The sequence below is a fragment of the Rhynchophorus ferrugineus genome, unplaced genomic scaffold, assembly GCF_030347505.1.
Source record: "Rhynchophorus ferrugineus isolate W39M unplaced genomic scaffold, kcgeb_rfMv2 rfM1, whole genome shotgun sequence".
Classification (NCBI taxonomy): domain Eukaryota; kingdom Metazoa; phylum Arthropoda; class Insecta; order Coleoptera; family Curculionidae; genus Rhynchophorus; species Rhynchophorus ferrugineus.
This window is the reverse complement of record NW_027472580.1, coordinates 28,855,805-28,927,893: the sequence shown is the minus strand read 5'-3', so window position 1 is coordinate 28,927,893 and position 72,089 is coordinate 28,855,805. Positions and strand designations below refer to the sequence as shown.

The following is a 72,089-nucleotide window of genomic DNA, read 5'->3' as shown; positions in this document are numbered from 1 at the left end:
TCAATATAAAAATCTATCAGTTCACAAAGGAAGGACTTGTTTACTTATGGTTTAACGTAAGGTAATAATTTTTTCATTCCTGTTTACTTTGAATCTAATATAATAGTTAATAATTACTAATTAATAATCATACAATTAATTGCAGTTACATATGTCTCTATGACAGTGTCTCTAGAATAACTTTAATTGTTATAATAATATTGCTATTAACAACTTGAAAGTGATAATTGCGGAAATCTAAATAGGTGATAAAATGCTTCTTTTGTAAATAGAGATACGTTCAGAATTTTGTTCACTTATTTCAGGATTTACTGTGATGGGAAAAAGTTCGAATCTCGCGGTAACTCGGTTAGGTAAGAGCACACATCGTGTGGAATAACCGCTAAGTCTTCTTCTTCTTCTTTTAATATGAAGGCTAAGAATCTATGTTAAATCCAGGTCGTTAGTTCGTCCAGTCATGTTAGGTCCAGTCCAGATCAACCCTGGTAAAAAAAAGATATATTAAATTTATTTAAATATTAAATATCATTAAACAACTATGTGATGTTCACTGCTGGCTAAATACAATAATATATTTGGCTGCAGATCAGTAGGTCCAATTGCGATCAATAAATTCACAAGTTGCTTGCTCCCAAATTTTACTCACACTGTTAAGCTTCAGTCATTTTTTTTGAAGAAAAAATTATTAGAATTGCGCTCAAATAAGTGATATAAATTGGTTGATATTTTCTGGTTTCCATTGAATACTTTCTGTTAACTTGCGCATGAACTGTTTATAATATGGATAGAGTTTATTTGTGTTGCACCCTAGATGTTCATTGTTCACTGTCTTCATTGCTCATTACTGTATATTTCTGGAGAAGAAATGTTATTACATCAAGGAAACCACGATATTAAATACAAACTAAATGACGCAGCTTGCCCAAAATCTCACCTCTAAGAGATGACAGTTGAGCTGGTATAGTGATACATTTAAAGTTACTGGGATATTCAAAAAGTTACTGATTTATCAAACTGCCCTCGTACATTATTTATGTTTATTTACCAATCTACTTAAGAGAATATATTATTACCTCTCTTTATTTATATTTTAAGCTAAAACATCCATCCCATTTAACCTTTATTTGTACTTATTCACGAAGAGATAGTTCTCGGATATTCCTCAGCTCGCTGTGAATTTTTATTTAATTAAGTTAGAGATTACGTCGAAAGTTTTCCTTTGTACAGTTTCCTGCACGTCCATGCTGTTCTTTTTGGTTTAAAGACCAATAACTAACCAACAAACCAAGCACTCACCTATCCGACGAAAATTCTAATTTAATATTGAGAACTTCTGTAAATCTTCGCCCCTGTTTAGATTTTAAAGTTCGGAAGTTCTCGAAAGAAAATTAAAAGATAAAATGGCATGCCGCGAGATCAGAGAAAAAGTTCTGTAAATCTATAGTGGAACAGGAAAATAACGAGCTGTGTAATGTAATTTTGGTTCGTTAAAGGACGAATTTAGAAACGAAAATTTTAAATATTTACTTTTTCTTATACATTTTTAATACACTACTATTTGCGCAATTTGTATATTATATATATTTTTGTATTTAATTTTATAATATTTAATTTCAGACCAAATAAAGTAATTTGCTCATCTCAAGAGAAATAAAGATAAGTTGACAAAAATATGTTCAATATAGAAGATCCATTTTTGAAAAAAGCATATAGTTTACTCAAATTTTTTTGTATATACGTCATCAAGACGTTTAATGTATTGCCTGCCGCAAATTGTAAATTCGTTTTAGAATCAGACAATATTTTTCTTTTTATTTTATTCTAGTTAAAAAGAGATACAATGCTGTCTGATTAGTTCGAACACATAAACAAACGAGCATATGAAAGTCGTCCGGTTGTCAGACGTATGCAAAATTCTTGAAAGCAATAGTGTTGGTTATAACTCTAACCTATAAACTATTGTGGATGTATAATTAACTGTAATTTATAGATGTACTATAACGTTAAGATAATTTACGTTTGATAACGTTTTTGTTCATTTTGCTATTTTATATTATTATTTTACTTATTAATAGATTATAATTGTTGAATAATAAATAGTTGTAGGTCAAAGCCAAACTGATGTAAAACTCAAAGTCGACATGGCAAAATCGCGACGTTTTGATGTGACAAATTTAGATGATGTATGTACAAAATAACTTTGAACAGACTATATATATAGGTTGATGTACCTGTGGGGTCTAGTTTATTTTATTAAAATTCAAACTCCAACAGAAATAGATTTATTTGAGAGCACTAATGTATAATACAGTGTGGACAAGACAAAGGACTTGAACTTTCTTTTCCGGCTTGTTGATCGGCTTAGCAACTAGTTGATTTTTTTAAAAAGGTGCTATGTTCTAGCACGACGCTAGCCTCTTGAAGTTAGTCAACATCGCCAAACGTTTTAATTGTATAAAATTTCTGAACGTCATTCCCAACTTCAAAAGCGTGCGAAATTCAAAGTGCATACAGCAACATACCAAGAAACAAACAGTATAATAACAATTAATAAACTAAGGAAATCGCGAAGATATAATCTGATTATCAAATATACCCTAAAGAAAAATTGATATTCAATCTTAAATTATAAAATGGTGGTTTATCATGCACGTCATTTTTTAAAATTTCAATTTAATAATAAATATTAAATATTCAAAAATTCATAAAAAACTCCTCTGACCTCTAAAAGTCCTCTGATCGTTCTCAATAATTAAACTAAGATATAAAATTGAAGTTCAACAGTGTCAATAATTTAAAAGGATGACTGCGTCTAGTACATGCTATTGCTGGTATTTTTACTGAAGTAAAAAAACCTAGGACAGACATCTACAGTAACAATTTTATTCTATTTATCAGCTCATAGTATACTACACATTACTAATCCCACCATATAGCAGCAAGACTTTATGGCCATTCCACTTCCTCTAGTAGATCCACGTTTCACTGTCATTCACAATACGCAAAAGAAAACATTTTTTTTGTTTGGGAAGCATTAAATCCGAGATATTAAAACGTTTCGAAATGTATTAGCTGCTAAGCTGTAAATGTTTCTCGGGACTGAGATGCAAGAGTCATCGAATTAATCTGTTCTTGTCTTCGAACATCGACAATGTCACGACATCAAAATCACCACTTTTAAATCGTAAGAACCGACAATTCGTATGCGACCACTCCACTATTTAGGATTACAACACCAACCATAACACCAACGACTTTAAAAATGTTTGAAGAGCTTCAAAACTAAATCTCTTCAAATCAAACAATAAAGGTGGTGAATGTCGAACATACAATTTATAAGATTAATGAAATTAATGACACTAGTTTTAGAACTTAAACGCAAATACGTATTGATAGTTAGTGAAATAAAAAAATGTAATATGTCAGTATATTTTAGCAATTGGTATGAACTAAAAAGTTATATAATTATAATAATCAAAATATAACTTGACCCAGATATGCCTACTGTTCGGTTTAACAAACATCGTACAAATTTCTACACTCCACCGTATTCCATATTGAGAAGTACTGACTGTTAGATGGTGTCACTTGATGCTAGTTCTAAAACCAGCTGTTGATGCTACAGAAATTGCTTGCTTTTTGTGGTATTCTCAAAAATGATGCATGCATTAGTTGACCTAAAGCTTTCAGGGTAAGTTTTCTTAAAACTTTATTATTTAAAAATATATTATAGGGTTAAAACAAATTGCAGTTAGGGTTTTTGTAAGTATAGCACACACATTTATTTTCTGGCGTTTTCAACTGGGAGCTAATGTTTACTTATAAACTTAGTTACAGACTTGGTTACTTATAAAATACAAGACTATTGTAGGTACTTATATTTTAGAGTTATTTTTAAATTATGCCATTTTACTTTATTTTAGTGGTTTAACCCTCACTAAGCTGCTGACAAAGCTAAATGAACATATCTATGACGGCAGTAGTCATGAACATGAGATTGTTATTCTACCTCCAACGAACATAAAGGAAGACTTCACCGACTAAGATTCAGGAGGATTCAGGGGATTTTAGGACCCCAAAACGAGAAAAATCAATCAGATAATGAATGAGATGGTGAACAATGGGAAGAGGATGATTACTGGCCACTACAGCAACAAATAACATCTAAGCAAAAAAAATGTATAAGTTCGTACCACTATTAAGTCGTACCAGTGATTAAAAAAGATCTACACACCGAAAATATTTCTTCACCAACATAGGCACGACTTTCTTCTTTACCAAAAAAAAATTCACCAAAAGGCCTATTTGTTAAATTTTTTGATGACGAAACTATATCAGTGTTGGTCCAATATACCAACCTGCTGCTGGAATTTTTTGTTGGGTATTTTACTAGTAAGGAGTAGCAATAAAACTGCAAATTGCATATAAGGTGCTTCGTGGTGTACCATACTTTAATATATATTTTTTTATATTTTATTAAGTATTTAATTATATTTTCATAACAGTTTGTTTTATAAAAATAAATACTGGAACATCTGTTTATAAAAATTAGTTAGTATGCTCAAATGCCTGTACTGTATGTTTAAAAGAACATCGATTTTTTGCTACAAAAATCTTTTCTTTTTATTTTCCTTAGTATAATGTAAAAACTATCTGTGATATGCTCCAATATTTAAAAATTTTTAAAAAAGCTTGGAAAAAATAGTTGCGGACATATAATATACACTAATTATTTAGATCTTGATTCAAGAAGAAATTGTGTAGCTACAATAGAATAAGTCGAGACCTGAGATAGAATGAAACCCAGAACTCGAAAATTGATCACAAAGAATCCTCCTGCTTTAATCGATGGGTTGCGTACGTTTATTTGTCTGATAAGCGTCAAAATACACACTTTAATATCTTCATCCGTATCAGTCTCCTCAAACTGTAACTTTCCCAGCAAATAATAACATCTGACCGAACTTTTTTTTGTTTCTTGTATAATGGCTTCGCCGATGTAAGCTTCGAAAGCAGCCTCAACCTAAACAAAGATAAAACATGAATTGCTAAATATTAGCTGCTTATATATAATCTGATCGTTTTTCCTTCGTTCTAAAAAGGCGTTTCGTAGACCAATTTATGAATATTATCCATGGTAATTATGTAGACCATGCAACCGGGTATCAAATCAACTCATACTGGTATCAAAAATATACATTATTATTATTAGGTTTGATGATACTAACACTTATAAAAAATAAGTAATATTTTGATATAACATCCAAGTGTGTCAGTAATTACTTTCCGGTTTTCGATAGTTCCTATAAATGTTTAACAATCAACTCCACTAAACAACCAATGTCGATTATTTACACAACCTTCATTTGTCATTAATATGCAAAGATATGATTTGGTACATACGGCATTTTATTCTACTTACCTTTCTATTCATATCCTATTCTACTTGCATAACAGCGTTTTATTTTTGTTCCATCGTGTCGCTGAAAATCATTGTTTACTGGTAAAGGTTTACGGCGAATACACGCAAACCAAAGAACATGTAAAAGGTGGTTAAGAAAATTTAACTTAACGTTAATAGTATTGATCGTTTTCGCCAACAAATTCAAACAATTCAAATTGTACATTTATTGAAAAACATCAACAACATGCTTAATATATTAAAATTTTCCAATGCAAAACGTCTCATACTGCAGAATCAATCAACGAAGTGTTGAAATCACTTGGATGAATCAACTTTTTATAACAGCTGCGGTACCCTCCATACCTGGCTCCATCGCAATAATACTTTGAATAAATAAATTGTAAAAGCTCATTTAAATGACATGTTTTCTTTAGCGAAAAAACGGAAAGGAATTTCTGACACACCTAGTATATACTCATACAAACCAAAGTTATTAAGATGGATGAAGCAGTTGTCATTAGAATCCAACTAGAGATATTGACTTCTCCAAATCTGGTTCCAAATACAGCAAAATGTATCAGTACCGTCAAAGACCACAAAATATTGGATATAATGGTAATAATAGCGAAAAATATCAATGTTCCAAACATATCGTTAAATGTATCGAGCAAGTCACAGATTCTGCCATGATAGACAGTCAACAATCTTATTTTATTAGAGCAAATTGATTTTTCATTATCCTATAATAAAATATATACAACATAATTTAATATTTTATGTTTATGGGAAAGTATAAATACGTACCAAAATAAGTTTTCCTTCAAAGCATTCTTTTGAAAATCGTTGAAGTTCAATGTTAATATCAGCAAATTTTAATCGGACAATATCTGCATATCCTAGTACAACTGTTAACACAATAGCAAACATCACACACTGAAGAGTTTTCGTAGCGTAGATTGAGAAAATAACTAGCCCCAACGTGATAAAGGAAATATAAAAATCGATTACTATAAAGGCGAAAAAAACAATAAAAGAAATCTGTAATAGTTTCCTGTAACAATTAAAAAAATATTAAAATAAATTGATTTTTGCTATATAAATTATCTGCAATGCTATAAGTGCTTTAAGATTGCAATATATCGATATTGTTCTTATGTGCAATTATGTTAGAAATTGGATCCTGCTGTTTTCCAATTGATAGCGTGATTGCTTGTATTTTACGATGATAGCGTATTGGATAACTACGAAAACAAAAATTATAATGTTAATGTTATTTCTTAATATTGAAAATAACAAATGCTTTGGAACATTAACAGAATTTGATGAAAAAGAATAAGAAACAGTTTTTCTTTAAAAAAAAATTTCTCAGTCGTTTCAGTTGCAACAAGTAATCTCATTAAAAAAGAAGAATTAATATAAGAATAAGAAATAAAAGGTAAAACCTAATCTCGTCCTGATATGAATATAGTAGTAATATTTTATGCAAGATCAGATAAAATTGTCAACAAATTGTCAACAAATTGTGACCACTATCAAAGGTAATTCTTTGAACATCTGATTACATTAAACTATCACATAGAGAAATGGAGTCATATTGGCGTCATGCTACCACCCTAGTTACATAATGCCTTAGTGGCCAGAAAGCATCACAACAGGTGAGAATTAGAGACAAATAACGACAAACATGAAATAATGCTTGGATTTAACAGGAGTGCCAGCAGTAACAAAATAAGATAATGATTTTATTGTTTTTTCGTATAGTGACAGTGATCAACCAGGCATAAAAAAATGGAGTTATAGTTAGACAGCTCCCTAAACGATAAAAACAAAATCTTACTATCCTTGGAGACTATCCAGTAAAAGTTTTACTTATTAGGATGTGTAGATAGACTGTATTTTAATATACTATATTAAGGTTTTGTTCATTACTCAACAAGAAGCTGCTTGGCTGATAGTATATTTAATAATATAGTATTCGTGAAAGTTAGTTCTTCTTTTACTTATTAATAGGCTGAGGTGGTGACATAGTGATTAATGTTAACTATTCTATTTACATAACCCTGACACCTGACTGCATTTTGTCCTGTTGGTTTTGCTATTCAAATATATGACATACAAAAATGTATGTATTTCGTATTTTAAATACATGTGAGATAGCATTTTATAATTGGTATTTTTTTACAGCAAGGTGTATATTTTATCCAACTTTGCTATCAACTGCTACTAAATATCAAATGCTACTAACAATTACTACTAAAAAAACAGCGAAATTGTTGCTCATACGTAAAATTGCTTCTAGATTTTGATGATTCTATCGGACACTTTTCAGAGGTGTTCCTCAGTTCCTTCTCGAATGAATCAACGTGATCAGAGCATTAGCTATGTAATCAGTGAATGTCAGGACACCGCTTAAATTATCTGGAACTAACAGAAACATATTAGATTACATAAAGGTTAATAAAGGATAAAGATATATAGATATTCAAAATAAAAGATATTAAGTGCAATACGAAATAAAACAAAAATGTATATGACGTGTTTGGCCATGAAAAACATAGTTCAAAAATGTTAACAAGATTATAACTGGACGTAATTTGTACGAATATGAGAGTTGCATATTTATCGCAACTGACTGAAAAACTTTAAAAAAAATCATCATACAAAATAAAACCTTCATAAAAATATAAAAATAATTTCTCCATAATATGCAATCAAACAAAATGGAGTGGTTCAAATATGATGGAGACAAACGCAGTTGGCACGCATGTATGTTTTGAAGCTCCTTGCTTGAGTATGTGATAGCTGGGTCCCTTCCGGATAGTGTGCCATAGTTTTCGTCAGGAGCGCATGTTTCATGCGCGTGCTACGATCATGTGTGAATGTCAAGCGCATCGTATTGTCGTTTTTTAGTGTAGGAAGGTGTTCAAAAGACGGAAATTTTTCTGCGTTTGCGAAATCAATTTGGTAGTGAGTGCCTGAGTAGGGCTGCCGTATCTAAATGGGCCAAAGCATTCAAGGATGGCCACGAAACCGTCGAGAATGAGCCGCATGATCTTCGACCCCGAACCAGCATCACACCAGAGAACATTCGCCGCGTAGAACTCATTTCGGAGGACCGTAGGATGAATATTCGAGACATTTCGGCTGAACTCGGCATCAATGTTGGTAAATAACGGCGCGATGGGTTCCTAAACTGTTGAATTTCGAGGAAAAATGTACGCGATTGAAAGTTTGTCGTCGCTTGCTGACGCGATACGAGACGGAGGGGGACGATTTTTAACGCGAATCTTCACTACAGTTTCTAAGTTTCTTTTATTATTGACAATGTTATTTACTTCTTGACTTTTTACTTTTAACTTTAACAATACTAAAGAGAAGACGACCTGACTTAGGTCGCTAACGTTAATTAAATGTACGGTGAGCAACTTCACGTGCTAACCAAATTGATGAGCGTGAGATTGAAATAGACAATTTTCGTATTGCAATTTCTATTACAGTTGGCTTCGAGAGTGATTCGAAATGGCTCCCTTTCAACCGATGTACTAAATTATTGAAGAAATGAAGTGCTCTTAGTATATGATAATAAAAGTCAACATGAACATCATTAAATAAAAATTTAGATATGTTGAACATACTTATATGGGATATTTTCCCGTAAATTGCATAGCTATACCCAAACAAATTCAATGCGACAAAAAACGCCAGTAAAACCTTCATGGCACACTGATTGTTGTTCAACATTCTTGCGAATAAACCATTCTTCACGTCGTCATAACGATGTGATGCACCATTTTTTTCCTGTAATGGTAACACCTTAACTGGCACGACACGTTTCGACGGAGACATTTCAGCTTATTATCGTTTCACCAGTTGACGTTTCTCGTCATACAATTATAACATGATTGAAAAGTTTGTTTGTATCGGGAACTGTTCAATTTGGATCGGTGTAATTACGCCGCCAACATTTATCGTAACTGTTCTATCGCATTAGTACTATAATATGTAATTACTAATTATCGGTGTATGATCTTAGAAATGGAAAAGGTTTTTTATACTCTACGAATAATTAATATAACGGATATCTAAGTTAAAAGATAACTAAATCAAATTAACTCGATTTATCAATAGCAAAACTATGAAATTCGTCTAGGCGCCAAAATTTGATAAAATCAAAATATGTTATTTCATATTCTGTATATAAATAAAAATGTAAATGTTCGTTTGTATAAAAGAAAAAACTCAAAATTATTTCTAATACTAAAATTTTATTTTTAATTTTGGATTTAGAAGTATTTTAATGCCGTATTTTAGAGAAAAGACGTAAGAGTTGAAACAGAAAAGTTCTCGGCGTTAAAATGTATACATAATATATGTACTAGAGATACGTAAAACTAAATAAAATAAAAACTACTCATATACAGACAGCAATCCATACCTGTCAATTCAGTTTACAATTCGTACTTGTTAACCGACATCTAAAAAGGAGGAGGCCTATGATCGGCTGTATATTTTTTTAATGTATGATTGCCCATTTCTCTGTCAATGGACCGATTTTCAAAATCCTTTTTTTATTCGAAACAGTGCACTTCCGAGGTAGTCCCATTGGAACTAAATCAGGATAAGTTTGGGGGGAAGGGGCATATCGAAGGATAACCTCAAATTTGAAAGGCACGTACAATGTTTAAACATAGGTTTTTATCTAAAATAATCAGATATTTGTCTATAATGTTATTGCTGAACTAATGTGACGGAAAACCGGAAGTCCTTCAGTGCTAAAACCGATCAGTTTGCTTTTTAAGCAATTACGATATCATATGGGAAGCCGGCAGGCAAGCAGGCAGCTAGTTTTACGGTGTAGTTATTAGAACTTTATGCTCACATGCGAAGGTTGTGGGTTCGTTTTTCGGCAGGGTAACGACTTTTTGTTCTAGTTTGCTTAGAACATTTCTTCATTCTTTTCTTATTTTCAATCATTGTTTCTTTATTCCTATTTTTCCTCATATGGGCTGCACCTTTACTTGGCCTACCCATTGTAATACTTAATAAAATAACTGCGTCACTTATTGAGTAAATACGTTACACTAAAAAGAGAAAAATTTAATATTTTTTGCAAAAAATTTGAACCGACTTTGAAAAATAAATAAGGAATTCATTAAAAAGTAAAGTATCAAACTTATATTTTTAACAGAAAAAACAGGTTATAATACAAAATATGTACTTAATAATCTTTGTAATAACTGAATAAAATAAACAAAAACTTTATTTATCCGATCTATTACACGTATTTTATGTTCTACTATATACACACAATTTAGGTTAATACCTACCTAAACCTATTTCTCTGTTTACAATATTATTTTAATTAGTACCTAGTTATTACTTTGAAGTCGGTGCCGAGCCTAAACAATACAAAAATAATAATATAATTTTATGACATTTACGCAAAATTAAATTACCAACAAAACAAATCTAAAATAATATTACTGTTGAGGGACACAACACAATGGTTAAAGCGAAACTGAGCTTAACTTCAAAATTGTAGCGGGACTTTTGCCCCACCCTTTATAATATTACAGTACTTAATGCCATCTATATTTTTTAGGGTTTAAAACGTAGGCCACAGCATTCCATAATCTATGATGATTTGACTCTGCACTTACAAATGAAGAAAAATATGAAAAATCTCTCTTACTTGTGGGACACTCGGAAAAATGTCTCCAGAAGACATCTGGGTGGGCAGATGATATCACCTCTACGAAAGATAACTTTACTCATTGCATGTTCAATGCATTTCCATATACTGAATTATTCTAGTGAATATAATATTTTATCAAAATCAAAAAGTCAAAATTTTCAGTAAACCACTGTCAATTGTGTTTGCACCTCCTGTAATCACACAAACTTCTTATCGTGACTCAAACTACACTCTTACGCAATTTTTTTTGTATTAACAATTACACATTTTGTTAATAAAGTTTTATCATATAAATGTGCTTTTCTATTGTGTAATACTATAATAAAGTTCGGTATCAGTAACTGATAGTAATCACTGAATGATAATAATAGTGATAATGGCTTAGTCAACAATATAAAATTAATTAAATAAATGCCGTCAAAATAACAGAAACTCCATATTGAAACTACCGACACTCAAATGAAGGGCTCTACATCAATAATTTTTAAGCTAATACTTGAATTCTATTCGTTGAGAATGAGTTTCACAATTTTGAATAACTATGAAAACCAATATCAGTGTTTGATCATTAGGCTTTAGTTATTGTGTCAATAGAACATTGTAAGATATACTTTCAGATTATATATTAGACTATATGCTGCATAGAACCTCTTAGCTTTTAACAATTGGCTGTTTCACATTTGAATAATTAATAATACGGTAAACTGGTTATATGGTAACAATTTTTTCATATTTTTTAAAAGCAACGATGATTCATATCTCTCCAATCTCGTTAAACACTTGTCTCACCTTACTTGACGTAAATGCAAGCTCAAACCACAAATATTATTGACCTCCATCCTTTACCATGATTAAGAATGTCAACGAGTTTTTTTCAGTTCGCCTTTAACATAGATATTTCAGAAACGATAACGACCAAACCAATTCTAGCATTCACTTAAGCGCTAATCGCTATAGTCTATACAACAGATTTTTTGTACATACGTCAATTAACTTTATGACGTCAAAACGTCGCAATGTTGCCTTATCAACTCTGAGTTTTAGTTCAGTTTGGCTTTAACATACAACAAAATTATAATCCAAATAAAATAATTAAACAAAAATACTGTAATTTATTTTAGCATTATAGTAAATCTAATGCACACATTATCAAAGAGCTTGAAACTACATTTAAGTACACTTTTATAATAGTTTGTAGGTTAGGGTTATGTTTCATTATATTTACATTGAACTTTTTTCCATACCACATATGGGTTAGAGTTCTAGGCGCTTTTATGTTTGTATCCCCTACAGGCCTAATCCCCCTAATGAACAATTATTTATCCAAGTAATATATTTTACTCTCATTAGAGAGCATATTTACCTTTTACGCTTTGTTTTTGTGTCCTTTGACAGTGTTTCGTTGTAAGGACATTTAAATATCACTATATTTCTTCGATTGTTCTGTTAATACCTGTATAAGACGTTCGTGATAAAACTAGATTTAATCATTGCATTTTCCTTAATGCCACATCTGCCAGACACCTACTATTCTTTCTCTCTTGGCATATTTTAACTAAATGCACAAGTTTATTCTGAACAATACACACATATTTGTGCACATAAATCTTTTACTCTCTATAATAAGATTTCCTACAGTTATCATATATTAATTAGATACTCACCTTTACCTGTTTCCATTCTCATCACGTTGTCTTAGAATTTGACAGTATTGAATCATATAACTTTCAGAAAGTTTCATTCAAGTGAATAAGTAAGCTATTAATTTCCAATATATTTAACATTTGTTCGCAATACCATCATTTGTCCATTTCTTCTTCAATGTGTCAGATCGAGTTCATTCAAATCGCAGGTGTTATTAACCATTCCTGCTTCCAGCACGTAGTACAATATATCTGCAATGAATTATTAATAAATATTATGACTAATAAATTCTAATCAATTGTTAATCCAACATTTACCATTTTCCATCAACTTTTGCTATCATAACACTATTTTTAGTATCATATTGGGTTTATTGGTCCCATTCTGAAATATCCATGTCTCATTTAAATACATAAATTGAAATAATAAGTCTTTCTTCTTTTTATTATATAACTTTAAAAAATGTATTGTTTTAAAAGCAATACCCAAGTTCTATTTATCCTCTTCGATAGTCTTCAGACTAACAATCACCTTTGAAATAATTGTATTAAATAATGTTTGTATTGAAAAACTACTCATTGTTCTTATACATTTCATATATTTAGTCTCTGATAGAGCTAACATCAACGTGATCTTAATTATATTTTTCATTTATTAAGATTTGATTTGAGATAGTGACCCTATCCATATTAACATTAAGTATAGCTGCAACACGCTAAAAATATCTAGTGACTATAAATTAATGTTTAACAGCAAAAATGCTTAACTCTCTAATGAATTTTCAACTGGCAAGAGGTGGCCTCCATTATCTTGTTCTTGTTCAAAGTAACTGATTAGAGACGCAATCTGTTCTGTCTGTCTTCGGAATTTTCAATCAGGTTAATATGTTAATAAGCAGCGGTTTCAAATTTATTAAAACAGCAAAGCATTTAAATAAAGTTTGCCAATTTATAAGTTCTTATCACCATTGTTTCTAATTTTCTAAAAAAGGAAAATATTGTCTGATTCTGAAACGAAATTACAAATTGCGGCAGGCAGTACATTAAACATCTTGATGACGTATATACAAAAAAACTTTGGATAGACTCTAAATGCGTGTGAAAATGCGTCACTTATAGTCGGGATAAGATCTCCTTCGGATATTCTGACAAATAGCAATACTAGAATGGCGTCTCGGAATAACCGACGGAGGGGTCGCAAATGAGGAACCTGTTCCACCAGCGTACCGTAGAGGGATGAAGGGGATTACAATCTCGAATGAATGAGCACCTGCCCGGGTCAGTTCTCTTCCGACCATTAGAGTAGCTTAGTAACACTAGTTTCCTCTAATAAACTCTTAGTCGTTTCTATAGTTTTATTGATTCAACCACGTGTTTCAGAAAAATCGGTCGCGAAACGCGAAGTGCGAGTGAACATTGAACAACTTACTCAAGTTTTGATAGAAACCTTAAATACCATTAACGACAATGGGTCTCATCCTGTGACAACGATATCATCCACGCCTGTAGAAATCCCAATGTTTAACCCTAAGGATAGATAAGGTGCAAGCAAATGGTGTGAAGAAATCGAGAAGCTGGGAGATACGTTTCATTGATCCGGCTTTGAACAGATGACACGTGCCGCAGGTGGACTTATTTGTGAAGCTAATACTTGGTTTGCTTCGTGGTGTCCTCCTGAGAAGACGTGGGAATCTTTTGAAACGGAACTAGAAAAAATTTGAGCGAGAGGCTACGTATTGTCAGTCTTTACACTAGTGACCATGCCGAATCTTATAGTCAGTATGGCAGAAAAAAATTTCTTATTTAAAAGGTTTATGTTCAGATCAGGGAAGCAGCTTTCAACAGTAACGTAAGATCCATCACTGACTTATATTTATTAAATAATTATGCTCAGGCATCGCATAGTTTTAGTAAACAAATGCGCGGTGAAAAAAGGCCATCTCCTTCCACTCCTACAAATGCATTATATAATTGTCATAAATGTAAACGCCTCGGGCACATAAGTCGCTATTTCCCCGTTAACCAAAGTGAATTTAACTATTCGAAATGTTGTAAACATTGCGGTAAATTGGGACACCGCCCTGAACATAAATTACTTTTGTGAAGAATTAGATAAAGATTTCACCACCGATTTCAAAATACAAGATTTAAGTGTGATTTGTTTGATATACCCGTGCTAAGACAAATTTAACTTTGGAAAAACAAGGAACCGCATTTGAAATTTATTTTCATGTCGTGGATGACGACATAATGATTCCCAGTGTTATTTTAGGTCTGTAGGTAGGCTTTATTGAACTGTCGTGATCTCACGATCGGTACCGATTTTAAAGGAACACGGCATAGCTTGGATACTGGAAATCACGTTACTTCCGAAAATTTTAACACTCCTCTGAAGTCTAACGATCGTGAACGACTAATGACATTGCTCGGACGATTTAATAAATATATTACAACAGGAAATTCGGCAACTCCAATCTCAACTGCCAAATTAGATATAAAATTAAATGAAGATAAAATTATTTCTCATACCCCTTATCGAATGGCGTTATCTGACAGGGAAAAAGTTAAATCAATAATTAATGACTTGTTAAAAAATAAAATAATACGTAAAAGTAAATCTCCATATGATAACCCGATCATTCTAATTCACAAAAAAACGGCGACAGTCGATTAGGTGTTGATTATTGATCTTTGAACATATCGATGACCAAATAGATCGTTTAGGGAAATGTACTTATTTTAGCACACTTAATATGGTTGCTGTGTTTCATCAAATTCATATATCAAAAGACTCAATTAAAAAAACTGCTTTCATGATTTGTGATGGCCATTATGAGAATTTGCGTCTTCCTTTCGGTTTATCTAATGGACGGGCTATGTTTCAACGAGCAATGTCCAATGCTCTGGGTGAACTTAAGGACAGAGATGTTTTAATTTATATCGATGATCTCTTAATCGCTCCAAATTCCATCACCGAAGGATAGAATAATTACAACGCGTACTGGTTGCTCTAACCAATGCAGAATTTTCATTAAAAATCAAAAAATATTCTTTCTTCGAAACTAGTATTCAATATTTGGGACAAGAAATAGACAAGTGCGGAGTACGACCGGGAGTTAGTAAAGTAATAGCTTTTTTGAATGCACCTAATCCTAAAAATGTTAAACAAGTCAGACAATTCATGGGCCTGGCTGGGTATTTCCGTAAGTATATTCAAAAATTTGCAATACGAACAACCCTAACTTAGCTTAACTAGCCCTTTTTTGCAGCATTAAATTAACCAAAATTAATGAGAAATTGGTTTGGGGAGATGAGCAAGAATTAGCGAAAAATTATGTTTGTACGCATTTAACTAGCAGACCACTATTAGTAATATTTGGTCCTGAATTGAACAACGATGCTAGTGCATTGGGCTTTGGGGCTATCCTATTCCAACGTCATCACAAAGATCTAAAAGTTGTATCATATTTCTCAAAACGCACCTCCGCAGATGAAGCTAAATATAATTCGTAAGAATTGGAAACTCTGTCTGCATTCTACGCCATCAAGCATTATCGAGTATATTTGCATCGTATAAGCTTTAAACTTATTACTGATTGCAACTCCTTGAAACTTACACAAAACAAAAGAAAATGCATGACCCGGGCAGAGGCTCATTCAATCGGGATTGTAATCCCCTCCATCCTTCTAAGGTACACTGGTGGACCAGGCTCCTCATTTGCGGCCCCTCCATCGGTTATCCTGAGAAGGCGAGAGAACGCTATTCTAGTATTGCTATTTATCAGAATATCCGAAGGAGATCTTATCCTGACCATAAGTGACGCATGCTCACATACATTTTCATTGGACTGTTCTCCTTTCAAACACATTGCAGTATGGCTTTATAGAATAAATGTTACTAGATATGTGCGATATTAAGGTAGTTTATTAGGAAAAATCCGAATTACTTTTTCACTAATTGAACTTATTTTGAAAAATTATAAGGCCTATATTTATTCACAAAAAAAAAGATATTTAAAGCTCAAAATTAATTCCCAACTCTGGAAAATAAAAAAACCAGACAATATTAACGATCGTTGTTTTTTATAATTAAGCCATTATTGGCTCTGGTATTTAATTGGAATTTGATGGTAATCTATCATGCGTGAAGTCCCTGAAGGACAAATATTTCCATTATTTTCCTACTCGGCGTAGTGCACGTTCGTGTACATGCACCAAAGTCAATAAACGAAAGCTTGTAACAGTCTATTATCCACCGAACCATTCTAGTTAAAACATACCACATAACTCACAAAAATGTCTCGAGTTGAACCAATCAAATATTTCGAATCGAAGGTACATTTTGCTCGAAAGGTATTAAACGAGAAATTATACGAAATCGGCGATCCCACCGTATTTAAATTCATCGTATATTTGCTGAGATACAAGAAGTTAACTTTTTGTTTACAGATCGTTTTGGGTTTATTACATTTATCGGGACTAGTACACTCTTTTTACGGTAAATTCAAAGTGTTTTATGACCTTAACGATATCGATAGCGCCATCTTCAAGTTCGTGGACAGTTTCAGCAACGTACTTCTCGTTTTGAGCAATACCTTCGTGACGTTCAACATTTTCCACGGTACTGTTCTCTGTGATGTCGCCTATTACCTTCATTATAATAGATTCTCAAATAAACAACACGAACCGGTATTTGTCTTCAGTAAAGGTATGGTTGCTCTACATCTATTGACGCTTCTTCCTTTAACCATTAACTGTTACGTGATAGCATTCCAAACCGGCTGGAAATTTTATCAGTATATCCTGGCCAGAGATATCGAATACTGGTTCTTTAACTTTGTTAGTTCTGGCACAGTGGCATTTGCCCAGAAAATCAAAAACAAATTTTCTGATATCAACCAATTACTAAGCGAGATAGAAAGTGAGTTTATAGTGACCGATGTCGTCGATGATCCAAACACCATTGATAACATAACAACCATTTCCAAGTGTCTGGAGAAGCTAGAGTTTATTAAGGAACATCACAACGCATTATGCGATTTGCTGGATAGATTTAACAAAGCCTTTAAAGCAGGTTTGGTGATGATTGTTCTCTCCATTAATGGAAATATTTTATGGAACGTAACGGTACTAATTGAGTTTACCACAGAGAAAAGATTAATTAATGGAATGGATATCAGTGTGTTTGTTTCTGTGTCATATATTTTAATGATACTTGTTACATGCGTAAGTATTATTTACTAAGTTGTTTATGCATTTATACATACATTCTATATATCATTCATTTATATATGTATATACGAGAAAAATGTGAAAAATGTACGGCCTGACAATGAAAACCAAGATTTTTTGTTAAAAATAATATTATATCTCTTCATAATCTCCTTTGACTTCAATATACTTAGTCCGACATTCTCCAACATCAGTATTCCTTCCCAAAAGAGAGAGCCTAGAAGGCTAGGCAAATATTAATCTACGGCTAAATAAACTTCTTCACTTTGCATATCCTGTAAACCAACGGGGTGCAGCAACAGTAAACGCCTACCAAAAGAAACCTTCTTCCAGTTTGAGGCGTGTTGTCTTCGAGGAAGATGATTTTTACTTCATAAAGATTTGTGTCTATAAAAGAGTTTCAATCGCTTTCATTTAGTCAATAAAGTTGGATTAATATTCTCCTGTAATTGCATCCAACTACCTTCTCATTTCCTCTTTCGCAATACAAAATACGATGACCACGAATTTTCCGGCTGATGCGATCGACTTCACTTTCTTTGGCGCTGGTATTTGTGTATCAATATCTCATTTATGATGACAAATCCCTATTGAATTACTCGAAAGACTACTTGAGGGAGCAAAATAAAACTTATCATACGAAATAAGAACTTACGCCCTGGTTAGAAACACAAATTTTCGTTGATTGAAACTGTTCGGCTTTTTAACTGGCGATTTCTGTTCCAAAATATATTAAACATATTTTACGTTTCGAATACAAGTTTCTTATGATTAATTTAACGTATACTCTTCATACAAACATCTCAGACCAAACATCTGAGGGATATCACTTACAAACAAACGAAGGTGGAAACTCTGCAACCAACTTCACTAAAAATAATATCTATAAGTCTGTTAAATATAAAAACATAACAGAAACGTCATCTTTGCGTCAAGTTGATAACTTCAACATCTAGTCCCTTCAATAAAACAGTGAAATCACATCATCTGGATTAATGATGTCAAAACGCCGCAATGTTGCCGTATGATGCTTAGATCATTTTTCTTTCGGTTTCACAGTGTTTCCTTTTGATATATTATTAGTATTTCGTCTTAGTTTGTTCTTTAATACCTGTATACATCTTTCTTGGTAAAACTACATTTAAACACTGTATTCTCCCCCGTTTCATGCAAGTGACATTTATCTAACAGTATCTAAAATTATATACAACATTTTTTCACGATTCCATAATTTATCAATTTCTTCTTCAATATGTATCATCAAGTTCATCCAAACCGAAGGTGTTATTAACCATTCCTGTTTGCAGCACGAAGAACAATATATTAATAAATGTTATCACTAATGAAATCTAATCAATTGTTATTCCACAATTTATCTTGTTCCATCAACTTTTGTTGTCTTAACACTATTTTTATAATCATCTTGCAATGAGTGACAATTGGGTATATTGGTTCCATTCTTAAATATCTATGTCTCAACTAAATACCCAAATTAAAATAATAAGTCTTCCTTAATGTTATTATATGCTTTTAAAAATTATATTCTTTTACATGCAATATCTGGAAGTTCCGTTAGTCTTCTTCGTGGAGTATCTATAAACCATTTAAATTATTATATAATGCCCAACATTGTATGAAAGGATGTTCTACATCTATCAAAGAGCTGTATATCTCTATGATTTCTATGGATACCTTTCAGACTAACAGTTTTCAATGAAATAATAGTATTAAATTATGTTTATATTGAAAAAAATTACTCACTCTTTTTATATATTTCATATATTTGATCTCTGATAGAGCTAACATCTAGCTGAACTGGATTCGTCACCCGCCTTGTATGAGAATGCTTTCTTTTCGGAGAATCTAAGATTATATTTTTAATTTTTGGAGATATTTTAGTAACCATACTAACATTCAATGCAGTTGCAACACGCTAGAAATATTTTCAATCGAAAACGCAGCAATTATTTCGTTATTTCGTCCCTGTTCGAAATAACTCAATCTGTTCTATCTGGCTTCGACATCTTCAATCAGATAATAATAAGCAGCGATTTGAAATTTATCAAAATAGGCAAAGCGTTTGCTGGTTTATAAGCTGTAGTTAGTATAATTATTATTTTGAAAAATGTTGCAGACGTTTAACGACCGGACGGCTTTTGTAGGCTGGTTCTGTCTGATTCTAAAGCGAATTTAAAAATTACGACAGGCAGTAGATTAAATATATTGATGATGTGAATTAACTGTTATTTTGAATCTACTATATATTACGTTTTGTTTAACGGTAACTATGAAATATTCTTCGATAAGTTTCGCAAGATTCTAAATAATTTCACAACCAAAATACTTTATACATAGATCCTAATAACTTTGAAATGTGTGTCATTATATATAAATTTGTATCTTTTACTCTATCTCTAAAATGAGCAACTGTTTTATTATGAACATATTTGTAAAATATAATAATTGATTCTTTCAGTTTCAAGCCGCTTTAATTGCTGTTGTGGGTGAACATCTAGCTGAAGAAGGACAGGCCACGTCTCGAATATGCTACCATTTACTAAACAAATTTCCATATTTTACCGAGAACAAGAGCGCCGCAGTCATCAGAAAGGAAATATGCGGACTGCTGGACCAAGCCAAATCTCGCAATGTAACCCTCAATGCCGGAGGATTCTTTTCAATGAACTGGGGTATACTTGGATCCATTGGATCAACTGTTGCCACATACTCGATTGTTATAATGCAATTTGTATTAAAATAACCAGATATTACCAATATATTTTATTGATGCGATACAATATTACTATATTTAACTACTCTTGTAAAAATAATCACATAGAATAAAATTGAAAAAAGGAAAAAATAATTATTATGGTTATTATATTATATATATTCATTTGTGTTTAAATATGGACTGTATAATGTTCATTTGAAGATTTCTCTTTTCGTAGTTTCTTTTTAATTAAGGGTTTTATGCTTCTCTCTAATAAAACTTTAAATGTATTTTTATGTTAACAGTTTATTCCTTAAAACATCTTCTAAAATCTTTTAACGAATGAAATCAATTGATCCTATATATCTACCAGGATTGATACTGCAAGTTAAAACCTTGAATGCTCAAACAACAATGTTTATGCTTATGAACAACATATTTATTCAATAACTTGGTGATAGTAATTTGTTTCACTCCAAGACTGAACTTAGTCTTTTGTTGAAATTGACAAAACGGTAATAAGATTACGATAATCGTGAGTTCGAATCACGTCCAGGAATGAGTGTAAAGATATTATTAACATATTATATATAAAAGGAGTATAAAATCGAATCCAACGAATACGTACATTTCAACCACAACAGAAAACAAGCATGTCTTAATCATATGGTATATTTTTGGGAAATCTAAAAAATGATGGATTTACTGATAGTGCCAGTTCTGGGGGCAGCAATCAAGATACGTAAACTGTTGATCATTTGTAAATACAGCATAAAAGATTTAACAAAATAAACCATTAACTTGGGCTACTTAAAAAGTTCCGTACTAACAATCCAACTACACCAACTTTTATAGAATTATAGACTATGTATTGTGTTTGCCTAGTATGAAAACCCCTATTATTGTCTCGCGCCTTATACTTGTGATTAAATTTCTATACAATTCATTAGTTGTCACTTTTATAAGAAAATTAATGGCCACGTTAGATGTGCGGGTCCAATATACAATAAAAATTAATTATACTTGGATCAATAAATACTCTTTGTTATGTTAAAAAGAATGTAAGGAGCATATTAAAAAGATAAAATAAAAAATCCACATATAATGTAATATTAATAAAATGACAGCCGATTTGGTTGGCGCAGTGGTAAAGGCGACAAAACGGTCGCCGTGCTGTTGCGATAGTCGCGGATTCGAATCCTGCTGGGGCATGGTCGTAAATTTATGTTTGTGATTCTTTAACATTTGTGATTGTTCTTGGGCAAGAGTTCAAAATCCCACAAGGAAAATTATCTCAGTCACACCAGTAACCAGGCTGAGTAAGACCCGATGCTTTCTGGCTTAGTAGGCTCAATGCCGAGGACCGTAGTTCGGAGCCCACGTTAATCAGTAGGTCCAGTTCAGATAAGGCCAGTTGGTAAAAAGGAGGCTTTAAAATATAAAAAAAAAATTAAATCGCAAAGAGACATGAAATACTCTAGTGTCATGTTAACATAGAAGTATTTAAACTTATCCGTCGCTGCAGTCATACGACAGCATCCAGTCATATGTTAACTCAAGTTCGCGAATTTATAGTCAGTTTCACTGTCTGTTTTTTCGCCGGGTCCTCGGGCCCAATAACTGGTGCCTGGTTAGCGGGTGCCATATCCTCAAATTTAATGTTGTAGCAGTAGCGACCCATAGGGGTTAACTGTAAAGCAGTTTGTGTGGGACGCGCAAGTGTTTCAACTCTTGGATGACATTGGAGCAGGATATAAACTCAAAAAGTAACATTAATTGATTTTCATTCAGAAACATTTTAGCATGGTCCACCAAAACTTAATAAGTTTAAGTAAAATCAAAGTGTTTTCATTCCTATATAAATCAAAAGTTATACATCGCTTTTTTAGTGTATATTTTAAATACATATTGTAAATTACTTGGCAACAAATAATAGTAATAAATCAAAAGTTATACATCGCTTTATTAGTGTATCGCTATACATATTGTAAATTACTAGGCAACAAATAATAATAATAATAATTTATTCTGCTTTTAATGAATTAGTTTATTTGATAGATAACAATATTTTTGAAAAATATTAATTAATTAAATTAAATATTGTGTTAAGCTTATTAAATTATTAATTGATTTATTAAGCATGTCTTCAACACTATAATCTTATCAAGGAAACAAAACAGTTTAAATTTATAATAAATCGAGATTGCTAAATGAAACGTCGGTTTTTAATTTTTCAGGAAAAAAACGCCGTCTTTAACACAAACACACAAACAACGAAGTTACTTCTTTTCTCTCGTGGTAAATTAATTACGAATTCCGAACGCATTTCGTTTCCAGTTTAAAATGCGGCGTTTTCGTTCAAACTGGCAGAACAAAAGATAATATAATTACTCTCGATGAAAACTCGTTTAGTTTGCGTTCAACGGACATTTTTAGCGAAACTAGTATAACGAATGTTATTTGAAGCAATTACATAAATTGGCTTGTGTGTCATTAATTTGATATTGGAATGACTAACCAAAAAATGATTTAAATTGGTTTTTCAATTCGTTTAGCAGTTTTCGAAATGAAGCGCATTAAACTTGTGGCTGAAAATGATATATGACAAATGTTCGTTGGTTTGTTTTAATTATCAAAGCTGTTAGCGGTCACTAAAATGTAGAATGTGTTAAAAAGCCTATTAGAGTTTCTTAGTTACCGAGCTATACGTACAATAAATTAAATAACCTCAAAATTAATCGTATTGTTAGTCAATAATTTAATTTATTACTAGCTTCGCTGAACATAGGGTAAAAGTTGACTGTGGAAGTTGATCTAGCCGTAATATGATCAAAAAACTTAATTTCAAAACAATAATAAAGATACATTTGATATTTAATATACTTATTTGCTTAATTGGGCGTAATATAAATAAAGTATTACTCCAGAATCGAAGCTTGAAATTTAAATTACTTACTTCTTTTGTTCCCAGAGACGTCATTGAAAGCATGCATTATATTTATGAATCGTACATAGAAAATGTTCTTAGAGCAAATCCTGTTGGATAAAGAGATAATTAATATGTTCAATGTATGGCTAAATAATAGGAGCTTGACCACCTCTATGGTACATATCTAAATGTTCGTACTTCCAATAAAAATCACGGCACCAAAGCTATGAATTTTCTATACCCACAATTTTATCATTTGAATAGTTAATAACTTTTCTATGTAATTCAGGATATCTTTGACTATATTTTCTGAAAGCTTCTCTATGTAAGTCATGATGATTCTATAGGGTATTCTAGCAACTTCTCGAGGTCCTTTAATGTAATTTTGATAATATATTGAAATAGCTTGTTTATGTTTATTCCTTAGTGCATCAGTAAATATCTTCCTTCTTTTTTTTTTGTTCTTGATTGAGTATTAATTTAGTTGCACATATTCGTCGATATATTGATTTAAACCAATTTTAAAAGAAACTCCAATCTGGTAATGTTTTGTTAATTGTCTTCCATGTGATTCCATGTATATTTAAGTTTAAGTTTGGTTATTTTTAGAAAAAGTTTAAATTCAAAAAAATTGTAATGTTAAATTTTTGAGCAATATTAAACTCCCTGCCTATATTAAAACATTTAACCCTCTACTTATTATAGCTAATTTGATACTAATTCAAAGCTTGTCTGATGAGCCTTGAAATAAACTTCTTGCACAATCTCCTTGACCTTTTCCTGATAAGTCAGGCGATATGAGTGAACACCAAGGAAAATGGTTTAATCAGGACATACAAGAGATGGGATATCAACATGAATGAGGAGCACTGTTTATCACTTCGCAGAAAACAACAAATGTCCGGGCATCCCAATGGAGATAAAGTAATTCATAAAACTTTTCAGGGAAAATGGACGCAAATACAAAAAAATAACCATCGGCAGCATTTTTAAAACCTTTATTATAGTAAGTAAAATTATGAAAAAATTTAGAAGCTTATTAAAGAATCCTATAATTTTTCATTGATTATATACCAACTTATATCTACTTCTTGAGATACATAGAAGAAGCAATAATATAAAAGGTCGACTTAGTAGCCACACTGATCAAAACAACATTGGCCATCCTCCTGTGGATGTGCAAGAATTACCGAAATTTTTTTGCGGCTAATAATTATATTTAGTGCATAAAAAAACGTCTAAATATTTTGTTATGAATCTAAAACTACACATGAATTAAATAAATTAATAATTTATTAAATAATTAAGAAAAGAGCGGTTTCGAGAATCAAATGAGTCGTAATATTTCATGACAAAATTGAGACTGTTGTGTCTATATTTTAACACAAAAGTTTAAAATTTTTTGGACACTGTTATCGAAAATCTACCATATAAAAATTCATTATGAATTAGTACATTTTAGGCTAATTTAATTGTACATATTTTACTTTAAAATATGCAAATTAGTCATATCAAATTAGATAAAAATAGAGTAGATCAGATTCAAAATCAAAGAACTTATTTTTTTGGTTTGTTAACTTGGTTTATTATAAAAGCTGGTCAACTACAAAAAAACAATTCGAAATTTCTTACCAATACTTATATTCATTACGTTACGTCATAAGCAAAGAACTACACAATAACCTCGAAATCAAATGGATCTCCGAATTTTTCCAAGATTTCGCCTTAAAACATGAAATAAGGTAACTAAATAACAGCAATGTAGGTTCCCCCTGACATCCGCTCCATTTAATATTTTCTTTCAGATATCTCTAGGAGACCACAAGTTGAGGCAGCTTTCTATGCAGACGACATTCGAACATCCGAAGCAGACACCAAAAACAACTCGATGAGACGGTCCAGTGGTTGCATTTATGGAGGTTGCAGGTCAACCTACAGAAAAACCAGGTCATCTTCTCAACAACAAGCGTTTTGCACCAAGCATTTCGCGTCTTAAAATCGAGAACGCCGAAATATCATGGTCAGAAGAAGCCACATATCTCGGTCTTGTCTTCAATCGCAAGGTCTTGTCTTGTCTCCATAAAGGTCAAGGTATTGTTAATTTACTGTTCCCGCTTATCAACCGGTCCAGCAGGCTTCCTCTCTCTATAAAATCTCTCCTGTACAAGATGCTGGTTCGATCAGTCGTTCTATACGGCTCCAGTGTCTATCTAAAATAGGTCTCACCAAGCCAGGTGGAACGTCTTCAAGTCTTTCAAAACAAGATTCTCAGGAGAATAATCAATGCCCCCTGGTTCGTCAGGAACAATCAAAATTATAGAGAAACAGACGTCCCCCAAGTTCACGATTTTATATCCGAGGTCTACTCGAGGTATTTCTCCACTCTTCGTCTCTCAGGCAATAGATGTATTACCGAGCTGGCCGATATTTTAGGCCAATAACTCATTCGGCTTTTCGTGGGCTTATTCTATCACAGCCGACTCTTCCTCGTCGTGCTCTAACTCCAAATTATCTCGACCTTCTCCGGCGAGCGATTAACTTATGTATCGCAAGCTGAGTGGTGTGATAACGACGCCACGTCCTTGCCTGGCCCTTGTGCCTCTTAACGGTGTTACCGGTTACGGGCACCCTCCTTACTAACAGTAAGAAGTATCAGTTAGGGTCATTGGATCGGCTGATAGGGTGGGGTTTAGTGGGTAGCCCAGGGGCAGTCTCGCTTATTCCTGCGGGTCTTCCCGGCCAGGTATCCGTAACAGGATTCCCCTTCCCGTTTCCAGGCCAAAAAAAGCAATGTATAAGCAATAGAGCTACTGGACAACACACAGAATATCAGAGGATTGATTTATAAATATTACTCTTAACTTTAGGTCAAATTGTCTAATTCAATTTTAATTTTTGAAATATATTTTAATGTATTTATACTTCACACGTCTTGCTGGTTTGTGTATAATGCAAGTGCAACAAAATATTAGTAATAAACTAATTTGTAAATTAAGATTTTCTTAAGCATATCTAATGTAAAATCTGTCTGTCAAAAAATATATAACGAAAAGTATGAATCAACAATTCATGAAATGCATAATATGCATTTAATACGAGCAAATGATAACATCAACACAATTCAAAAACGATTTTTTTTTGTTAATTTCCTGTATTCGCATCAACGTGACTATTATTATAAATTGACAAAGGAGTAGTGCATATTTTTTAATGAGTTTTTACAACACATCGGCTACCAATCGAACTGCAACAATGGGGTACTTGGTGAAATTCAGCGTATTTATATTGTTATCGGTACAATTCGGACCTACAATGGCTCATCAGTCGGTAAATTAATTAATCGAATGTTTGTTTTTGACATTTATATTCATGTTTTATTCAAAATTTCATGTTAACACAAGCAATAATATTTCCGGCATGCTATGCTCCGTTTTTGTTCTGGGATCGATCGGCATCCAGAACGATGACACGGTTTTCTATACGTTCCATTAGATACTATGTTATTTTTTATTCTTTGTTATGACGAGCTTTACAAGAAGTCACAATTATCTAAGTATCAATAATAAAAGTTCTTTATTTTAATTTCTTTATTATAATCTATTTCTAGTTTGATGCTAATGTAAAGAAACAAACATTCTGAAACTGTATATTTTAATTATTATTTGTTTAATCTAAAAATGTGTTAATATTTAAAAGGATTTTATTGTATAGAACTCTAGTTTTCCGGACTTAAGGAAAAGGTAGGAAAGGTAGCGTAATTAGTTTGTTCAGTCAAATGATGCTGGGCTGTGAAATAGAGGTAAATGGGGTCATTTTCTTCATAGCTCACTTTTCTACTTTTAAAATGCAAATAAACGCAGTACAGAATTACCGAAAATCGTTTCTGATTGTAAGTGAGTTCGATTAAAGATGCGCTTATTTCATATTTAATAAGAACAAGAAGAAGCATATTTCATCTCACTATATCGCTATAAAACTAAACATCGATCATAAATAACAGTAAAACTCGATAGATACCATGATTTATGGACCAAATTGAGTTTTGAATGAGTTTGGGAAAATAAAATAGATATTGAGCAATTTAGAATCGTTGATTTTTTTAATCATGTGATTATTTTCCTAGTAAATCTGATGAATTTTCAGGAATATTTTTATCCAGTTAGTCCAAAAGGTTATAATGAGAGCCTAAGTTTATTTCCACGAATATAATTCTTTTGCACTCTAAACACATAATGCTGACACGAAATATCAATTCCACATCACTCATTGGTCTCTTATTTTGATTAGAACCATAGTGGTAAAGCTAAGTCTTTATTTATAATATTCAGTGGTGAAACAACGCACAAAATAATTTTAATTTGTTTAAAGTTGCACTATAATGTGATGTGTGTAACATGTTCAAAATATATTTATATATTTTATTAATAGTTCATGAAATTAAGTACGTTTAATTTATAAATTAATCTCAAGAGAGATGAAATATTAAAATGGAATTCAATTTTTACTTTTACTGTTGACAAATAGATGACACTCAACAAATTTATTGAACATTCTATCCTATTCACTAATTAATTTACATTTTTCTTGATAAATGTTTTTTTTTTACTAATTAGTCCAAACATATTTCTAATGATGAAATAAATTATTGAAACATTCAAGAATATTTAAAACAAATAAAAAAAAACCTATGAAATAAATTTATATCTTTTTATTTATTTTAGCAAAAGTCTTTTCGTATTTATCAATTAGAAGATGGTTGTCCGGAAGCGAAGACCATAAAACTGCCAATACATCTAAAAAACGTCAACATTTCCTTGAAGAATGGGACTTATTATTTGGCTTTTAATGTAGCCATATACCAGAACATGCCACAGGACGTAAAGGTGTGAACCAAAATAAATCCATGATGCTAAATTAAAATTATCATATCACATCGTCATATTTAACGTAAACTATTCATGATATTGCAGATCGAATTCCAATTAGTACGATGCAGAGACAGAGGAACTTTAAATTCGTGTGAGAATTTTCACAAAATTACCATACCGTTTTTCTGCAAATTAATGAATATAGATGGACCATGGATTGGTTATGTTAGAAGTTTAGAGCCACCTTTAAGATGTCCACTTAAGAAGGTATATTATTTATTTTCTTATAGATTTTTTCTTTAATTCCTAATAAACTTTCAATAGTAATCAACTACACTACTTCAACAGTAATCGTACTACACTATAAGATATTAGACGAGATACTTTAATAAACTATTTTATTTTAACGAAAAGAACTGGCTGACGAAGAGACTGAAAACTGAAGAAAAAGACTTGGTGGAATTACTGGACAAACGATATTACCATCCATATCCCACTTTAATGTAAATGAGACCCTTAAAAATAAACACTTGACTCATCAGTCAACATCACCCATAAACCCGTTATTCTTCTAAACAACCAGGACCATTAATCAATACTTCAAGCTCTTCAACATCATTCTCTTTCAATGCATGTGGAACCTAATATTTTTGTTTCAGAATCATTAATCTTACTTATTAATTCATTTCCAATAATTTCCCTTTTTATTTAAAAAAGGGCATGGCACCTCCTTGCTGACTCCATAAACTTTATGTGTTTGTAAATGTCCTCATATGAATTATAATACACCATGAACCGTCAGTAATGCTTCAAAGAAATTTGTTTGCATATATTTGGATGCCCACATAGTAGTGTGTTCACATGAAAATGTTTTAAAGTTTCCTTTTTAATATAAAATAACCAGCTAGGGTTTATCTGAAGTCCCAATCTATAGTGGCCATCTTTGACGGCATCTATTTAACCTGTCTTTTTTGGTATATTTTAGAATCTTCTTTTTATCAACTAGGGTTTATCTGAAGTACCTACTGCTTAACGTGGGTTTCGAACACCGTTCTCGAAATTAAGCTTACCGTTTGGCGAGTAACCAATTTGGAGATCATCCCAGAAGACATCCGGTCTTGGTCACTGACGAGATAGATCATTTTCGTTGTATGATTTTATACTCTTACCACACCAATCACCTTTATAAGAAATTACAAACATTAGTAGGCGCTAACTGAAAAAATGTGTGCAAAGTGATATTGAGTAATGTTATGGACAGATATTTGTGATCTTTTTACAACAGTCTCAATGTTGTTTGCAAGTTGTTACCCTTTTACATTTAGGGGCAAAACTAAAGTACAAAGTAGCATAAAGCAAGTACAGTGGACAGAAAATACAAGTACAACTACCTTATGGTACATCCGAATACATTTTGAATATACATAGCCGTAACTTACTTCCAAATGACGATCAGAAATGTAGGATTTGATAGTCGGATTATTTAACTAAGCAAAATATTGACTAACTTTCGAATATTTGGATATCCAAGAATTGCGTAATTGTGTAAAATAAGAAGTAATTTTTCAGGAGTTCAATTAAGTTCAAGTAAATCATCAACCCTGTGTAAGAGAAAATGTAGGATCCCTGGAATAACATCAAAAATATCTATATATTCACAGTTTTTAATTAACTTGTCACTGCAGTAACATATACTACCCAAATATTATTTTAGGGGCTATATCGACTACCAAACGCTTTGACAATTGACGCAAATGAAATTGGAAGACTTCGGCTAGGAGATGGCAATGTTTTTAGAATTAACGTTAAAATATTTACGCAGCAATCTAATAAAATGGTTTTCTGCTGCACGGCTGAAGGGCAAACTATAAATGTTTGACCATATTAAATAATCCACAGCATGTATTTGCAATATATAACATACTAAATATGTTATTATTGTATGACGTTTTGTTAATTAAAAATAAACATGCAAGGAAAAACGTTGGTTAATATCGAAAAGAATTTAATATATTTAATAATATTTTTTCAATTAATAATTTTAAATAATGTATAGAGCCAAGAAAATATAAATGACGGATAGAAATGTATTTTAATAAATTTTAAGTTAATTAATCTTAAGTTATAAAAATAATCGCACTAATTGAACATAGATTATGAGATATAACATTAGATTCTGTTATATAATATAAAGTTGTTATTTTAGTTATGGATAACACATTAACAATATATTAATTTTTATGGGGATATTAAATTTATAATTAGTCCCAATTACTATTTGTATTTAAATGTTCCCTTTAAATATAAAGTGTAAAATATTAAATAAGATTTTTACGTCAAAATAAATTAATGCTTTCAAATTTGTTAAACCTATATCCAGGGTAGAAATGTTGCCCCCAACAAGAATGTTGCCTTAGAATATCGGCGCATTTTGTATCGTACGCAGATTACCAGTAGTGATTTCTTCAGGTTATAGTTTTCCAGATACATATCAGTAAATAAATATCATAGCTAAACATTTTATAGAAAAAGAGAATTGAACTTGGATCCATTACTATATTACAGCACCCAATTGTTCAACAATGAAGTCACAGGTCATTTTGAATCAAATTTTAGACGAATGCATTCAAACTTCACAGGCATAAAGAGATTAAATATCACTCACCTTCTCCACCTGTTCCACATTCCATTGTTGATGGCCATATCGTTCAGATATAAACAGGTCTTTAGGTCAAATATATTCTACGCCATATACACTACAGCTGTCAATATGAAAAAGTGTTCTACCCTATTAAGGTATTGTTTCATAATACACAAAAGAAACTTGAACAATTAATATTATTTCTTCAGGAGGCAAGCCTTTTTCAAAAGTGTGAACTTTCCACATCAGTCTTCATTTATTACTTGTTTGTTACTTATCTTATAGTATTTAGATTTAACACGTTCAAACGTATGTTAAACATAACCTCTAAAGTCTTTAATTAATAAACCAAACCAAACTCATAAAATGGTTTTGAGAAAAAGTAACTTTATCATTCTTCAAATAGAATTTATTCACATAAATTTCAATTAGTAACCGATATGTAATAAGTTATAAAACATAAGTGGATTTAAAACAATAAAAAATTAACTTAATTTTAAAACTATTTATTTTACGGAAAGAACAGGTAACTTGTTCATGCCTATACAAGTTTCTGTTGGCTAGGATTCCACATGCGCACTAGATAACATTTTTAGGTTAATTTTGTATTTACATTTGGTTGAGGTAATATAATTATTTCATAGGCAAAATTAGCGGCAGATAATGCGAAAATAAGTGTATTGTGAATGTGAATTACTAGTAAAATATTATCATTTTATAACACTTATTTTGTAGATTGTTATGGAACAAAGGATACATTTTTATGTTAAATAATATGGAAACCGAACTTACTTGAAAATTATAGTAAAGGTAAAAATGAAATATCATCATGTTTGTATACGTTTTCTGTCTATTTCTTATTATACTTATATTACTATTTTAGGATACAAACCAAATTATAAAATTAGAATTGAAAAATTTGGTGGATCAATCAAGATGAAAGTAATGTGTCCTTCAATGTTAATTTGTAGTTTATATGACAATGGAACTTTGTATTGTAGAGTGTGTAAGATTTGTGTGTCTATAATCTTTAAATAAGTTATATTTCCATTATTATATTTAACATATCATTTGTTCTTCATTAACCTAAAAATGACAATAAAAATATATCCTTTGTTACATAACAATCTACAAAGTTATAGTGTTATAAAATGATAATATATTACTAATAATTCATACCTTATACACTTATTTTCGCATTATTTGTCGCTAATTTTGCATATGAAATAATTATATTGCCTCAACAAAATGTAATACAAAATTAACCTAAAAATGACATCTAATCACAACTAAGACTGTGGTAGAAAAGGACGCGATTTGTGAAAACTGTCAGGCTAGATTAGAACAAATGCACATGTGCAGTCCTAGCCAATAGAACCTCGTATAGGCATGGATGAGGAGATTTTATAATGTCGTCTCATTCGAACATAAACCAAACTGATTATCTCTAGGTGTGTTATCTCTACTCGTCACCACCATTCAGCCACATGAGCACCACACCTCGTCTACGAATACACAGTTTTCGAAGTCAGGCCCGTTAACAGTCGCGTGATATAACATATATATGTGCCGGTTAACCATAATTACGGCTTTCCTGAGTAAACTGAACCAAGTGATCACAAATCTCTTTTAAAATCGACTTTACGCCTTTAAAAAGTGTTTTTTTTTTCAGAGACCATAAAATGTGAGAGCCGGAGTGATCAACAAGGATTGATCGATGGATCAGAACTTCCCCCTCAATCACTCCAATACACCAATTTTTCATGAGTCACTAACAATAACAATAGAAAATAGAATTAGTAGTTTTCAGCACATTATTATACAGATCGCTCTAAATCATCTATTTTCGAAAATATAAAATCAAAACAAGCGCAAATAATCTTCTGGAATCACTATTTTTAAAGCTCCAATGTAACAGGTATGTGGAGCTGGATGATGAGATTCTGTCGAAAGGTAGAACTAATTCGAACCCAACGCGGGTGGACACAATAGATGTACAACTTATAGTTGTAGTAAATGTAAGTTTGAGTATCGCCTGTACCTTCGTCCGCCAGTTCGCCTTTGAGAACCTTTGAAATGGCACTGCTTCTATCCAAATTTTCATAGTGCCCCTCTGTGGAATAGCTTTCCAAATTTTAGTGACTCCAGATTCCAATAGTTTAAGAAACTGAGAAACTATAATCCGCCTTTGGTGCACCTCTACCCTGAAGTGCAACAGCAACTCCAGTCCACATTTGATGGCCTTACTCCTTGTCTTTGAGCACTTCCACGCCACCTTTTACAGCTTTACAGATTCAAATGATTATTTCGCCGTGGAGTTCTGGCCACCAAAGAATGCTTCGAGTACCTGTGGAATGAATATCACTCCAACATCCTCTGTCTCCTTTTCTTGATACATTTGATTCCGATTAATTGAGAGTGAATTCAAAAGAAAACAGCCGTATGATCTAACGGTAATCCTACTGACTGGGCTAATTATAAAATATGAAAGAGTTTAGAAAACAAAAACCATTAGTTTACTTCATAATAATATTTTAATTGACTGAAAGATGAGACGACCTATATTATATTTTTTCGTTATTTCTGAGGTGTAAGAAGAGACAAAACTTGGAAGAACCTATTCTTCCGTTTCTTCCAAAATCAATTTATAACTCCTTAAATAATCTCTTAGTGAATTCTCTTACAAGTTTTTATAACTTACTATGTTTTCAGAGTTTTCAAATTAATTTAATTTAATCTAATTATGATATATTGCATATCCTTATCAGAAATGAAAAATAAACTATTAAAATAATCTTAAACTTTTAGTCCTGCTGTTGAATTTCTATCTATTATCTAGTTTTTTTTTCAGATTTCAATCAATATGTGTACCAAAATAAATCAACCAAAAACATAAAACTTACATCACATTTTGTATTTCCATATTATTGTGTTTTTAAATTCATTTACCGGTCATACCTCATATACTTTCATCGTATATTTCACAATTATAACCAGAATTAAACACAATATAATTGTCCCTCCACAAGCTCAATTACTCCTAAGCATTATCGTGCTATCACAACCGACGATCTGGAAATGAATCGCCCAAAATTCCAATTAATTTTCCTGGTTCGCACAATGTAAAGTTAATTATGCCATTCATCGACAAAAAATAACCTGTTACGGATAGTTTATTTTATTTAAACTGTACATCAAAATAAAAACCGTTTCGAAATAATCATTTTTACTTGCCTTGGGTGATCTTCAAATACAACATGAAGTCATACGTGTTTGAAAGTTTGTTTTTGGTCTGCTTCCTGGGTAAATATGCAATAGTTGAATGTGACAACAATAGCACGAAACATGCGGTAATGTATTTCTTTGTCCTGCCTAAATATTTTTTATTAATTTGCTATTTTATGGTTTAGATATTCAGCATTAGCAAACTCCAGTCCAACTGTCCTTACGTTAACAAGCGGAAATTATCCGCCATCATTGAGAACTCGACGATAACAATGCAGGATAGTATTTCTTATTTGACCCTTAAAGTTCGGATCATCAAAGATTTTCCTGAAGATATGGATGTAAGATACTAACAATTAATACATATAATATTAGAAGAAAATGGGTATCATCTTGCTTTATATGTTTATTGACTAAAAAATAACGTTAGAGACAGTAGATATAATATTATTACCATATTAAATTATTTGTAACACATGATTCTGGCTAATTCCCTATCGCTAGATTATCACATTCAACCAGCAAATGGTTTTTGAAGTGTATCATCATATCCAAGTTCTGATGTCTTTGTTTGGGTTCAATTATGACATAAGTAACCTAAAATCATAGTGCAGGCACAACATGGGTGTAGCGACAATTCTCTAAGGATCTAGTTCCAAGTAATAAATGTGTGGTCTAGATATTTTACGAAAATAAACGAATACTGTCTTATATACTTATTAAATCAAAACAATTAGAATCATACTACTCTAACATTTAAGAGACACCAAAATAATATGAAACGTACGTTATTAGAGCGCTTTAGAGCTGGATGAGGTCCAAAATTACAGATATTTAAAAAATTTAGCCCCTGAGATATTATTATTACAAACAACATTCTCTAATTATTATCAAGAAGTAATTAACGTATAACTAAAATTACCATGTTTTATTAAATAAATTATTAATTTTGATCTGATTATATTACAAAAAAATATTATTTTAACATCAATTCCTAAAAATGTTTTCCTGTTCGACATGTTTTCGTTTTATTTTTATCCAAACTCGATACGTAATAGGCGCTAACTAAACAAACTTTGGAACTTTCTTGCTATTTAGTCTTTGTAGCAAGAAATAGGCGGACGGCTAGTTTCTAACGACTCATACATAAACGTTGTTAACTGAACAAAAAGCAAACATTAACTCAACTAAAACTATAATTTGATTCCTTTGTATCATGATTTATTGCCCTTCAGTGGAGATAGAGCATATAAATCACCAGATATTTAATAAAATATTTTAGTACTAACCAAGTCACCATTAAATATTTTTTTTATTTTAATTTACGCAGGAATAGGTTTTATAATAAATGTTTACTTCAGTTATAATTCTATTGTTTTTGGATAAATATCATTGAAAGAAAATCACAGTTTCAAAACACTAATTCTCGACTTTTCCATGGTAGTTGAAATAAATCGACACATTGATCTAATCTATAAATCGTTTTGTTATTTTTAAGATAACTGCTTTTGACCATGCTCATTCTCAGCTTTCTCGCCCTTCAATTGTTTATCAGTATCATTATGGATGTAGTGAATTATGTAATCACGTTTAAATTTAGTAATTGTGTTTCCAGTATTTTATTATTGATGAAGCCTCTCTTATATGCACTGTCCTTTTTTAATAATGATATTATTAAAAACATTAAGTTTTCCTTTCAAAAGCTTAATATTTTAACAATATTCAATATTTAATTTTCTTCATTGTTGTTAAATCACACAAGTTGTTCTAGTTTTTAGGGTAAAATGATGTGGCTCGGTGAATGGAGGTAAAACGAAATAAAACAGTGGTGTTTACATGATGTGACCGTTATTTATTGACAATATAAAAAAGATGTGAAAAATACAAATAAATAAAATGGATGGCAGCGGAGTTACCTGAAGACGAGGCTTGGGCAGTCGATGGTGGCACGTCTTAACCAAACGAGGGTTGAGCACTGAATGACCGAAATATCCTTCAATAATATCCCAGATAAACGTCTCGGGGTTGCCGCCAGCTATTCGTTGTCGGGTTCCAGTTGGCACCCCGCCCGTGTTCAACATCTGGGATTATATTTCTGGGTATTTTGTAGACCGTTATTCCACGATGTAAAATTCGACATGCTCAAGGTCGCTACAAGTTCAAAAGCCAAACCAATCTTTCAAATCACATATACGCGCTCTTTAGACTGGCTATCGAACTCGGAGGATCACATTAATTCATCATATTGATATTGATTTGATCACACACAAACTATCAACATATTAATATTACTGCGTAGCAACAAATACCATAATTAATCTCTAATTAATATTTAATCATTAGAAACTTCTAAGAACACGCAAGTTCTACAGGGTATTTTTAAGAGGTCATATATAAAAACTAAAAAATTTCTAGAATAGGTCAGTTAATTGTCTGACATCCATTAAATGTAATCAGGAATTCTAAATAATTTAACCAACATATTTTTATTTATAGCTGATTATGGAAATGGTAAAGTGCAAAACCAAGGAATATCAAAACAGCTGTGAAAAATATCATGATTTTACCATACCAAAAGTCTGCCGATTTCTGAAACTGAAAGGACCTTGGGCTCCATATTTATCGGCTTTGGAGCCACCTCTACCTTGTCCGATTAAAAAGGTATTGTAAGTCGCAAGTCTCACCTATTTATAAAGTTATATATATTTACAGGGGGTTTATCGTACACCAAACAGAATCCGGTTATCAACCGAGGGAATACCCAGTTTTATATTAACCAGCGGTTCTTTCTACAAAATGTCTATTAAAACCGTCGACTCCAAAACTAAGGAAATATTATCATGTACAGTTTGCGATGGAGCTGTAAGATATGTATGATTCATGAAGGTGCTTTGTATACATATAATATACCGACAAATAAATATGCTTGTTCAAATTCTGTTTTTCTACGCACAATCCAAAAAGTTTATTTTATTATTTTTATAGATGTCAGAAAAGAACTGTTTTTCATTTAGTATTGGACACCAACATGTAAAGTACAACAATTCTCAATTATCAGATTATGTACAACCATCAATAACCAAATACAAGTACAATAATTCCTCGTTATCCGCGTGGGTTACGTTCCGATGAAACCGCGGTTGACGAGGGATACATTTTGTTTGATTTATGGTTAAATTTATTCGTCTGTAGGAATGTTCGTCTGGTCGGTCGGTCGAAATATGTGGCTGTCGATGCGATTGTTTGTCCCAACACTCACTACTATTTTTGGAAGGAATTTGCACGAGAACTAAAAACACTGGTTGAAGAAATACTTGTTTATTTCGATTTAAACTGATACATGTGGTCGACAGGAGAATGGACAGGATATGAGGTTAGGTAAAGGAAGTACGGTAGCGCTATGGAAGTGGTACTCTTACAAGGGGGTAGAGAAAAGAAAAGAGAGCGAGACTTTTTTTTTTGGCCTGGAACCGGGTAGGGGAATCCTGTTGCAGATACTTGGTCGGGAAGACCCGCAGGAATAAGCGAGTTGGACTGGTTATGTGGAGACTGCCTCTGGGCTACCAACTAAACCCCACCCTATCAACTGATCCAATAACCCTAACTGATACTTCTTACTGTTAGTAAGGAGGGTGCCCGTAACCGGTAATACCGTTAAGAGGCACAAGGGCCAGGCAAGGACGTGGCGTCGTTATAACACCACTCACTTGGAGGGACTTTTGAATGTGGGAATTCCACCTAAATTTGCGATCGAAGACAAGACCGAGATAGGTGGCTTCTTCTGACCATGGGATTTCGGCGTTCTCGATTTTAAGACGCGAAATGCTCGGTACAAAACGCTTCTTGTGGAAGAAGATGGCCTAGGTGTGGGTTGACCTGCAATCTCCAGAAATGTAACCACTGAACCGTCTCATCAAGTTGTTTTTAGAGTCTGCTTCGGATGTGCGGTGCTACTCTTGAAGAAGTAAAGTAAGCAGTGTCGTCTGCTTAAAAACTGCCTCAACTTGTGGTCTCCTAGGGATATCTGAAAGAAAAATATTAAATAGAACGGGTGCCAGAGCCTTGTGGAACTCCTGCGTCGATGGTTTTCCGGCTAGAGAGAATATCTTTAATCTTCACCTGGAACGATCGTCCTGACAGACATGATTTGATAAGAGCTGTTAGGTTATCAGGTAGACCTAATCGGATGCATTTCGCCACTAAGCCTTTCGTGCCAAACCTTGTCAAAGACTTTGGTTAGGTAAAAGAAGACCGCTCCAAGTTTTTCACGTCGGTTAAAAGCACATTTGATTTTTGCGGCCAGCCGATGGGTCTGATGAACGGCTGAGTGTTTGGCGCGGAACCCGAATTGCTCATCTGGAATGATATTGTTTGTCTTCGTAAAATCATTAAGAGCATAAAAGTTGCTCTTTCAGCAAGTTTGAAAATGGAACTTAGTAGGCTGATAGCTCTGTAGTCAGAAGGTGATGACTTAGCTCCTTTTTTGGGGAGAAATGCGATGAATGCATGTTTTCATGTGGATGGAAAGTGTTGCAGCCTCAGAATGGCGTTGATGATATTAGTTTTCGGCCTTTTCGTGGTCAGTGACTGCGAAAGTTGGCTCCCCACTAGGCTTTTAGAGGGTCGCCACAAAGTTGCGGGGCCACCCAGCCTTTGGTCCGCTAGAAATGAGTTCCATTTCTCGGATCTCTAGGCTTTAATGGTTTCCTTCACTTCTTGTTTTACTCTGTTGGCCTCTCTTTTGTCTGTCGAGTTAAGGGTGGCACGAGCTCTATGATAGAGACATTTTTTGGGTCGGATCTGTGACTTGATGCCTTTAGGAACTGGCTCACTTTGAGAGTTTGAATAAGATGGAACTTCCAATGATGAATTCTGATAGGCGGACTGGATGTTTCGAGTTAGCTTCGACACAGCACACTCGAGTTGGTCCGGTCGATCAATATGCGGGATTGGACCGGATTCCAAGAGAATTTCCTGATATATCTTCCAGTCGGTTTTCCTTCTGGCCTTGAAGTGACGATTTTCGATTGCAGAACAATCCCCGAGAGTTAATATAATCGGACGATGATCCGAATGTAACTCGTCAAGAACTTGTAAATCAGAAGGTCGATTGATGTTCTGGAGAATGAAGAAATCCAGAATGCATGGAGTGCTCCGTTTTCCAATAGCGGGGTGATCCACCTGGATAGAGGTGGATTCGATATTTGGTGACTATACAATTGAAGGTTTTTTTGGTTCCCTTTTCGACTAAGATAGCAGTTCCGCCACCGGGAATTGGGACACGGTCATTCCTGTAAACCGTGTAGTTTAGAAGGGAAAAACGATGAGAGGGTTTTAGGAGAGTCTCCTGGATAAGTGCTATATCGATGCCTGAAGACGAAAGAACGAGTTCGAGAGCTAGACGTCGTCGTGGTGGTCTTTTATAGACGGGAACCGCATGGTACCAATCCACCGGCATTGACAACCTTTGAACTTGGTGTAGGTGAATGCGTGGTGGCCAAAAGGGTCGTAGCGGTTGCTACAAGTCTATTCATTAATGAAGAAAATTCTATCTACATATGTACGTAAATATAAAATTTATTTATAAATAACAGAAAACACTTATAGTACGCAAGTCACAAAGTTATATGTACTTAGAAAATACAAATATCACAAAACAAAGTTTCTTATTCTCTTCTGCGCTTCTTTATACGGTTGTAGTAAACTCTCTAAACTATTATTAAACTTCATACGTCGTTCCAGTGCAGGATCCAGGTTAAAAACCAGGCCCTGCGATTGATGAGCAGATGACAAATGACTTATTTATTTTGTCTAAAATGAAAGATGTAGCTGATTTTGTAGCTAATTCTTGAGAAGTGTCATCATCATTTGATTCATTATCTGTAATTCTCTCCAAAATTTCAATGAATTCCTCTTTTGTGATTTTATTGTCATTAGAGTCTAAAACTTCTTCAACTTCTGTTGACTGAAGATTTGCAAAATCTTCTCCATGTATTTGATGCATAACTAATAAAATGTTAACAACTTTGGGCCAATAAATTTTTAACACTAAGCACAAAACAATTGGTAAACCAATCAATAGCGCAATACCATAGTCGTTAACCTAGAATTAGGATTTGCTCTCCAAAACACAGCCAGGCAGTCTTTATTTTTACTTTTCAAGGGCCGTGGATTTAATGATTTATAAACAAGCATTGGCTTTACCATAAATCACCTGAATCGTTGTAACAAAACGAGAGAGTTAATCGGTCTTTAACTGCCTTAAACCTGTACAGACAAAACATGAAACATTGAATAACAGCTTTAAAATGACTTATTATTTAAGTTTTATAATAATTCTAATAATGATAGCCAAAATAACTTTTATTTATTTGGCGTCTGTCAAGTTCAGACAGAAGCTTCATAAAGATAATTCACCAAAAATAACAGAGCATCTAAAGTAACTTAAGTGTTTAATCTAAATAATAATCTAAATAATAAGGTCACAGAAATATTATAAGCCAAAATTCGATTGAGACCTGATTAGGAGGCCTTTAGTAGTGACTTTTTCGTAAGTAGAAAGACTTCACCAACTGAGTGTGCAACACATTACACTATTGGGCATAATCGATATGTTTCAAGAAAGGATGCTAGTTAAAATGACTTATTATTTAAGTTTTATAATAATTCTGATAATTATATTCAAAATAACTTTTATTTATTTGCCGTCTGTCAGGTTCAGACAGAAGCTTCATACAGAAAATTCACCAAAAAAAAACAGAGCATCTAAAGTAACTTAAGTGTTTAATCTAAATAATAATCTATAAAATCTGGCTACTCTCTTACTTTAGAATTTGAGGACACAAATGGGCCATTTATCTGTTTTAAGAAGGATTCGACACTTCAGATTTCAACAGTTGGGATACAAAATTATTAGATATGGGAACTGAACAATTTATAGAGAACTTGATTGTAAAAAATGTTGAAAATCAAGAATATTTTACCCAATAACTCGGTCACAGAAATATTAAGATTAACAGAAATATAAGTTCGATTGAGACCTGATTAGGAGGCCTTTAGTAGTTTAGGGTAAAAATGATGTGGCTCAATGAATGGAGGTAAATCGAAATGAAACAGTGGTATTTACATGATGTGACCGTTATTTATTGACAATATAAAAGCAATATAAAAATTACAAATAATGAAACGGATGGCAGCGGAGTTACCTGTTGACGAGGCTTGGGCAGTCGATGGTGGCACGTCTAAACCAAACGAGGGTTGAGCACTGAATGACCGAAATACCCTTCAACAATATCCCAGATAAACGTCTCGGGGTTGCCGCCAGCTATTCGTTGTCGGGTTCCAGTTGGCACCCCGCCCGTGTTCAACATCTGGGATTATATTTCTGGGTATTTTGTAGACCGTTATTCCACGATGTAAAATTCGACATGCCTCAATTCGCTACAGTAGTGACTTTTTCGTAAGTAGAAAGACTTCACCAACTGAGTGTGCAACACATTACACTATTGGGCATAATCGATATGTCTCAAGAAAGGATGCTAGTTTTAAGAGATAAATATTACGTATATGAAGCGTAAATCTAAATACATAGGGTTTTTCAATTAGAAGCCGATATAGCCAGTCTATGGCAGCCACTTTCAAACGGTATCTATGATGATGTTGATTATTATTCAGTCACTGACGCCAAATCATCATGACAAGCTACAGAATTGATAAACAGCTCCAAAAGATTACAGTCGAATACATGAGTGTGCATTAGTATAACTATTTTCCATATTTCCAATTCTTCCAACTTTCAAGACGTCTATCTCAGTGCCTATAGCGACGGCAAAATAGTCCCAATTTTACCAACAGATCATATAAAATGGAAAAAATTAAGAAACTTGTAGAACTGTGTTTAAACAAAACGAACTGCAAATTTAGATGAAAATCGTGATGATGATCAGTGAAGACCACTCCTTGTAAATGGATGGGGAGCCCACATGGTTGATTCACTTTGCAATAAAGATAGCAACTAATTTTGTACCTGCCAAGTTCGAAAGTTTCATTTTGAAAATGTGTTCATTATCCCGAGAGAGTCAGTTCAAGGCTTAAAACTTTTTAAATCTTTGAAACTTTTTGAGCCTTGATATTTCTCAATTGACGTATGTAAAACTATTACAAAAGCCTTGTTTAAAAATCACAGTTCTGAGCGATTGTTAGAAGAAAGTTGTAAGATATATTAACTTCATAAGCCGGCTTGGTGGCGCAGTGGTAAAGGCGATGGGACAGTCTGCCTACTGTTGCGACAGTCGCGGGTTCGAATCCTACTGGGGCATGGTCGTAAATTTATGTTTGTGATTGTTTAAAATTTATGAATGTTCTAGGCAAGAGTATAAAATTCAACAAGGAAAATTATCCCAATCACGCCAGTAACCACGCTGGGTAAGACCGAATGTCCTCTGGGATGATTTCTAAAGTTGGTCACTGCCAGTGGAGTAGGTAGGTAGGCTTAATGCTGAGGACCGTGGACTGATAATCGCGTTAAACTGTAGGCCCAGTCCAGATAAATCCATAGTTGGTAAAAGGAGACTTTAAAATATATATATAAAAAAATTAACTTCATAGCTACCTTATTTAAGGAATCCCAAAAAAAATGTAAAATATTATTTTATTAGTTGATAAATAAAATATAAGTCGCTATTCTAATCTGGAAATTTTATAAAATATTTTTTTATATTTTTAAGAATGAAAGAAGACCTTAAAAAAATTTGTATTAGGTTTATAAATTAGTTTTAAACCTTTTTTTTAATTTGAAGTTTTATTGTAAAAAAATTGGTACAACGTATTTTATTAATTGTATTGTGTCGATAGCCGTTATTTCTCGCCATCTTTCAGCCAATTTACGAATTCCTTCCTGAACGAAAATATTAACCTCAATATTAAAATCGCTGAAATATGGTTGCCATAAACTTCACACAGCATTCGATGAATTTCAACAACCTTTTTCTTCAAACTGACATATTCAGACATCTTCAATATACTGAAAATTTGTTTGTTGACACTTCGATGTAATTACACATACTGAAAAGTGAAGTCTGTTCGTCTTCAATTGGTTACAAATGTATGCGATTTTATTCAATACACAATAATACCACCTGTTAAAATAATTTAAAATTAATTAATAGGCCTCATGAAATTTAAATTATCTTCAGAGATATTTTTTTTATTGACGGGGCATCTAAAATAAAACTTTAAACGAGTATTTCTCTTCAATTTCAACAGCTACATCTCCGAAAATAATTTAAAATTTGAAAAATCGTCTTAAAAACATAAAGTTAAATATAGAGTAAAATATAGAGTTAAAAATGTTTATAACACCTATTCTGATAAAGGAGACTAACATCAACAAATCATGTAACAAACATAAAACAACACTCTTGATGTTGCATGATTGTTAATGATCTTAATAATTTCATCCTTACCAGGAAGTAATATTTGCAAATTATAATAAAAACTATATTCAAAATCACCAAATAACTAAATATATCTATTGATATTAAAGTATCTCCATTATAATGTATAAACATTAACCAGACAAATATTATCAATAAAAAAAATCTCCTAACGATTGTCAAAAAAATCCACACAAAAAAATACTGATCAAAATTTAGTTAATAACGTGAAACGATTCCACAGCGTATAATTAATTTTCCCCAATGAGAAACTGTTATTTGCATATTTGCGTTTGCATCGATGTTGGGTTATAACAATGGGCTTAAAAAATATGTTGAGCATCAATTTAATAGTTAGCGTAGTTGTTTTTGCTTTGATATATAGTAATTGTGCGAAAAAAGCGGTAAATGAGCTAATTATTTAAATAAATACTTTACCGATTTATTTAAATACCTTTAGTTTTTTTTATAGGGATTTAACTTTATTCATTTATCATTTATAAAATTAGATAATATTATAATGAGAACCATTCCAGAATTTCCGCATGTTTAAAATTGGAAATTGCAGTAACTTGAAGAGGACCCAGCTACTAGCTAGTTACATCACCTATGCCAATTCTTCTGTCAAAGGAAATACGTACTACTTGGCTGCAGAAATGAAAATTGGACGAGATTTGCCAGTCGATATGGATGTAATAATATTAAAGTAAGTCATTGGTTTTTTGTAACATTATGTCTTTCAGTTACTAATACAATTAGAGAAATGTAAGGATAGAAGCTTCAAAATGGGATGCGAAAAGTATCATGATTTTAAAATACCTAAAATGTGTCATTTTCTGATCTTAAAGGGACCATGGTCACCATATTTTAGATCGCTAGAACCGACGATGTCGTGTCCGATGAAAAAGGTAAACCACTAAACATAGAATAGAAATTAATTCAGTAATTCAGTATTCTTAAGTGGGTATTCTAACCTAGAAATTAGATATTGTTTCATCGACTATTTTGTCACGTATTTTGCTAACACACCTTTACAACTACCTAAATTTTACATGACTCAAACATATTATGATCAACCCATATCCGGAGGTCGAAAAACTGTCTACTTCTCAACTAAATTCTGGGTTGCAGCACCAACAGCCACAATACTTAATACATTATTCATCAAATCTTGCAACAATTGGCGATCTACCGCAATCGTTCTACCCACGAACAATTTTCGGATCGCTTTCTATGATCTTCTATAATTTTTATCCCTCAACTGTCCACTAAATGATTCATGATCATTTCTGATTTGACATCTGACGGAAACAAGTGGAATTTGACTTAAGCATCGCATTTGAAAGACCTCAAGTTTACAGATGTTAAACTGTAAGTGCCGTGTAACAAAAGGATTGGAAAGATAAGCTTTCAAAAGAGACGGACTTTAGTCTTGATTTTAATCCGCAGTTTTGGCGATCACCTCTTCATTCGACGAAAATTTCTTCCCAGCGAACATTCTTTTGAGATCTGCGAACAGGAGATAATCACTGGGGGTCAGATCTGGAGAATACGGTGGATGAGGAAACAGTTCAAAGCACATTTCATGGATTTTTGCCATCGTTTTCACTGACTTTTGGCACGGTGTATCGTCTTGGTGAAGCAGCACTTTCTTTTTCTTCAAAAGCGGCCGTTTTTTGGCGATTTCGTCCTTCAAACGGTCCAATAACGCTATGTAATAGTCGCTGTTGATGGTCCTTCCTTTTCCAAGGTAATCAATGAAAATTATTCCATGCGCATCCCAAAATACAGGTGCCCTAACCTTGCCAACCGACTGTTGTGTTATCCCACGCTTTGGAACGGGTTCATCGTATGTAGTCCACTCGGATGACTGTCGATTGGACTTCGGAGTGAAATGATTGAGCCATGTTTCATCAATTTTCACATATCGACGCAAAAACTAAAGTTTATTACACTTCATCATCTTCAAACACTGCTCCGAATCATCAACTCGTCCTTGTTTTTGGTCAAAAGTGAGCTCGCGCGGCACCCACTTTGCACACAGCTTTCTCATACCCAAATATTTGTAAATGATATGATGTATGAGACTTGACATCTTTAGAGTGTCTGCTATTTAATTCAATTTCAATTTACGGTCATTCAAAATCATTTTGTGGATTTTTTAAATGTTTTCGTCGGTAAGAACCTCTTTTGGGCGTCCACTGCGTTCACCGTCTTTGGTGCTCATTTCACCACGTCTACACTTAGCATACTAATCCTTGATGGTTGATTTTCCTGGGGTAGTATCCAGAAACTCGGCATTAAGCCAAGTTTTTGCTTCAACTGTATTTTTTCCCTTTAAAAAGCAATATTTTATCAACACGCCAAATTCCTGTTTGTCCATTTTTTTCACAATAACAAAGTTGCTTCACTCAAAATGCTATAATTTACAAACTAATTATCCGAGAGCTGTCAAATTTATACACGCATCTTTTGAGGGTTAGGGCCAACTAAAAACATATGGATTTAATTCTAGTACCGCCATCTATGTGTCAGGCCGGAGACTTTTCAATTGACCTATTATTTCAAATATAATTAAGTACAAAAACAAGAAAAATGAATATATTGCTCATGATAATATTAAATATCGTGATTTTATAAATATCTATGCCCTTAAAACTTTGAGTAACTCTATCACCGTTAACTTGCCTCGATGTAATACCTTCATTTGCTCTGTTATTTTATATTCATTCTTTGGATGTTAAATATATTCATAAAATATGCGAAGTTATATGCTAATAACACTTAGTAGTTAACTATGTTTAGCTTAAGATCACCGGTTTGGTTTTCTTGAATCTGCGACCCAGATCACTGTTACCAAGGGTTACAGCACTTTGGCGTTAATTCTTCGATAGCAGTCTTTCCTCGTGTCTTGTTGAAAGATGATATACATATACAGACACTTTTTGATTAGTAAATTGCGACCACTCTAATACAATCTTCCACTACTTCATATTTTAATCTAAAATAAAATGATGAAATACATTTTAATAACTAAGAAGTGACTAATTTTGACAAATAATTCTATAAAATTCTGATTTATTTTCTGTTTCTTAAAAACTTATTATTTTTGCAGGAAGTTTGGAAATATTTTAAAAATAAAATTCTCAGAGTACACTACCCATTAAATTATGAATTCTAAGTGATTAAAGTGTTAATTAAGTGCCTACAAATGTAAATAAAACAAAATAGAAACCCATACATTTCTAACTTCAGACAAAACAAAATTTCGTTTACGTCGTAGACTTACAGAATATCCAGAATAATATGAAATAGGATGGGTTCAAAGCAACAAAATCTATATATAAACATCTCAGTCATCACATCTTTCAGTTTAACAGAGATACACCTTCGAGCTCTTTCGAATACACACATGTATTCATAAAATAAACAAAAGTATATAAAAGTATATCACGAATAACGAAAAGATATTAAAGATTATATTTTTCCACAAATCGATATGTTTTCCAGACTAACCTTTTTTTGCTTGGCCATCGATATAGTAAATTAAAAATTACTACTATTTAAAAATAGATTAGTGCTTAGGACTTCATTAGGCAAATGCGATATTTTTGGTATTGTTGATTACTCAGTCCTCATTTCAATTAGATTACATGCGTTAGAAAATGATGCTTAAACTATTATTTTTATTATAGGGCTATTACAAAACACCGGGACTTATACCATACGAAACACAAGGTATACCAGGTTTCATGTTATCTACCGGCTATTTCTACAAAATGATAGTAAAAATTCTGGACTCTAAGACAAACCAAATATTATCTTGTACCCAGTGTGAAGGCGATATATTTTATAATTAGATTAGCTAAATCTTTGCATCATGTATTGGTTCAGCTTAAATATAAATAGAAATACAGAATATTGTATTTGTAATTTATATTATTATATGAATTATAAACTATAAATATATTTGGCTGTAAATTATAATGACTGTTATTTATTCTTACTTTATTTTGAGATGCAATCTGGATATTTATGTCAGGACTAATCAGAATTTTGCTGATAAAAGTTATTATTTTATGAGAAGAAAGAGACACTGTAAATATTATTTATTATATCAAGTAAATCATAGTTAAGTGTCGTAAGTATTGAATGTGATAAACCAAAGCTGGTATGTATTGGTTTCGAAATTTTAAGATGATGATGTTTTCGATACAGTTAAATATAGAGTAAAGAAGGCAAAAAATACTTTGGATCTATAATATAAATTTAAAATGAATTAAGAAAAAAGAATTGAATTGAGAATATCCCGCTTTATTTGACAATCTGAAAAACAATGTGAAAAAGTTTGTGATCTCTTCGTTAGTGTATAAATAAAGATATCCTGTCACGGAAAAATAAGATAGTAGTAGAATTAATCGATATTTTTAAAGAAAAAAAAATAAACATAAAGGGTTTAAAAAATCTACCCTATATTCATATTAGACAAGATGCGTCAGAGTTTACAGATGCTATTAAAAATTATTTTACTTCAACCATATGAGAAAGAGGTGGCAAATCAAGAACTCAATTTCTTCACATGTATCTTGAAAATTTTATCTGATAATAACAATAGCCACTTTGTCGATTATCGGTGAATTAAACCTCCTCACGTGCTCACCGACAGGTGTTTTGTGGCGATATTATACTTGTCTGATGGTATCTGATCCAATAGTATTGTGAACATTTTAACAAAATAAACCAAATAACACCAAAACCAATGGCCCATTATTTAGAGAGAAATTAGATAGTTATTGATGAGTATAGATATCTAAATGCACCTCGAAAACAGAAAGAGATACAGAAATAGCACTAAAAAATATCAACAACAAAATCATATCAAACAAAATCTATACAAGAGGCCGCATGGTACGTAACACCTAATAACGCGACATATCAAAAGTTTAATTATATTTCATCTATAAAAAATTGCCGAAAAGAGAAATCTGCGAAAAACCTGACAACAAATCAGAACACAAGAATACAAGTGAAAATTCAACAAGGCTACAAAAGACCTGAAAGAGATAATAAATAAGGAACAAAATCAATTCCAAACTATTTAAAAAACTTAACGCCAACGGGAGCAACGGAATATTCTCTCTGTAAAGCAACATAAAAAATTAAAAACCTCAATAATAATAACAATAAAGATCAATAACAATTATAAAGATTAAGCGGAAGTTTACTCTAAACATTTAAAGACAGTATTTAATCCGTACCAGTCTGAAATATCCGCAACAGAAGAATATAATATAATTTATTTTCTTAACACTCCATTTCAAATGGATCTGCCACATAAGAAATTTACCATTAAGGAAGTAAAACAAACAATACATAAAGAAATAAATTCTAAAAAAGCTGGTTTTGACCTAATAGCTGGAAGAATCTTAAAAGAGCTGTCAGGAAACATCAAATTAATAACATTCATATTTAATGGCATGCTAAGACTTACTTAGTTACTTTCCTAGCATTTGGAAAGTGGCCCAAATCATTATGATTCTTAAACATGAAAAAAATCAGGAGGCGTCTCCACTTATCGTCCTATAAGCCTGTTACCTGTGATCTCTAAACTATTCGAAAACTTATACATTAAGAGACTCAACATAATCGAAGAGGAGAGAATTATTATTCCAGACCATCAATTTGGCTTCCGTAATAAACACAGAACAATAGAACAAATACATAGATTAGTCAACCAAATCAACAAAAACTTTAACGATAAAAAATATTGCTCCGCTGCATTTCTCGATATTTCTCAGGCCCTCGACAAGGTGTGGCACACTGGACAGCATGTTAAATTGAAAAAGTCTTTGCCCCATACGCACTTTTAACTGCTGAAATCATACCTCACATTTTATTGTCAAACACGGTAACGAATACACCAACAGGCAGTGTTGCAAGGCAGTGTTCTTGGTCCACTGTTATATTGTATACAGCTGACCTACCGACGTCAAGAAACACTACTGTTGCAATACATGCTGACGATACAGCGGTTTTATCATCACATGAGGATTCAATATCAGCCACAAGAAACGTCCAACTTCATCTTAACAAAATCGAATTGTGGTTGAAAACGTGGCGTATCAAAAAAATGAGACAAAATCTACCTATGTGACATTACCCTGTGTCGAAGAACATCTCCCTCAGTAAAATTGAATAATCATGAACTTCCGCAACCAGACAACGTTAAATATCTGGGAATGCATTTCGACGTTTGACACGGAAAAAACATATAGTTAAAAAACGCAAACAGCTTGGGCTTAAACTAAACCAAATATACTGGCTGATAGGGTGTAAATCTAAATTTTCATTAAATAACAAGGTTTTGCTGTATAAGTCAATACTTAGGCCCATTTGGTATTGAACTGTGGGGTACTACTAGCAAATCTAACCTAGATAACCTCCAGAAATTCCAGAATAAAGTGTAGCGAGTCATCGTCGATGCCCCATATTACGTGTCCATCAAAAAGATTCAGCGCGGTATTCCCATAGAATCCATAACGAGTGTGATTCGGAGTGTTGGTGTGATGTACTCTGAAAGGATATTAGTGCATCCCAATGCACTCGCCAAACAGTCAAATGTTCGCGATGACAGTAAAGTGCGTAGGCTCAAACGCGAACTGTCATACGAACTGATTAATAGACACATAGTGAGATTTAATAATCTCTAGAATAAGCTAGAATAGTTTTTGGAATAATTTAAGATTGTTGACGTTTAGGAGATTAATAAAAAACAGACAATTACAAATCAACTGTAGCTGATAATAATAACATAGCTCCTAGTAGGTGATAAATTTGTCATTTTAACTGCGATTGTTTAATATTTTGTTAATTTGTGTCTAGCACAAATTTGAATGTTTCCAAAAATAAGTATGGTAAAACACCTTAAAAGTGGCCACCAAATTGTCCTTTACAATATGTGCAATGAGACGTAATTGGGAACAACTATAAAATCTTTGAATGTTGACCAAGTGGTTAAGCCAAGTCATTTCCCATCCAAGAAACTAACGAACCTAATAGATCTAATGGTAGGGCCAATTTTATTTTTCCATCTTTACAACATAAACCAATAGAGTCACCGTTGGATTTTGCAGCTTGTTCCTGAATCACAAGAGGACATGTACGGGATCGCTCAAATTAATGTCGCGCCGGCTGTTGTTTGACGCTCGATGTTGCACGAGCTCGTTCCATTTTCAGCCTATCCAGGTACGGTCGAATGCAATTGTGACATACCAATACAACTATTATCAGACCTTTCGACTATAACCTAGTCATCTGTATGGTTAGTACGTCAGATATTACATCGCATATTTGATTGAGTTCGACGACCTAACTCAGGCCGTCTTCTTCTTAGTTATTATTAAGTAAATAAAAAAAGTAAAGAAAGTTTTTGCGCACTAAAATTGTGACTAAATAATAATAACCGTGCAATATATTTACAAAATATGTTTTACCATAAACAATTACTACATATTTCAACCCTCTTCTTGATAAATGTTTACCCGACCCTAATTAGAATACGATTTGAAACTATCGTAACCTCATAGTTATATCACATTTTACATATGTCACTATTTATCATTATGTCCATCAAAACAGAAAATATCTACGTCTATATGAAATATGAATCATGGTAAAGTATTAAACTGTCAATGCTGAGAAATTACCTTCAATTTTTAATTTGATAATGATGGCCGGTATAATTTATACATAATTTCTTATCATATAAACCTTCCCTGGACTTGTAGAAAGATTTCAAACCAAACCAAACCAAAATAATTCCAACCGTTCTCGAGATTTAGCGAGAACAGTAACTAATTTGTGCATTATCTATAATAGGCACCCAATATCTCAAATTTCTTCCTAAAAATAAAATTACGTCCATATAAGCTAATTTTATTCCTTCTCTAAAACCTGGATAAAATTGTATCCATATGTTCTCGCTTTTCCTTAAATGCGTAATGACAATAACAATAATAACCTCAATATAAGCACGAATATTACCAAAAGAGTTATTGCTCATTCAGTCTGACAACTTCACGAAGATATATCATTAACCTGATTATAAATAAAATATTTAAATAGTGTGGTTAATTACTATTATTAACCTGTTTAATACTATATTAAAGCAGCAGTATGTCAAAGGAACTTTGGTATAATTATAGGTATTAGCTTCAAAGAGTTAATGTTCATTTTAATTAGTGGGAATTAACTTTTACCCCGCTTCGAATATAAAACGTTAAGCCATCAAAGATCCACAAATAGTTTCCTGGCGATATCAATTTGGTTATTCAGTTTAGGACAATACTTGTATACCAACTATGTAGCAACATTAATAATCAATAGAGTATATATGTAATTCCTGATGTTTACGGTAATTATCCATAATTATAGTTACGATGCTGGTAGTCGCTGATAATTTTATTATACCCATAGGTTAATAATCATTTTCAAGTGGTGACAAGTTTTTAACACAAATATTTCGTTTATATTAAATTACAACATATATAGTCATATTCTCTAGGGTCGTTAACAATATACTATTAGCGCATTGCTCTAATTTCATGTGTTTTTACGAGTCATTTGTTGTAAATAATATGAAAATATTTGTTATAACTTGTTTGAAGATTGTAGCAAAGGTAATAATAACAGATAGTGGTATATTGACAAATCTTTAAGCTAATATTTGAAGAAATTTAAAAATTAAATGATAGAAAACATCTAATGGCTCTGAATGTTTAAGATAGTATAAAAATAATACAGTAAAAATAATATATGCACAATAGTTGATGCTTTAACTTTACTATTTCTTTGGGTTTATATAGTTTTCTTAAGCGAATAAATGAAGAAGGGTCATTAAAAATACGTGTCATATTACAAATTTTGCGCAAGTGAAATGATATAAACCAGCTAAAGCTTATCTAAATTCAAAATGTACTAAAAATAATTTGCAAACAAATATATACTCTAAGATACAAACATACTTAAATCGAACTAATTATCAAGAAAATAAAAGGGCTGACTTTCATTCTAAATCATTCACCAAAGATCTAATCGCATTGTCATAATCGACAGTCTTGCTTGCCGCTTCCTAATTTGAGCTGAGTTGTTCGTGGAACGATTGAGATATGAAGTGCTTGATTTCTGGAGTGTCAGTTTCCCTATGAACTTGGTTATTTCTGGCAAACCATGGAGCATTTGAGATTCTCGTGAGGAGTTATTTTGGAAAACTTGAAGCCGTTTCACCTGGTTTGGTGCAACAAACTTGAAGTAAATATTAGATTCGTAGAATAAAATTAACATCTTGTAATATAAGCATTTGATGGAGATGGGAAGTCTGCTAGAAGAGCAGAACAGAGAAAATATCAGGTTTACTATCCCCGAACCTTTCCGGATTGCTTTCTGGATTTGGGACGGCCAGAACTTTCATTCATAGGATTCACTCCGTAGCTCAATAGCTTAAATTCCATGGAAATCTGAATAGAATGTAGTTTAAAACATTAAAAATCAATTTACGAACGAAGTAATATATATCAATACTCGCAAAAAATTTTGTTGCAATTATAAGATTTTCAAAGCAATCTAGGGCCATGAAGAAGCCTTTGATTGTTTTCTTTACGAGGCAGGAATCAATGATTTCCCAGATTAATTTTTGACGGTTCATTAAAGAAATGTGTGATCACACGCTTTCACAAAACACTTTTCCTATTATTAAAGTCAATCTTCTAATCAATTGACCCTTCTCCAGCCCGATCACACAGAGCATCATATTTTTTGGCGTCAACGGTACTTGACACGTCCGTAATGCTTTTATCATCACTGCTTATAACATATTTCATAATTTTCTCCATTCCATTGCGTTAACAAAACGCTTCAAACTACTTTTGCATCCATCTTTCTAGCAATGATTCAAAGCAATGTTTTGAAGTATCATGGTATTTTTTTCATTATAATAATAATAATATTAGCAATACTCAGAAACTATTTTAACTATTTTCTTGTCTGACAAGAAATGAAACCGCGATGTTAAATCGACTCGAAATGGCATTTTCAGTCATTTCGACTTGAAAATATTTCTCTTCGCTTGTAAGTAAACATTTAGAAATACTTGATTCATCGCCTACTAAGTTTCGAACTTTGTCAAGCCTCCACGGCATTCTTCGTCATTGACATTAAAATCAACACTTTTAGATCGTTGAAACACATAAGTACACATACACACCATAAGTTTCCAAAAGTATTTCATGTGTTTAGGTAACAAATTTCTTCAAATCAAACAATAAATATAATGAATGACAAAAATGCAGTTTTGAACAATGCAATGAGAAATGTCAAAACCATTAAATTTGGCAGTTAGGTTGGATTGTTTAATAGTTTTTTACATTGATTCTTCACATTTGCACCAGTAGGTATCGCTGATCAAAATATATACAATCACCTAATACTTTCCACTCAAATTTCGCATAAAGATTACCGAAACGAAAATGTGCGAACCATTTTCTAGCAATAGATTTCAATATAGTACGTTTCAAAGCACACTTTTTTTGACAAACTTGTGCAGCACTTTTTAATTTTTTGTCGCAGTAATGTTTCATAATTTTTACTTAACTTTTTTCATATTCAAATGCTAACAACCAATTTCAATATGTATGTACTCAAAATAACGTTCAAACTGACTAATGGTATCCATCAAAAATGGTTTTCTATGTTCGGTGGTTGTATTTCTGGCTGTCTAATGAACGTTTTCTCAGATCCAATATATGTAATGTATAGCTAAGCATTATCATATCTCTATTAAAGTAGCTTGCAATATGAAAGGTTGCATACCATTTACTTATAACTAACATATCAGAATCTAATCCCAATATTTAGTACTATATCTAAAATAAATAATTTTTCTATATTTGAGTTAATTTGACATTGCGAAAAGTTTCTCGTTGAAGGAGAGGCTAATGATAAAATATACTATATTTTGATTGTTCTAGTATTTTTTTATTTTTTTTCGTCTTTTTTTATATTCAACTCAGATACATCTAGACACTAAAATTTCAAGGACCACATTCGTCCCTATCACAAAACTGACTAGATGACCAAGCCCATCAGATACAAAAGTTTTAAGTATAGGCCAATAGAAAAAACACGACATACACACATTAAATGGTTTACAAATATAACAATAATAATATATTAATTTAAATATGTATATACATAAATCCACACAATATGTTACACATATATTTTAATTAGATACGAAGTACCTCATGTAGCTTAGTCTTTCTTTTAATCAGATCTTATTTTGTAAACCTTTAGAATAATATCAAGGAGTACTTAAAAATCAGTACAATTCATTAGTAATATTGACTAAAAAAATATCATTGACAAAAAGAACACACTGTGTCCTTTTTTAAATACATTGTCAGTTTTATAAAAAATACAAATACTTTTAGTTATTTCCTAAGTATAATACAAAAAACTGTATAGGTTTATTACAACTAAATAAATAATAAAAAACCTTTTAAATGACTGGTATTTTGTAACAGAAATGCCTTCAATTGATGCAATTAAAAGTAATACAATGGAAATAAATGCTATCTATACAACAGAGTCATTTAGTATATTATTTAAAACAAATAAATCAAAAGACATTTCCGTTTGAAAGTGACAACCAAAGTCATATAAATGGCAGTTTATTGGACGTTATCACTATAGGTAACTAGATGGTGAGATCCTCCCAGTCTTCTGTTTGTCTTGGTGATAGGATGACGCTGATCTTTGTCACCCTAGATAACTGGTCATGAATACGGGGTGTTATTGGATTTCTTTGGAGATCTGCCGATTCTAATGCGGGAGCTTCAGTTAGATAATCTATTTCTACATCTAAAAAGTAATTTTAGTTTAAATATTATATAAAATTATGATCGTAGAAGTACTAACCAACTATACGATTATCATTAGCTTTTAAAGTATTCAGCTTAGGCATCCGAAATATACAATTGGGCAGTGAGGTGAAACAGTTATGTGAAATATCGAGCCGTTCCAGATTACCCATTTCCGCGCACTCTTCCGGAAGTTTGGACATTTGATTATGTGCAAGATTCAGGTCTGAAATAGAGAAACCCATTTCAAGTTTCAATTATTTTTGCTAATCTCATCATTTGCATCAGTGGTGACGGTAGACGCACCATAATTTTCAAACTAATTAAATATAAAAAAATACATATATTTAAAATAATGTTACTTAAATAAAATAGGCCAAAAAATCCCTGATTTAAGCAAAAAAGCAACAAAGCACTGCATCAAAAGGAAATGTAATGAAAACAATAACGTTAGGGTCGTGAATTTTCAAGGATTTAAAATAGATCGCTTATATTATCCTATGCCTACATTTTCGCAACTTTATTCATTCATTCGCCATAGCTCTTCTATTAGACATCACTTGTTGAAAAATTTTACCAACATATTATGTCTCAGCTCTCACAGTACAACTAGAGTGTGAAGATATATATTAATGAAAAATTTTTCAGAAGATAATTAAAACAAATCAAAGCCATGCTGAAAGTTATTGCGTTTGGATCAAAATTATCATTAGCAGAGTAGATCAGCTTCAAAACCGAAGGACTGTACTGCTTAGTTGAATACATAGTTAGTCGTTTCCAACTTCAATAAACTGTAATCTTGAACTACACATCTTTCCAAAACAGTTAAAGTTTTTTGGCGATATTTAATTTTTTTAAAATATTGTTTGCTTATTTTTATCTAAAAACTCAGAAAAAAGTACTGGACATTCCTGGCCAATTATACAGTAAATTTGGACTTATGGGGGCAAATATAGGCTGGCATTAAAACCTCAAACCGATTGGCAAGCCCAGTGCTGCCAAAACAAAGGTATTCAATTAATAACCAACCCTTAATTTATTTAATGTTAAATAACTCCACAATAATCTCGAAATCAAATCGATCTACGAGATTTCGCCTTAAACGATGAGGTAAGGTTACTAAATCACAGCAACATGATTGAAGAGAACCAAACCACATGAATTCGTAATATATATAAGTATTACTTTTAGCTTAAGAATTCTAATTTAGATAATACATTTACAACAATAAAATATATACAATATTTTCCTTACAATCAGACCGATCAGGCAAATAAAGAAGGATAAGAAAGAGCAGTAACTAGAGACAATATTTTTAAAAATAATATCGTACCATACGTTTGACATTATGGCCTAGAACAGTGAAGTAAATTAGAGTGCTTGATAAATAGGCAAATAATAGGATAATTGCAAAACTAATTATTCTAATACTTCAATAGAACTTAATCAGTTGAAGCTGATTGAGAAATGTATAACATGTATATCAAGAACTCTATAATAATGTAAAGAATTTCTTTGTATCCTCATGCAATATTTGATATATGGAATGTTGGATCTAGTGTGGCATATCACCTGGTCAATAAATACACCCTTTTCTGCAAGAAGGATCAGAAATTTGAGATGAATTAATTGGGTTTATTTTTAAGTAATTATGTAGTTTTTTAAGATCCTTGAAAAATAATCTATGGCTGCTTTTTATATTAATAAGATACTGACCCTAATGATTTTATTTAGAATCTAATGATAATCAGAGGATGGACACAATTCAAACATAAATCATGGGTAATATTTTAAATTTTAACTGGTTTGATTGAGATTTGACTGGAGATTTGTAGTTTAACCAGGGATTTCAGCCGATATGTTATTTAAAAATCGCAATTAAAATGCCTGACACTCACCTGTTATAAGATTAAATTTAACAGCAAATTTAGGAGGAATTTTTGTAATAACATTATCACTAAGGTCACATGTTTTTAGTTCTGTATGTCGCATCAAATGATAGACAGCATCAGGAACTTGCATCAACTGGCAGTTCGATAAATCTGAAACGAAAAAAAAAACAAATATATAACACACTTTGTAAATATTCGGTACAATTAGCAAACGAACAATAATAATGAAATTAAGACAAATTACCATCAAAATAATTAGCACAATTTCCTTGTTTTTTTTTGCAACAATATGTTTTATACAGAGATCAAAACCAATCGCTGGCGGAAGTGTAGGATTGGTCCGTCCGTTACGTAAGGTTGTTTTATATTTTTGCGTTTCGCTAACCATCTGTATAAACTTTCTCATTATTTTAACCAAGAAAAAAGAACAATAATTAAGATATGGTTAGTGGATACTACTGACTAACAAATGCAACAGTTGTGGAATAGATCGCTTTCAACGTATATTAAACGCCTTGAAAATGTATTCAACATGTTAATTACATAGTATAGGTTCAAACTTCCGCTACAATTAAAAAAGCCTATAACTCATTACATAAAATAATGTTCAACCACTGAATTCTTGCATTGTTGATATACAATCAAGTGACTTTCTCAGTACTCAGCACAATATAATTAACAAACTGTAAACCATCAAAAGAATTTCATTATAAATTCATAACAATCATTATGGACATTCTAAAGAACAACTACACAAGAATGGTATTATTTAAATCAAATTTTAAAATTAGCGATGAAATAAAGACTATTTATGAGAATTAATATTATGACATTTACGGGAAAACAGCAGAAGAATCTATCTAAACAAGAAAACCGACTTCTGTATGACGCTTGAAATGTCTATAAGTAACAAAAACTACATTTCAATTAATAAAAAAAAAACAAATAGATGTTCAAAATTAAAAAATTCCTATTACGTTGGAATATATATTCTTTTTTTTTAATAGGCACTATCGTAACCTAAATTTCCTTTATTTTGTTATCGTGTATTTCAATATACCACCTGTTCTCAGTATTATATAAGAACACATCATGTACAAAGAATCTAATTTGTAAGTCTGTGAATTGTAATTTTTTATTAATTGCTGTGAGGTAACGTGATCTAATTAACTATCTGTCCGAAACCCGGTGAACAACACAATTCATATAATATTTGGTAAACTTGCATAAATATATTTTTTTAATTTGTAAAAAAAACACCAAATTATTAAAATAATAACCAAATAGCAGAAAGACCCATTTATTACATATCACTAGTAGCCCATTATGATTCCAAAAGAATATTATCAAATAGACTTTATAGTTTTTAATTTAAGAACGCTTCACAAATATTATTTTTGCAATAAATAATTAAGAACTCTAAAAACTGCCAAATTTAAAAATTTAGCAATTTTTTTAAAGCCACACTTATTTACCTTAAATTAAGATTTTTTGTATTACATAACATTATTCCATTTAAATATAACCGTATGATACTTAATTTTAAACTACTACAAAAAGTACCTCTAAAAACTAAAAAGTAATAAAAATTCTAAAAATTATGTAAAACTAAAAAAATATTGAAAATTGATTGAAAAAAATTGATTCGTGAAAACTATATATTTACATGTTACCAGAGCAATAACTACTACAAATTTAGATTTTCATTTTTATAGTTTAACTATAAATAACATTAATACGTTGTATATTATATGATATATGGGATTATTGAATACTTTATTATGTATCCAACATATTATAAAAAAAATTTAATTAAAATTTCTTAATTGTATTAAAATAAACATCACAGTTCCCGTAATATTGAACTAATATCATATTCATATATACATCATACTCTTCATAATATATACAATATAATATTATCATGAGATATAATATGTAAAATAATTAAGAAACCAATAAATATATAAAGCAAAAGAATTGAACTAAAAGGAAAGAAAACTATGAAAATTAGGCGAAAGGTTTCGAATCGTGTGTTACGTAATAAATAAAACGCCAGATGGCGCTGGCATAAGCCACCGAAGTTGGATAACTGAATAAACCACAAGAGATCTATGTAGAAAGCCACATGTACTAAATAAACGTCGTTTATTAAAAGAAAAAGATTAATAACGTCAAATATATGTTATGTAATCGATACTGATACGCAGAAGTTACCTAAATTTCTATTTTCTTTCGCATCATCGCAACGATGAATCACTCTGGTTACCCCGGAAGCCATCGGACAGATCAGCAACAGTCAACTCTTCGGCAATGTACATTTACGACGATTATTTACGCGCATGTACCGTTTTGCCTAGTGCGATCTTCACCACGTGCGTGAAACGAACTGACTCGCGATAAAGCAGACTGACAGCGATACAAATTTAGATTGCGAGTGAATGAGTAATAAGACGTTTTTTTTTCTCGGTAGCTATTGTTGTGAAACAACCAATTTAAAAACTAGTTCAACAGTATATATTTATATATAACTCGAAAATATCATAAAATTGAAGATTGGAAGATATTCATACTTACAGAAAAATGTCTTAAAACCAAAATTTATTATATATGTATTAAATGCTAAAGAAAGAAAGAAAATATTTTAACGCTAATGTTTCCAGTATATTATCAGAAAATTGATCAACAACAAACAAAAACAAACTCTAATTAAAACTAGTTTCTTTTATAATGATTTTGACAAATGAGAATAACATTTTTAGTAATTCATTAAAGAATACGAACATGAATATGAATTTGTTATATCTACCCTTTATTTATGCATCGACTAACAATACAAATTTTTAAAATTTTGCTAATTAATTTCAAACAAATCAAATTTTTCTTTAGAAAACCTCATATCTAAAGTAAATATTTTGGATTATTTCTGTCTCAGATCGCACACGCAATTAGATATAACAAAGATAGATAGGGAAATATAAATATGTGTTTTAGATCAACGTAATTTAATAAACCGACTGTTTAGATCCCAGACAAGGACTATTGTGTTTGTCACTATAAACTAATTTCATTCGACCTAAATGAGTTATTCGAAACGCAAATTTCATTCTATTGAATGGAACAAAACGGACGGAACGACAAAGTGGTTATGTAACCCACATGTACGAATTTAGACAAAAATAATTTTGGGTAAAGTTCCAAAATAAAACATGGAAACGAAATGAAGTACTGTTATTATTAGGATTAATATTCAAATGTTGTGTTCTTTTTTAAATTTAAAACACAATTGAAATAATCTAGAAAAAATATCAAAGATTGCTGAAAATACATAAATCACAATAAAATTAATCAATAAAAGACTCAAACCGAAAACTAATTTTCGAAATCGAAATATTTCCGAGTAACCTTCGCGTATTTTAACACCAGCTCGTTACCTTTAAAAAAATTAAACAAAACCTGACATTGATTAAAAAAATAATAAAGCTATTGTGATTGTAATCTTATATAAACAATATAAAAAACTGCCATTTTTGTCCAAAAACGTTGAGTCAACAGATGCAAAACATAATAAAAATATAATAATTGATGGATCGTAGTTATTTTTTAAAACCTCATATATCATACTACCAAAGAAATAATTTCATATTACAATATATTGAAATGATTTATGTATAAGCCCAATAATTCTTTAATAAGCCGGCTTGGTGGCGCAGTGGTAAAGGCGATGGGACAGCCCTCCTACTTTGCGATAGCCGCGGGTTCGAATAATGCTGGGGCATGGTCGTAAATTTATGTTTGTGATTGTTTAAAGTTTGTGAATGTTCTAGGCAAGAGTGTAAAATCCGACAAGGAAAATGATCCCAGTCACGCCAGTGACCAGGCTGGGTAAGACCGGGTGCCTTCTGGGACGATTTCCAATTTAACCAGTCCAACTCGCTTATTCCTGCGGATCTTCCCGACCAGGTATCCGTAACAGGATTCCCCTACCCGGTTCCAGGCAAAAAAAATGGGTAAAAACGGGATGTCTTCTGGGATGATTTCTTCTAAAGTTGGTCGGTCACTCGCCAGTCGGTAGGCTTTAATGCTGAGGACCGTGGTTCGGAGCCCACGTTAAACTGTAGCTCCAGTCCAGATAAACCCATAGTTGGTAAAAGGAGACTTTAAAATATATTTTAAAAAAAATTTAATAAATTTTCCCGTTATGAAACCTTTTCGTGACCGAAACAACAACTAATGATTTATTCGATTATATATAGTAATTAAAATAAATGTAAATAAAATAAAACCAACAAATCAGTCACTAATACATTTTTAGCACTCACAAGACCTTTTCAAACAGTTTCACTCAAAACTATTAAGTACACCATCATAAATTAATTCCCGAATATAAGGAAAAAGGAGGGAACCAAAGTAGAATACCCATTGCATTACATAGTTGTTAATTCTTACATAAACCAAATAATTAAATTATTACAATTTATCATATGTCAAAATTGCATGTAAAAGAACAAGTGGGCATCCAAAAACCAGGTGCAGTGGTGATTATTTTGTGTATATTTCGAATATATCTGCGGCTATTTATAACCAGAAGCGTTTGATATAACGCGCAAATTGTTTTACTTGAAACTATATTGAAAATATCTCGATTTAAGACGCAGTTTTAAAATGCTTGTGCCGAGAATATTATTTCACTAAATAATGTGTAGGCAAACAGTTTAACAAAAACGTAAAATTACGCAAATATTAGAATATAAATAAAAACTCGTTAGAAAATGGCAGGAAACCTCTATTAAAACTTATACGGCAGTTAAAAAATAGCTCCAAACGTCATCTGACACTCATAGTTAAGAACAAGCGGTTCTGATGGTTGTTTAAGGGCATGTTATGTTTTAAAGAAGAACCTTTCCTTTACATATTCTTAAAGATTTATGTTTTTTTTTAATTTCTGTAATTTATGTTGTTTTGTATGATTTTTTCAATAAAGTGGATATGATCTCAAATTCAATTTAAAGCAGTTTATTTGAAATTTTACAACATGAAACGTAAAACTTTTTAAAAATAAAAAGAACTGTACTGGTTAGTCAGAAGATACTCCCAGCTTGACCTAAGATGAAAGGGGTGAATGAGATATCCAAAAGTAACATCCAATAATAACGTTCAATTAACAAGAGAAAAAAAATGATTTGCAACAAGTATAAAAAATATTGATATAACAAAAAAAATACATCCTTTAAAATATATAATAATAAATAAATAATAAATACCAATTTCAAAGGTTATATATATGGATAAATTGGTCAAAAAAATATCGACATTTTTTCTGCCTCCCTAGTGTGTATGTCTTACCGTTAACGTTAATTAAGTAATCCAATTTAGTTTCCACTTATTTTTGTGTTTATGCAAATACAATAGAGTAATTTTATACTTTTGTATATTTTTTGGCTATATAATATGCAACAATAATAAATAAAAATATTAATAATGTGTTATATATTTTTTTAATAAACTATACAAATTAATTTTGTGTCATGTCGTTTGTTATGAATTTCCTCCACGAAAGTCAAGTACATTGAAGAAACAAGGCGTAATATCAGTCTTATGTGTTATATGCCTGAAGATATTCATCACAAGACACAGGAGACATGTTTCATCATAAATATTTCATGAGAAATTCTATTTATATCATTGCGGAACCAAACCACCCTACATACCTGATTTAACTTCATTTGATTTCCGACTATTCTCTAAACTATAAAAACTCTTCTGAAGATCGAAAAAGATTATTCCGTAAATTTAATGTCAAAGGAGAAAAATAGAATATGGACCTTTTCACAAATGAAACATTCCGAAGAACTAATAATAATATTTTTTGATAGTAGCAGCAATAAAGGGTTCTAAAATCCTGACGAGTATATTTTTCAGCGATCTCCCGTATATTTCGCTTGAACCTTGAACGAGAAAAACCCTGAACATTTTTGAATTTAATTACCACCTGCACAACAAAAACCGAAAAGAAAGAGAACAACCCAAAAAAAACCCAGAACTAACCTAGGACTCGATTATCAGCAACAAATAAAAGTTTCAATTTGCAGACCACGTACCCAACACCGAGTTTTTTCCGCTTTTTGCATTTCTTTGTCAGCGTTGTTCGAGATATGGCCAAACCGATATCAGATATGGATAGACGGGATCGTGAATTCGAGAAGGAAATGAAACGATGGACAAGAAAAAGGAAAATATGAGGAATCAAATCTAATCGACCTTTACCAGAATACCTTTTAAGATTATGTTAAGGTTGAGCAAGATGAGATTTATGACGTCCGAAGTCAAGTAGTTCTCAACTGAAAAATTACTGACATATACAGCACTTTAATGTATTATTATATAAAATATTCATCATTAGAATATTTCTCTTTCACTACAGTATTATTCAATTGAAGCTGATTGTAAATATTACTTGATAGTGAAATATATGCTGGTGCTAAGAAAGCAAAGTGTAGATTGTTAACTAAACTGTGAAACTCTTGGCCCGTTAATAGACAAAATAATAATTAAGCAGATCTCATTGAAACCATAACAATTATCAGTTGCCTATAAAGAAATAAATAAAAGTGTCAAAATAGTTCCAAAATATATATCAATATAAAGTTGATAGTTGGACAAATCTGTCATTTTTTTGGAACGAAAAAACTAAGTAAAATATTAAAAATATATGTATGGTTAAGTTGGTTACAGACAGTTGGTTACTAAATTACCAATTTGTTTAATTCTAAAATAACTTAATAAAATATGTTTAAAAAAATTGATGCGACTTCACAAAATAAATAAGGAGCTCACTAAAAAGTAAATGATAATAATCGTTGTAACAACTAAATCAAAATAAACAAAAATCTTATTTAACCTATCTACTGCACGTATATTATACTCTACTATATGTACACAACTTAGCTTAATACCTACTCAAACTTATTTATCTATTTATTCTATTATTTATTATTTACAATATTATTTTAATTACTACCAACTGATCGGTTTGAAGTCGGTACGAGCTACAAATTAGATTTATTTTGTTCTTTATTTAATTTTGTGTATATGACAAGAAAATATATTATTATTTTGATCTCGCGATCTCCGGGTGTTGGCTGAAAGCTCTAACCACAACACCATAGAGGCAGTTGCCTGCAATATTCCTACTGCTTCTTATATGAAATGGATAGTGCTTAAAAGGCAAACTAAACGGCCTTTGCACTGAACGACATTGGTAAACAAACCCTTACTAAAAAATCTTCAAAAAACCCTGAATTGGTATAGCGTTCCTGCTTTCATCATCAGCTTACCTAAATAACTTCAAAGTATACAACTAGTTGTCTGTACGTCTCCATAATATTTAAAAAAATACCTCCTAACTGTTGAGGAGTGTCCGTCACATCAGCCCAGCAATAACATTATATAAGCATATCTGTTTATTTTAGATAAAAAAAATATGTGAAAACATTGTACGTGTCTTTGAAATTTGAGGATCTGATTCCACCATCAGATCCTCACTTAGTTCCAAGTAAACCACCTCTGGAAGTTTTGGACGAACTATATTTTTCTTACTTGAAAATGTAAAGTATCAATGTAAACAACTGTTAAACAAATCTAACCTAACTCTTAAATACGATGGATTTGGCTTTTTGTTTTGGCATTTGGCAACACTCAAAACGATATTAGCAACTTTCATTGGTTTTGTTGTATGATTCGAAGAAATATACTGCCGAAACTAATCAAACAATTTTATGAACTTATAGCGATGCTGCTCTGTCACATTCTATCCTGTATCATATTAAACAATGATTTAAATGTGGTTATTCTGATGGAAAAAATCAACAATAACGAGTAATACACGCAAAACCATACTCTTGCATGATAACAATCGGTTGCATGTTGCTACAGTTGTGAAAAATACATTATTGATCTTTCTAATCAGAATATATGTAAATAATAGTTCAATTAAAATATTTTGACCAAATAAATGATTATATAATAATTTTTGATAGATAATTTTATAATCATGCTGAATCAAACATTATGATAAACCGGTAATAAACTGGCATAATCAGTTCACAATGAAATTCAACGATTGATTTGATTTGATGGAAAAATAGCCTGCAAAATGTTATTAATTTTCAAACTAATATTCTTTCAGACTAAGCTGAAGGAATACCTCCTCAAGAAATCTTATGAAATATCTTCCCAACCACATGCGGCTGTGCAACAAAATATCGACAACAAAATATCAAAAATCTTGTTCCACCATAAATCAACAAGTGAAATTCCAATATTAATTAAATGAAACAGACGAGAGATAACATCCAAACAACGTGCTCATTGTTTAGCGGAAATAAAGGAAAAATAGCGGTTCATACTTAGACTTTCTATTACCATACAACCCAATTCCAAACGACACAGAATCGTTGCGCGTAATAACAGTTATTTTCATTAAAAGCGCAAGTAATTGTAGCGCTTTTGTTTTTATTGCTGTCTACAGTGGAGAAAGCCCGATAACTAATTTCCATGAATACCGTATTTTTAATTGCGATAAGTTAGTGATGATTTATCCAACATTTAAACTGATGATTTTGTGACAATATATCCGCAAACATCATTGAAAATATTTCTATCAAATACTGAGTCCGATATCAGAAAAATGACAGATCAAAAATGATAAAACCCATCACACAAGTCTTGCGACATAGAGGAAATATTTAATAAAGGGGTCGAACAATAAATTGAGGAAGTGGTTATTCCAACCAGGTATCTTGAAAAAACGCAGGATTTTATTCAAGGTCCTAAGATATTCCAAAAATACACTCAAAACACTTAATTAAATGGGTTATAAATTTCGCTATATTTAGATCAAATGTGATGTATATTTCAAAAAAGTGAGTTTTATTACCTTCAGATACACTTCCGCAACGTGAATTGTGTTGTAAGTTTTTAAAATTGGATAAATTTAGATATCTCTCGGTTCCAAATTAACTATGTGCTTTAGTGAACCGTTAGATGATAGTTAGTCCTTAAAATAGTTAATTAGAAATCGAGAAGGACGATACTACGTTAAAACATAACGAAGACCGTTTTATAAACGATGGCTTCATAATATAATAAATATATAAATTATAAATAATAAATATATCAACTATCTTGTTATTTTTAAATCCCATAATAACTTTGAACATTTGGAATATTTATTTACATTGGCCAAAAGTAACTAAACAGGTGTAAAATTAACTAGGACAGCTAAAAGTAAACAAGAACCATGGCGTGCAGTTATACTATATAAAAAAATCTAAAAATTTACCGTTGCTAATGCAATATGAAAATAGAAAATGTGAAAAAATAGCAAAATAATTCATTTTAGCTGATAGAAAGATATCGAAAAATAAACAGAGAAGTTGTTCATGATACATGAATCAGCTCATGTCATGAATTTTTCCAGATATTTTGGATATGACTCTTATTACAGCAATATTTTTATTACATTCTATTAAAACTGTTATATTTCAACCAAAAAAATCGATTTATGATAACAGGTCAATTGAAAAGTCCCCGGCCTACCATAGTAAAACACATTTTTTTGGTCAGTAACGAAAATTCCAATAACGCTATGTAATAGTCGCTGTTGATGGTCCTTCTTTTTCAAGGTAGTCAATGAAAATTATTCCATGCGCATCCCAAAATACAGAGGCCATAACCTTGCCAGCCGACTATTGCGTTTTCCCACACTTGGAGCATGCCCATCGTGTGCAGTCCACTCGGCTGACTGTCGATTGGACTTCGGAGTGAAATGATGGAGCCATGTTTCATCTATTGTCACATATCGATGCAAAAATTTGGGTTTATTACGCTTAATCATCTTCAAACACTGCTCATCAACTCGCCGTTGTTTTTGGTCAAAGGTGAGCTCGCGCGGTACCCACTTTGCACAGAGCATTCTCATATCCAAATATTCGTGAATGATATGATGTACACGTTCAGTTTATATCTTTAGAGTGTCTGCTATTTCATTCAATTTCAATTTACGGTCAACCGTATTTTCTTCCTTCAAAAAGCAATATTTTATCAACACGCGAAATTCCTTTTTATTAAAAAAACATATGGATTTAATTCTAGTAGAGCCATTTATGTGTCAGGCCCGGAACTTTCCAGTTGACCTGTTAGAGGTTTTTGACGAATCGCTGAATGATGCAGACTTCAAATGTTTCATAACAGATAATAAAATATTATATAATATCAAAATGAAAAATCAAAAACTTTTAAAGGAATACTACAGCGAAATTCACCACTATTGACCTAGAAATGACGCATTACTACATAATATATAATAATACAAAATAATAATACACATAACTTGTGTAATATTGCATGAAATTTTACCAAGAAATAACAATGTAATCAGGTCCAAGTCTCGTTATTTGCTACACAAAAGACTTGAAGAGCAGTTATTTTGCAAGTAATATAATTCCACACAAAGATTTCATAAATGTTTTAACAACTGGAAGATGTAAAAAAGAATAAAATCATTTTAATTTTTTGAACAGGCTTCCTATAATATTCAACATACCAGCACAACCAATACTGCCATGAAGATCAATCAGTCAACCTCATGGAAATTTAATAAACCCTCTGTTTAACATGGACTTCAAACCACAGGCCTCAAGTCCTTTATTAAAATTCGAATATTAATCGATGAGTGAAGATGCCTATCTTTGCTGGTCCTAGTACTAACGTCAAACATTACAGCATTGGTTGATTGATTTCGACTAACAATGACAAAAGGATATTGATGAAGAATAGAATATTATATTTTTGTTTTTAAAATGAGTTAAATCTAAGATCGACTAAAAAATCATTTCTCTTAGTTGGGATTTAATTTCTATCAATAATACTTTAAAATTAATTCACTATGCTTATAAAATTACTATATGCCATTACATATAAACAAAGAACATGAAAGATAAAAAATTAAAAATTAAATAGTCCTTCCCTGACCAACCCCTATAACGAATTTCATCCGATAAAACAATCAGACAAATAAAAACAACACGCATTCGTTATTTCGAGACGCATTCACTACCTATTTTTATCTGAAACAGTTTTATCGATAGAATGAGAGATACCACCGTGTTATTGTTCAAAAATTACGCTTTAGATTCCGTGCAATAACAACAACAATGAACTAATGATCTTTGTTCCGGAAACCGTATTAAACAGAAACAATTTTAAGATTTCAACTCACCTAGTTCTTGATTTTCTTGAGCTTCGTTACATCTGCCGACCACTCGGATCACAGCCCGTCCGGCCAACCTGGTGCTGATCATCATTGCAACCATCCTTGGATCGGGCTGCTCGCCCTCAGCCTCCACAGCGACTTGGCCGTCATATTGGATTGGTGGACGCATCTAGAGAAAATCGAAAAGAAGTCCGCATCAGTCGTTGAACTTTAGGTGTTGTCCACTCGAACAAAGATTATTTCTATTTTAAGCAGGAATCTATTCCTGGTAATAAGTAGTAGGTCGCGCATGTGACAGGGATTGAAAAGGTTACTTACAGGGAAGACGACGAATGTTAAAGTATTATGTAACTACAGTTTATACAGGAAGAATACTCACAAATATATTAGGGTCTAGTATAAATATTTTTCAGTATAAATTTCCTGTAGATCCTATCTTATACAGCAATTAATGCATCTCTATCTAAAAGTGACTAATATATTTGGTATTAAAATGGTGCGTACTTTAATTTACTAATTCCATAGATTTTGAACCTACAAACTATACAAAGAGCCTACAAAGAATCTAATAATAGCGGAATGATGATTTTCCACTCTCTAAAATATGCCAGTACATCAACTTTAAATGATTTAAACTTAAACAAAGACTGAATTAACAATCTTCTTATTTGTGCTATTGCCAATTCTCTGCAAAATTAAGTTTGTATTATGGTGTATCCGAAAAGTTTTGAGGTTAATTAATTTTTTCTGATTAACTTTAAGGTACTACTTAACTGACATAGGAACGCTCAAACTTAAAGTTCTAAAGACCTTGTGCCACATTCACAAAACATTCATCTTTCCAATAATCACTTGCTCATAAAGAAAGTCCAAAAAATAGACTATTTGTGCAATAATAACGTGCAAATTCCAAGTTTTCAATCTATTATTATAGAGGCATTAGTAATCTCAGCAAAAAAAAATAACAGTGAATATAGAAAACAAAAATATGAATAAATTTAGTTTAGTAAAAAAACATAACATCAAAAATAGTTTAAAACGGTTTTTGCGTAAAACAATAAGAAATCAAATATGACGAAAGTAGTTTAACAAAACTCATTTTCATTTCATGATTAACATTTTTATTATTAACAAAATTATTCCAACATAATATATTCTTATTATTCACATAGATATTGCCCCACATTGGCCAATAATAGAATAAAATTGCAGCTAAAATGAACTCAGGGAAATTATAACCACAACATATAGAAAATAATATACATAAAAAGGAGATTAATAATATTCAGAAATTAAAATAATAAATTATTATATGCAATTTCATAAAATAATTTAAATAATAAAAACTATATTCCAAAATAATACTGTAAGTAATATTACTAAGTAATTTTAAGGATATTTGAGTTTTTTGCGATTACAGCAATAATGATAATGCTAATTATTTTAATTGTTGGTGATTTTATACTGTTTCTAACTTGGAAATGTATCTGAGCAAAGTAAAATTATTTAAAAATGTGAATAAATTCATTAAAAGTCAATTAAATATTAGTTGGAAAGACAATGAATGTTGTCAGTAATTAAAAAATTAATAATAAACAGGAACACCATGAAAGTGTATAATAGTAAACGTAAAAATAACTCCAGAAAAGAATTTTGGCACTTAATCGATTATATCAACAATTAATCAATTATTTATTTCTAGTGAATATTCTGCTGGCCAATTATCATTATTTACGTATATTTTAAGTGTTTCTAGGAATATATGTACACTACCACTTGTAAATAGATTAAAGGAGATTAAATAATGAGCATAAGCAGGTTATGAAGAATCCTCGAACACCATGCGCCAACATGTTCCCACAGACCATAAAAAATGTGCACTACACACCTTCAAACAGTAGCCTTGTGTCTTCACAAAAATAATCGAACGACTATTCACCGATTATCCCAAAGGAAAATCACTAGCAACAATTTCTACTGTCCAAAACAACGTACCAACAACTAATTCACAGGGCGCTTTCACTTTTCGGATGCGCGACGTTCAAATGTTTCGCAGTTGGCACCGCGACGCCTTTTTATAGGCGACGAGCGTGTTTTGTTTTGGTTCCCCCCATCGACGTGGTACAAGAGGGGCCCCCCTTGTACCCCGCCGCCTATACCTGTCACAGGTTTCGCTGAGCATATGGTGCGCAGTCAGCTTGGCGCGTCTTTGTTTTGTTTTGTTGCGATATATTCCATATTTTTCAAGTTCACTGTACTTTAATGAATTTAGGTTTTGCGTATTGAGAAATTAACGTAAAATCGATACATAAGCAGGTGTCGTCTATTTTATTATGCTTTTTAAATATATCGATGCATCAAGTACCTTCTGTAATAAACAAAGAGGATCAAAATATAAACATTTAAAAACAGGATCCTTAATGTTAATCAATGTTTTTGTTATAGGTATTTAGATAATATTTCTTTCTATCAAATGCTGCAATTTAAAAAGATATAAAAAAAGTAAAACCTTAAATAGGTACTAGTTGTCTTCTGTTTAGTTAAGTAAATATATTGTTCCTTCGTTACAGTGGCAAACCATCTATATAAAATGGACATATTTTTAAGTATTCTTCTCAGAATGGAAGTGTGATTCACCAAGATTAGGTGAAATTAATATAAATTGAATACAAAAATATATAGTGAACATGTCCCTAAAAGTTATCATATATTTAAATATATCCACTGCCATATTGTATGCAATACTGGAGATATTTGATGTTTTTTTATTTTGAATACGTGATTGTATAAATAGTTTTGTTTAATGAGCTCATAGTATACCACAACTACAGAAAAAAGGGGGGAAAAGTTAAGATACATAAAACATAGTTAAGAAAATTACTTTCAAACGAACTTAACCTATTTAATCTGGTATGAATGCATGAAATGAATGGAATGAAATCCCGAAAAGAATATAGATTTCAATTTTTTTCACATATTTAGTAGTAAAAGGTATACTTATTATAAAACTTCGTTGAAAAAAAACAAAAATTCTTGAAATATGAGTCATTGAACATTTAAAATATTGCAGTTATTTGATACTTGCAGTGAAAAATTAAAATATGAGTTGGGGTTTTCCCCATTAGACCCAATACTTTTTTGTAACATTTCATTGGTTTTGGATGTTTTATTTTTTTTTAAATGTATTTGTCAAAAAATTAATTCTGCCAATTTTTATTTATTT

General features: G+C 31.8%; 5 protein-coding genes across 6 annotated transcripts; 4 read left to right on the top strand and 1 right to left on the bottom strand.

Annotated features, from left to right (window-relative positions):
- Positions 1 to 16,950: 16,950 nt before the first annotated feature.
- LOC143193051 (uncharacterized) lies at positions 16,951 to 20,805 on the top strand. Of its 2 annotated transcripts, XM_076399001.1 has the most exons (3): positions 16,951 to 17,450; positions 17,511 to 17,968; positions 20,451 to 20,805. In XM_076399001.1, the coding sequence occupies exons 1-3, from the start codon at positions 17,039 to 17,041 to the stop codon at positions 20,733 to 20,735; spliced, it is 1,155 nt and encodes a 384-aa protein (XP_076255116.1). In that variant the 5' UTR covers positions 16,951 to 17,038; the 3' UTR covers positions 20,736 to 20,805. The 2 variants fall into 2 exon arrangements, with proteins under 2 accessions (XP_076255116.1, XP_076255107.1); XM_076398992.1 differs by having other exon boundaries at positions 16,952 to 17,968.
- A 6,039-nt stretch (positions 20,806 to 26,844) lies between these two features.
- Positions 26,845 to 30,610, top strand: LOC143193043 (uncharacterized). Its single transcript, XM_076398979.1, has 4 exons — positions 26,845 to 26,943; positions 28,338 to 28,499; positions 28,587 to 28,751; positions 30,199 to 30,610. The coding sequence occupies exons 1-4, from the start codon at positions 26,869 to 26,871 to the stop codon at positions 30,361 to 30,363; spliced, it is 567 nt and encodes a 188-aa protein (XP_076255094.1). The 5' UTR covers positions 26,845 to 26,868; the 3' UTR covers positions 30,364 to 30,610.
- A 3,369-nt stretch (positions 30,611 to 33,979) lies between these two features.
- On the top strand, positions 33,980 to 37,285 carry LOC143193039 (uncharacterized). Its single transcript, XM_076398966.1, has 4 exons — positions 33,980 to 34,475; positions 34,536 to 34,691; positions 36,847 to 37,011; positions 37,063 to 37,285. Exons 1-4 carry the CDS (start codon positions 34,383 to 34,385, stop codon positions 37,225 to 37,227), a joined length of 579 nt encoding a protein of 192 aa, XP_076255081.1. The 5' UTR covers positions 33,980 to 34,382; the 3' UTR covers positions 37,228 to 37,285.
- Positions 37,286 to 44,325: 7,040 nt separating this feature from the next.
- LOC143189533 (uncharacterized) lies at positions 44,326 to 47,644 on the top strand. Its single transcript, XM_076393851.1, has 3 exons — positions 44,326 to 44,476; positions 44,528 to 44,692; positions 47,480 to 47,644. The coding sequence occupies exons 1-3, from the start codon at positions 44,330 to 44,332 to the stop codon at positions 47,642 to 47,644; spliced, it is 477 nt and encodes a 158-aa protein (XP_076249966.1). The 5' UTR covers positions 44,326 to 44,329.
- A 7,149-nt stretch (positions 47,645 to 54,793) lies between these two features.
- On the bottom strand, positions 54,794 to 71,022 carry Sclp (leucine rich repeat containing protein 20 sclp). Its single transcript, XM_076419262.1, has 5 exons — positions 70,755 to 71,022; positions 68,873 to 69,035; positions 57,598 to 57,741; positions 55,758 to 55,925; positions 54,794 to 55,700 (listed from the first exon to the last, which is right to left on the bottom strand). The coding sequence occupies exons 2-5, from the start codon at positions 69,033 to 69,035 to the stop codon at positions 55,537 to 55,539; spliced, it is 639 nt and encodes a 212-aa protein (XP_076275377.1). The 5' UTR covers positions 70,755 to 71,022; the 3' UTR covers positions 54,794 to 55,536.
- Between the last annotated feature and the right edge of the window lie 1,067 nt (positions 71,023 to 72,089).

Coding starts and splice junctions, on each gene's coding strand:
- LOC143193051 (XM_076398992.1), top strand. CDS start 17,039: ATGTCTCGAGTTGAACCAATCAAATATTTCGAATCGAAGGTACATTTT. Junction 17,969..20,450: donor TAATGATACTTGTTACATGC/GTAAGTATTATT, acceptor TGATTCTTTCAG/TTTCAAGCCGCTTTAATTGC.
- LOC143193043 (XM_076398979.1), top strand. CDS start 26,869: ATGGGGTACTTGGTGAAATTCAGCGTATTTATATTGTTATCGGTACAA. Junction 28,500..28,586: donor ACATGCCACAGGACGTAAAG/GTGTGAACCAAA, acceptor ATGATATTGCAG/ATCGAATTCCAATTAGTACG. Junction 28,752..30,198: donor TAAGATGTCCACTTAAGAAG/GTATATTATTTA, acceptor ATATTATTTTAG/GGGCTATATCGACTACCAAA.
- LOC143193039 (XM_076398966.1), top strand. CDS start 34,383: ATGAAGTCATACGTGTTTGAAAGTTTGTTTTTGGTCTGCTTCCTGGGT. Junction 34,476..34,535: donor ACAATAGCACGAAACATGCG/GTAATGTATTTC, acceptor TTTATGGTTTAG/ATATTCAGCATTAGCAAACT. Junction 37,012..37,062: donor TACCTTGTCCGATTAAAAAG/GTATTGTAAGTC, acceptor ATATATTTACAG/GGGGTTTATCGTACACCAAA.
- LOC143189533 (XM_076393851.1), top strand. CDS start 44,330: ATGTTTAAAATTGGAAATTGCAGTAACTTGAAGAGGACCCAGCTACTA. Junction 44,477..44,527: donor ATTTGCCAGTCGATATGGAT/GTAATAATATTA, acceptor TATGTCTTTCAG/TTACTAATACAATTAGAGAA. Junction 44,693..47,479: donor TGTCGTGTCCGATGAAAAAG/GTAAACCACTAA, acceptor TTTTTATTATAG/GGCTATTACAAAACACCGGG.
- Sclp (XM_076419262.1), bottom strand. CDS start 69,035: ATGCGTCCACCAATCCAATATGACGGCCAAGTCGCTGTGGAGGCTGAG. Junction 57,742..68,872: donor TCAAGAAAATCAAGAACTAG/GTGAGTTGAAAT, acceptor TTTTCGTTTCAG/ATTTATCGAACTGCCAGTTG. Junction 55,701..55,757: donor TAATGATAATCGTATAGTTG/GTTAGTACTTCT, acceptor ATTACTTTTTAG/ATGTAGAAATAGATTATCTA.